The sequence below is a fragment of the Apis mellifera genome, linkage group LG4 (genome assembly GCF_003254395.2).
Source record: "Apis mellifera strain DH4 linkage group LG4, Amel_HAv3.1, whole genome shotgun sequence".
NCBI classification, from domain to species: domain Eukaryota; kingdom Metazoa; phylum Arthropoda; class Insecta; order Hymenoptera; family Apidae; genus Apis; species Apis mellifera.
Genome location: NC_037641.1, coordinates 12,599,638 through 12,658,614, shown reverse-complemented (window position 1 = coordinate 12,658,614; position 58,977 = coordinate 12,599,638). Strand labels below are relative to the sequence as shown.

General features: G+C 27.7%; 6 protein-coding genes and 1 long non-coding RNA gene across 40 annotated transcripts in view; 3 read left to right on the top strand and 4 right to left on the bottom strand.

Annotated features, from left to right (window-relative positions):
* The first annotated feature begins 1,190 nt into the window (after positions 1-1,190).
* LOC411677 (mitochondrial pyruvate carrier 1) lies at positions 1,191-2,273 on the top strand. Its single transcript, XM_395145.5, has 3 exons — positions 1,191-1,418; positions 1,548-1,648; positions 2,089-2,273. The coding sequence occupies exons 1-3, from the start codon at positions 1,363-1,365 to the stop codon at positions 2,241-2,243; spliced, it is 312 nt and encodes a 103-aa protein (XP_395145.1). The 5' UTR covers positions 1,191-1,362; the 3' UTR covers positions 2,244-2,273.
* A 784-nt stretch (positions 2,274-3,057) lies between these two features.
* LOC552428 lies at positions 3,058-7,180 on the bottom strand. The gene is made up of 12 exons (XM_624802.6): positions 6,315-7,180; positions 6,103-6,221; positions 5,884-6,028; positions 5,662-5,791; positions 5,401-5,566; positions 5,090-5,270; positions 4,636-4,991; positions 4,375-4,531; positions 4,098-4,229; positions 3,795-3,912; positions 3,461-3,615; positions 3,058-3,334 (listed from the first exon to the last, which is right to left on the bottom strand). Exons 1-12 carry the CDS (start codon positions 6,959-6,961, stop codon positions 3,229-3,231), a joined length of 2,412 nt encoding a protein of 803 aa, XP_624805.1. The 5' UTR covers positions 6,962-7,180; the 3' UTR covers positions 3,058-3,228.
* Positions 7,181-9,599: 2,419 nt separating this feature from the next.
* LOC408775 (heterogeneous nuclear ribonucleoprotein R) lies at positions 9,600-34,337 on the top strand. 20 transcript variants are annotated; one of them, XM_026440182.1, is made up of 13 exons: positions 9,600-10,052; positions 12,912-13,297; positions 13,476-13,583; positions 13,738-13,914; positions 15,377-15,512; positions 21,610-21,815; positions 21,901-22,050; positions 22,352-22,497; positions 22,615-22,730; positions 24,550-24,564; positions 25,386-25,534; positions 31,019-31,184; positions 32,739-34,337. In XM_026440182.1, exons 2-13 carry the CDS (start codon positions 12,914-12,916, stop codon positions 32,987-32,989), a joined length of 2,004 nt encoding a protein of 667 aa, XP_026295967.1. In that variant the 5' UTR covers positions 9,600-10,052; positions 12,912-12,913; the 3' UTR covers positions 32,990-34,337. The 20 variants fall into 20 exon arrangements, 19 of the variants coding, with proteins under 19 accessions (XP_026295967.1, XP_026295969.1, XP_006569416.1 ...); XM_026440184.1 differs by lacking the exons at positions 9,600-10,052; positions 15,377-15,512 and adding exons at positions 10,804-10,957; positions 17,098-17,233; XM_006569353.3 differs by lacking the exon at positions 9,600-10,052 and adding an exon at positions 10,804-10,957.
* Positions 34,338-37,180: 2,843 nt separating this feature from the next.
* On the bottom strand, positions 37,181-38,758 carry LOC113218727. The gene is made up of 2 exons (XR_003304531.1): positions 38,684-38,758; positions 37,181-38,517 (listed from the first exon to the last, which is right to left on the bottom strand). It is a non-coding gene; the product is annotated as an uncharacterized LOC113218727 (long non-coding RNA).
* Positions 38,759-38,768: 10 nt separating this feature from the next.
* On the top strand, positions 38,769-49,251 carry LOC410986 (dorsal-ventral patterning tolloid-like protein 1). Of its 14 annotated transcripts, none has more exons than XR_001702704.2 (16): positions 38,769-39,338; positions 40,453-40,731; positions 40,960-41,137; positions 41,253-41,279; positions 41,372-41,583; positions 42,248-42,455; positions 42,556-42,764; positions 43,025-43,256; positions 43,360-43,545; positions 43,637-43,882; positions 43,966-44,186; positions 44,279-44,461; positions 44,546-44,672; positions 44,788-44,972; positions 46,252-46,391; positions 48,007-48,259. XR_001702704.2 is itself a non-coding variant. In XM_006569347.3 (16 exons), the coding sequence occupies exons 3-16, from the start codon at positions 40,641-40,643 to the stop codon at positions 48,390-48,392; spliced, it is 2,691 nt and encodes an 896-aa protein (XP_006569410.2). In that variant the 5' UTR covers positions 38,769-39,338; positions 40,453-40,513; positions 40,633-40,640; the 3' UTR covers positions 48,393-49,223. The 14 variants fall into 14 exon arrangements, 12 of the variants coding, with proteins under 12 accessions (XP_006569410.2, XP_006569408.2, XP_016767179.2 ...); XR_001702705.2 differs by lacking the exon at positions 48,007-48,259 and adding an exon at positions 47,014-47,144; XM_006569347.3 differs by lacking the exon at positions 46,252-46,391 and having other exon boundaries at positions 40,453-40,513; positions 40,633-40,731; positions 48,007-49,223.
* Positions 49,252-50,129: 878 nt separating this feature from the next.
* LOC410987 lies at positions 50,130-55,203 on the bottom strand. 2 transcript variants are annotated; one of them, XM_394462.6, is made up of 11 exons: positions 54,672-55,203; positions 54,522-54,596; positions 54,311-54,452; positions 54,036-54,158; positions 53,754-53,905; positions 53,522-53,638; positions 53,354-53,414; positions 52,959-53,251; positions 52,718-52,849; positions 52,372-52,590; positions 50,130-52,289 (listed from the first exon to the last, which is right to left on the bottom strand). In XM_394462.6, exons 3-11 carry the CDS (start codon positions 54,430-54,432, stop codon positions 51,160-51,162), a joined length of 2,349 nt encoding a protein of 782 aa, XP_394462.2. In that variant the 5' UTR covers positions 54,433-54,452; positions 54,522-54,596; positions 54,672-55,203; the 3' UTR covers positions 50,130-51,159. The 2 variants fall into 2 exon arrangements, with proteins under 2 accessions (XP_394462.2, XP_026295962.1); XM_026440177.1 differs by lacking the exon at positions 54,036-54,158 and having other exon boundaries at positions 54,522-54,673.
* A 2,371-nt stretch (positions 55,204-57,574) lies between these two features.
* The window catches only part of LOC552379 (TBC1 domain family member 15), a 3,334-nt gene continuing 1,931 nt past the window's right edge, over positions 57,575-58,977 (bottom strand). The window contains exons 5-9 of the mRNA XM_016911695.2: positions 58,960-58,977; positions 58,649-58,847; positions 58,365-58,582; positions 57,957-58,271; positions 57,575-57,880 (exon numbers count right to left, since the gene is read on the bottom strand). The exon at positions 58,960-58,977 is cut by the window's right edge and continues 77 nt beyond it. Of these exons, the coding sequence (XP_016767184.1) occupies positions 57,575-57,880; positions 57,957-58,271; positions 58,365-58,582; positions 58,649-58,847; positions 58,960-58,977 (1,056 nt within the window). The remainder of the gene's footprint in view (positions 57,881-57,956; positions 58,272-58,364; positions 58,583-58,648; positions 58,848-58,959) is intronic.

Below are 58,977 nucleotides of genomic sequence, written 5' to 3'. Positions count from 1 at the left end.
TAAAATAAATTTCTACACGCTTATCTGAATATGTATCATTCATGATACATATTGCATCATAAAATAGATAAAATGAGATGATATTTTTATTATTGATATAAGACAATTGATATTTTTTTAAATAATTCCTTTAATATGTTGAATAATTATAGCAAAGAAAAAAAAATGGTTTTTATAAGTTTTAAATATTGCAATTTAAAATGAAACTTGTTATTATAATTGTTTATACATCAACATACATTATTTAATACAAATTATAATTCTTAAAAAGCGTCATTATAATAACATTATTTTTTAACGCCAATAGAAATATGTATATGAAAAGAAAAAGTATTTGTATTTTATGAACACGTGACGTGTTAAACATTTAACGAGCGACAAGTACCTCTTATTATATATATTGACAAAAATATTCTTATATTATGAAATATATATGTATATAATAATTTACTTCTGTATGCTATCTTTGTAGCTATAAAATAAAACTCATTGGTTTCATACATGTTAAATTAAGAACAGCTCAGCTAACAAATTATAGCGTAATTGAAAAATGCAAAATTTTGTATTATTGATATATATCATAAATTACATTGCAATTACAATAAAATATATAGATCTGTTAATTTGCATATTATAAGACAGCGATTCTGAATTATAGTTGTACATTTTGTAACATCTTCTTTTGCTTTGTAATTATATGAAAAAAAGTTAGAAAAGAAGAAAGTTAATTTTATAAACTAGTATAATATATTATATATAAACTTTGTATATATTTTTTGAATAATTATTCTAAATTAAAAATAGGTTTAATGCTTAATTGTTATTTATTATTATTTCTCATATCCTAAAGAAAATTTCTATTTTATAGTCTTATTCTAAAATATTATTATAATATTATGAAATTACAATTGGAATAATGAAATAATAATAACGAAATAAAAATTGAATAATAATCATACTATTTATTTATATTATCATATTATTATATAAGAAATAATTTAAATGATGGAAATTATACATTTTCGATAATTGAAGAATTTAATGCAAATTAATTATAAAATTAATTTCCTTTATTCATTATATAATCACAGTGAACTAAACAAAATTTGCATAAAGATAGAAAAATCAACTTTTATTTTCCTTGACATCGAGATTACATAGTTAGATTTAAAACTCTTATGAAATAATTTTCAGTTAATATATGAATTCATTATGTTAATCGTTTATATAACCAGATTGATGTCTCTTATTCTTTCGAAATTGTTTCATTCGAGTTTATGTATGTGATTCGAGTCCATTAAAAGTAAATTTAATTATTAGAAGAAAGTGAAAAAAAGAAGAAAAAGAACAAATTATTACAATATGAATCGTGTAAAAAAATTGCTATCGAGTAAAGAAACTCGAGATTATTTAATGAGGTAAGCAAGGTGGAATTTAAGTATAGATAGAGTATATATACGTGTAAATTCTGTTAATATTCTACTTAGTATTCGATTTAGTATATTATTTAATCGGAATGAATTTCATTATTGTTTCTTTTGTTTCAGTACACATTTTTGGGGACCTATAGCTAATTGGGGTATTCCAATCGCAGCAATCGCTGATATACAAAGAGATCCGAAATATATTAGTGGAAAAATGACGTTTGGTTAGTTTATCTACTTTCTTCTTTTCTGGTATAAATTGAATAATCATTAAAATTTTATACATGCATATAAAGATAAATAAAATTACGATATATATATAAAGATTCTGTTACATTTTAAATTATAAATCTTAGAATTTTTTTATACTTGTATCATAATACTTGTATCGCGTAATGATAAAAATTCGGCAAAAAAAATAAAATAATAATATACATTTTCATGTATATATTTTTTTATTATATTTAGATAAATTCAGAATATTAATTCATTATTTCAAAATATAGTTATACATTATAATAAAAATTATTAAATATAAAATTATCTTAATGAATATTAACAAATCTTTTATTTTAATTTTCAATATATATATGCTATGGATTGCTGAACTTTTCAAAACTATAAAGATAAATTAAAATTTATAAAATATATTGATTTTTTTCAGCTTTATGTTTATATTCAGCAATGTTCATGCGTTTTGCTCTAAGAGTTGAACCACGCAATTTACTTCTTTTTGCCTGTCATTTTGTGAATGAAGGAGCACAAATGACTCAAGGTTTTAGATTTATTAAATATCATTATGTAAATAAAGATAAGTAATGATTGATAAAATAGATACTTGTAAAAATACTAGTGTTTGTAATTATTTGTTCCATTCATTATTCATTTAATATAATTTTCATTTTTTCTTCATTATGATTCATTTTTATTAATTTTACATAACTAAAATGAAAAGAATAATAATATATGATAATAGTAACATATTTTTTATTATTTGAAAAGTAAGTATTAAATAAAAATAAAAATTTTTATAATTTATCAATAATAAATATAATAAATTACAAATTGCAATTGTAAATTATTTATTAACAAACATATAAAATATAACATCAAATTTTTATATATTTTTATAAATTTATTATATATAATTATAAAATTAATCACATATTCATGAGAATCATGATATTCATTCGTTATTTTAATTTGTATAATTATGTATTGTATTATGAAAAATAAGGTAAAATAACAAATTTACAAAAATAAGATATTGTAATTTTTACAATGTATTATTATAAAATAAAATATAAAATGATAAAAATTTTAAAATGAGTTATAATAATATACACAATTTTCTCAATTTATTCTTAAATGTACTATAAATCGTACATATTAAAATATAATAAATACATATTTCAATATAATTAAAACATGTAGCATCAAAAATATATTGTTTAAAATTAAACAATTTTTAAAAATAGTAATTTCCTATTTATTCATGTATAATATTCATATATTTATTTAATAAAACTATTTGAAGATAATTTTACAAAATCTCATTTCATTGCAAATATTATGTTCTATAAATTAATAATAACAATAATAACAAGCAAATAGTAAAATATTTAAAAAATATATTTTTATATTTATTTTTATTAATATTATATTATAAATTTACTATTTATTTGTTAAATGATCATATTAATAATGGACGGATTGTATTTATAAAATTCTATCTTAATGACTATATATGGACTATATAAATGCATATAGAGTAAAATTCATATTATTACAATATTATTATGAGTTATTTGCGTACTATAAAATAACAAAATATTGTCGATATAAGTAATAATATCCAATTGACTTGAATTGATGAAGCAGTAGCTAATCGACATTTAAACATATCATATCTGTAAAAATAAGCATTTGTGTTAAATTATTAGTTATAATATAATAAAATTATTATATATTTTAAAATTAAATAATTATTATATTATTATATTATAATTGTTATATTAATTTATAATATTAATTACCTAGTTTTTTGATCATTAATTAAATTATTAAATTCAGCTTCTACTAATTGACCATCATAATATGTAATTAAGTCTTCAAATGGATATTCAAAACCTTGTTTACATTCACACTTATATCCGCCGGTCTCGAAACCTCTTCCAAGAATAGGCACACACTATATATATATATATATATATAGTATATATATGTATAATATATACAATATATTAACATAATGATAATTATTATATTCTTATATTATATATGTTATAATTAATATATTATTATAATTATATTAATATATTAAAATTATAGCAATAATATTAATTAATTAAATAGAATTTAATGTCTTACATATGAAGTTTTTTGATCGCATTTATGTGTACCCTTAAATGCATTTGGAGCGTAAAACACATCGTCGCATTGATTAATATCAAGTTGAAGTAGATCCATGGTAACAGCTACAATACCTCTATAATATATTATACCTCATAATATATCTCAATAAGGATTTTAATATAAAATGTGATCTTTCCTTTTTGATTTTTTTTCTTTAGAATTAAAACAGGTTTTCTATTCTTATGAACAATCTCACATTCGATTTCTCATGCATATGCTATACCTTATTCAGTTGTCCATGTGGATAGGAATACTTACTTGAATTCCAGTTTCTCTTTCAAGCTGTCCAAGCCAAAAAACGGGGATGCATAGGTAATTACCCATTTCTTCACTTTACCGTTGCAATCAAAGTAAGGAGTTGTCCAATGGCCATGATTCAGGTTTGCTGCTCTATACAAATGAATGAATATTCCCACATTAAAATAAATTCTATTTCCAAGATCAATTTTTTTTATATTAAAAATATTAAAATTTTTCTAATTGAACTATATAATTTTCCTTTCTACTTTTTTCATTTTTTTAAAATAATTCTTACCTATAAGAATTAGGATAATGTTCATATTTTTTAAGATATTCACCGGTTTCATTGAATCTTATTTTTATTTTCATATAATATTTTTCTAATTCATCAAAATTTGTTGCCCATCTTTGTTTCAATAGTTGAAAATAATTTTTTTTTGTATAAATATTATCTATAAAATAAAAACAAATAATTACAGTTAAGATAATATTACAAACATGTTATAATAATTTATTATTAACATATTTATTATTATTATTTAATAATAAATATTACCTGAATCATTATGTCTAGCTAAATCTTCAACCTTAAATTTAGTATTTAATGGAGTTTTATAGGCATAAGGAGCAAAAAATGTTCTATTTGTAAATTTATTTCGATCCCAAAGTAATTCAGCAGAATATATTTTGGTATCTCCAAGTACTAAAGCTAAAGTTTCTCCAATCATTTGATCTTCGGTAAGTGGTCTATCAGCTACTCTTTTACCTGAATAAACCTCAAGAGGATCAGAAATTTGTAGAAATGCACTAATAAAATTTGCCAATCTAGTTGCCATTTTCGCTTCGTTTTCAAAAAATTCTTTAGCACCGAAACTTATATCTCCGCGTAATGTTAAATCTTCTTTCTTGTAACTGTAATATGAAATATTAATAAATTTTTTTTAATATTTTACTTTCTGAATTGCATAAAAAAATGAAAAATATCAAAAAATGAATATTTTATGACACACCTATTGCAAGTTTTTGAATTAATGCTTAAAATGAATTTAAGAATTTGATCTATATTAGTTTTTTCAGATTTTATTGCTTCTGGTCCAGTAGAATAATTTCTGTAGTGATAAAATTGCTCTAAATACTTTTCTCTAATATGAGGTTTTGCCTTTTCCCATTCAACAGGCATTTTATGTATCCCTATATCAGAAATGAAAAAATAAAATAATATAATATAATATAATATAATATAATATAATAAATAATATCAATAATGATAGTAATAATATAAATAATATAAATTATAAAAAATAAATATATAGATACTTACATCCTATTCGAGAGCAATCAAATCCATTATAATATTGCTCTTGAGTTGCTCTTTCTATAATTTCACCTAGGTATGGACGCCGTACTACATTTGGTAATCTGAAGCCTGGTTTACATCTACATTGATATCCACCTCTTCTAAAACCCCAGCCATGTAATGGCTCACACTAAATTAAATTGTGATTAATTATAATTTAAAATTTAAAAAGGATAATTTTCTTAAAAAATATTAAATATATAATAATTTTTTTATATTTAGTACCTCAGTAGTTTCAGTTTTACATCTAGCAGTATTTACAAATCTATTGGGACCACTATTTCCTTTTCCTTTTGGGCATTGATTAATATCTATTCTTTCAAAATCCATTTCAATAACTGATATGGCAGTATAACTGAAATAAAGATATTTAATTGAATGAAAAATTCAAACAAGAAAAAATTCAATATAAGTTGTAATATACAATAATAATAATATAATATATACGTTGGATATTCAATATGTCTAAATCCTGTATGTCTTGGATATATATCTGCTATTGGCACAACTGCTGCTACAAGCCATCGATTTGATCTTCCACAATCATAATAAGGTCTGGTCCATTTTACAGGACCAGGATGTTCATCTGCACCTGTAAAAAATAAAAAAAGATTTTAATAACATAAAACTTTATATTATTTAAATTGATTATTTTTATTATAATACCAGGTGGTCCATGAAATGTAAATGTTTCATTAGTATTGTTAGCATATCTAATTTCAACTTGATAAGTGATTTTAGTGTCATGTCTTTTATCAACATTATCTGGTAACCATTTTTTATACCTATATTAATAAAATTGATAATATATAATAATTTATAAATTATAAAACTTTTTCTTATTTAATCATAATTTTAATAATCTAAATTTTGTTTACCATTCATTTATACGATAATAATCTGTTGTATAATCTTCACCAAGACTACCACTGGCAAATGCCCCAAGATCTTGCACATTAAATGTATTTCTTGTGGATATTCTTTCTAAATGTATAGGATCATTAAAATCATCAGCTCTAAAAGTTCTCGGAGCAAATCTGGGCATAGTTTTATTAAAAAAACCTCTATATGATGAAGAATAAGACATATTTGGTGAGAAATATATAGCAGAAGCATTTATATGTGAATTTGCAGAAACATCAGCAACTGTTGATAAAAAATAATACATCATGCCTGGATCATAAGTATCATTGATAGCTGGACGTATGAATCGAGATTGTAAAATATAACTCCAAAAAAATGATCTACTAAGAGCCATATTATGAAGATGAAGTAAAGCAGTTCTATTTGGAAATACAGGATTGATATTAATATCTTTAATGTCAGGTAAATGAGAGACTGTATCTTCCGGTAGATAGAGGTCTCCGATATGTTGAATAGGACAATTCTCTTCATTAATCTTATCCATTTTTAAACGGATTTCATCAAAAGCATCTCTAGCTTGCCACTCATATTGTCCGACAACGCCCAAACAATAGAGGCTTATAATCACTATCGTATATATTTTAAAATTAATGAATTCCATCTTTTAATAAATTTTTATATAGATATTATATTATATTGATTCATTGTAAGAAAAAAAAATATAAAAAAAATAAGAAATAAATTCTTTTCTATTTGTCACATGCGCGTACATTCATTCACATTTCACACCGAACTACATCAATATTAAATACTATGTTCAATTCACTTCAAAATTTCTATTTCCTTACTCTATGGAAGTTACTAAGTACTAGATATATACATAATGCCTGAGTTCTGATGTCATCAATTCTATACTAAATTAGAGTTAACTTTTGTTGAAGTTAACGATATCATCTTTTAAACCGCCATTATTTGAAAACTTTAAATATAAAAAAAAAAATGTATGTATGTATTATTCAAATATCTCACTTAATATATTTAAATTTTGATAAAAATCAAAAATATAAATTATTAAACTATAAAACGTCATTTGTACATTTTGTTAAAAAAAAGATTTCTTAAAAAATAAATTTTTTAAAAAATTTCCGAAAACAAAAAATAAGAAATTAAATTAAAAATTTAATATAAAACATTTAAATATTTTTTATTATGTTAATTCAAAGCATCTTGGTCCATCGACCCTTCTAAGAGTATAACTCTCCCAAGTATGTAGTATGTATTCCGCTTGCTATAGCATTATCTGAATACAGGTTCACCCCTATTTATTTGGCATGTGAAAAAAGGAGAATTTCTCATAGCTAAACAAGTATTTTGGAGAGAAGAGTAGCTGGGGGTCCATCTCATGCTTTAATGCAACTGTTCTTGTTCCTGAGAAAATCTTTACGATGTCTGCAAGCAGTTCGAGATTTTCAATGTCAACGTGGGAAATAATTTTAAAGTATTATTAAACATTTTTTATGCAATAATTTTTCAAATTTATATTTGTAAAAATAAATATAAAAAATATTTGCGAAAAATATTTTAACAATAATTGTAAAAAAAATAGTAACAATTTTTTTCATCAAATTATTGTTCAGATAACTCTCTTATATTATAATATATTTAAAGTGATGATATTAAAAATATTAAATTTTTTTAGATATATAAATTTAATTATAAACATTTCTACGTTAAAATTCCAACCTCCCACGACAATGGCTCTAGAGTCGAGCAAAAAATGCATTGTCTGTGGAGAGTGCAGACAGCTAAGTAATGAGAGATAGAAAAAGACATGAAAGAAGGAGAGGGAACAAGAGGAAAAAGAAATATGTATATTTAAATATACAGTATAACAATAAGTGAAGTTTAATTTATCAACATTTTATTCATGAATTAACGCATAGTTTTAATTATGATTATGAATAAAATAATAATTTTTAACGCAAACAGAATTTGAACGAATAAAAATTAAGAAAACGGAAAAGTTCTGAAGGAACAGGTTTCAGCGAACATACGAGCACCATCTGTCTTTGTTGCTTCTTCTCCTTTGAGGGACGCGGGTGCGTGCTCAACCAGACAGGCGGTTTACGGTTGAATTCAGGACCGTATCTTGTTGTCTGTACTCTGTTCTATTATCTAAAACGTTATTTGTAATAATTAGGAAAATGTTCATGCGAACTATCTAATTTCTTTTTAAGTAGATAATCATTATAAATATATTTATAATGATAATTTAAATTGTAGAATTTTATTTTAATATAAATTTCTTAAAAATGTAAAAATGTAATATAAAATTTTATATTTTTTATGATTTTATTTCAAATTATAAATTATTTAAATAGCATTTTTATGTAAATATATATATATAAAATATATAATAATTTTTAATTTGGGAAAAGAATCTGTAAAATTAAGAATAGAAAAATTTATATGCTTTATGGTATTAATATCAATACATAATAGTATAATATATAAGATAACAATATAAAATATTTAAATTTCATAATAAAAAAAATTGCAGAATTTTCTAATTAAATATAGATTTTCTAAAAATATTGTATCATATGTAATAAGATGATTATAATTTTATTAAAAGAAAAAAAAGTATATACTTAAAATCTAATATATATATATATATATATATATATATATATATATATATATATATATATATTTATTTATTTATACATATGCATATATAATATATAATATAGATAATTATATTTATTATGTAGAATATATTGATTTATTAATTTAAATATATTCATACATTATACTTCTGCATATTATATAATTTTTTTTTATTATTTGTGTATATAATATTTTATAATAAAATAACAGTATAATTTTGAATGTATTATTTTTTAATATATTCAATGTTTTGTAATTAATGACACGAATATTGTAATTTCTAATCAAATATAATTTAATGTTATCCTAAAATTATTTCTTTGAATTCTATCATAATTTAGTTACAAATAATGTATACATAACATATGTAACTGTATACATAATGATATATAGAATACAAATAAATATAATAAAAATAGATAAATTACAATAAAAATATTTAAATATATTATTATAAAAAAATGTAAGTATTTATTAAAAAAATAAAAAAGAAAAAAATATGAAAAATTATTGAAAGAATGATACAGGAACGAAAAAGAATTGCGACGAGCCTGACTAAGGCGGGGCTCGCATATACCGCGAAGAGAGGTAAGCGGTTGAATCGGATTGGATTGGGGCGCAACTAGCAAGCAAGCGAGCAAGTGAGGAAACTGGTTTGGTTTTGTAGGGCTTGCACCACTGCACCGTTCTTTCAGCGAGACAGTCCAATTTATGCATTACGGCTATGTAGGCACTACATGATATCAAAACGCTGCGCCCGGGCTTACTTCACTTACCGTCACCATCACTGCAATATTATCGAAACTTTGCAAGTGCCTACAAGACTAAATTCACTGCATTATATTTTATCTAATACAATCAAGTGTTGAATGCAATTTATAATATACATTTGAATATAGTTTGATATAACGTGAAAGTGAAGAAAAGTACATGCAAGTTTATATTTGTGTTAACATTGGTGATATCTGTAATATGAATTTTTTATTGGTTAAAAGCTTGTGACTGTTTTGTGTATAATATTTGGTGCTTCGTTTTATAATTTGTTCAAAATTAATACTGTGAAGATTTCAAATTTTATACAGGTACATTATTTTTATACGGTATAATTATATTTCGGAGGTTATGGCATTTGATTCTGATTTGCTTAGTATTCTTATCAATTATTCTTTCTTTATTGTTTAATCTAACCTAAAAAATAATATTTTATAAGTATAAATTATATTAAATATAAGTTTATCAATATGAAGTAAATGTAGCATTAGAATTATATACATTTATTTTTTGAAATTTAATATTATAAAATTATGCGATCGCTATTTTCATATTTCATTTAATTTTTTTTATTATTTCATTATTCAAAAGAAATAATATAAGAAAAATATAAAATAGAAACAAAAAAATTTATTTTACGATATTTTATAAGAGCGTAGTTATAATATTTTTGATAAATTATTAGCTTATTATTTTAATAATAAACATTTTTGATTCATAATTCAAATTAATTAATTTGTATTCAAATTTTATTACTAAAAGTAAAAAAAAAAAGAAAAAAAAAAAAAGAAAAAAAAAATAGAATAATATCAAAAAAATTGTAGATATGTAATTATTATTGATACTTTTAAATTTTTTGTATATGTAGATAATATATTTTATTAAAAATAATTTACAATTGAAAATAATTCATTGAACAAGTACAACGATTAGATTAAATTTGCATATTATAGAATTAACGTACTATTGTGTATCTACATTTCAAGTATGAAATTCGTTATTTCACGAGTGCATATTGCATGGTCAACTTTTTCTTTTCAACGTTTTGCACGAACCAATCAGAATTCGCGAATATACCTCAGAAGAAAATGGCTAACTCGTGTCGCTGGGTTCGAGCGTATCTTTGCGCGTCGTTTTGTGAACCCCGTAGTCTGCAATCACGTTGACGTCTATCGCCATTTCCTCACAGGAGGATTTTGTTCGATTACTTTCTAAGGTATATGCAATTATTCTTGTTATGAATATTGTGAATAATTTTTATCAATGTGCTTTTTTAATAATGCGTTAATAAACACGATAAAAAATTCATTAGTTAGAATAGCAGGTGTGATGTTATCGCGAGTGTAAAAGTGCATTGCATCCTTCAAGAAATATGGATGCAACTCTATTGCCGGCCGGCAAGCTTTATACAAAAAATTGCAGTTACATTTCTCTTGAAGCACAATTTTGTATTTTATATATTAAATACGTTATTCTGAAACAATTCATTATAATAATTAAATTCTCATATTTTAAAGTGCTTTGTTCAATAATGGAGACTTCTTTATTATATATTTCAAATTAAGGAGTAGGTATACGATATTATCAATGATACATTGATGATATTCATAAAAATTTTCCTGTAATTTTTATTTATAAAACTATGGATAACATTTAAAAGTTTTAATATAAAAATTGTTTGCAAACGCGGGAACTTGTACGTACTATGCATTATATGTTGAATAGTTGTGTTCGAGTCTTCACGTTCGTTACATTTCTTCTATTTCATGTACTCCATTTTTTTTCATAATTATTTCTACATATTTCTATTTCCAGTTCTTTTTTTCCCATTTCAAATTATTTATTTATATATTCTTTTTATATATGTTTCATTTTATTTTGTATAATATATATAATATATCTTATTTTTAATCTTTTGATGATTAATATTTTAGTTAAAAAAATTTTTAATAATAGATATTGGAAATTCTGATTATAAAGTTTGAAAATAGTATTATATATTGAATATTTTAAAATTATATCAAATTATTAATCTTATATTAAATATTAGTAAAAAAACTATTATGATTCTTTTAATTTTCATATCTGATTAAATATTATAATTATAAATATCTATACTTATTTTTCAAATTATATATATCATATTAAACAATATTTCTTTATACAAAATAAGAAATATATTTTAATGCTTTTAATATTTTATAATTATAATTTAGAAAATATTAGATTTTAATATTTAAGTGCTAAAAATTAATATTTAAGTGCTAAATCTATTATGTAATATTGATATTGTAAATGATATAATATATATAATAATATTAATATTGCCCATATAAAAATATTAAAATCACTAATATAACATTGTATGTAGTTTTGTTTAAAAGATTTTTTGTATTTTAATCCTTTGCGGTATATTTCTATTTTAATAGAATTTCGTTATATATTTCTATTTAATTATTTTTTTTTCTCTTATTTTCTCAGTTAAAATAAAAAATTAAGTATTATTGTGAAAATTTGAAATTGGTTTTTGTATTATTTTTGATAAAATATGATATTTTTTCATTCTATTATTGAAATAAGTGTTGAGATTTAAGAATTATCTTATTGGTTATAATATTAATGTAATTATATTTTTAAAAATATTTGATTCTTCGATTCTTTTTATTCTTAGATAGTGGAACAACTCATCAATAATTATGTGAGTATTAATTATTTTGATACATGTTAACATAAATTAGATTTTTTATATTGAAGAATGCTTAAAAATATGATAGAATAAAAAATTAGAAGAATTTTATGAAGTAATTACTAATAACAAAATCGAATTCAATATTGTTGAATATTAAATATAATAATAAAATTAAATATATGTAAAAATTTACAGAAAAGAATTATATAAGATTATATAATAAATGAAAAATAATTCTTATTAATAAATATTTCTAATAGTAATAATATTATATCTGGTGAAAATATAACCGCAAAGGGTTAATTAAGATATTAATAAAATATTTAATGGGCAATAAGTTTAATGTATTAAATATATTTTATTTTAATAATAATTTAAAAAGACATAAACTTTAAATTAAATTATATAAATATAAAAACTAAAATAAATAAAATTTTTGTTTTCTCAAAGATGTTGTCTTGGAAATAAAAATTTGTTTTAGCTATGGCAGAAGGAAATGGGGAAATAAAAATGGAAGAGAAACAGTCTAAGGAGGAAATGGAATATGTAGAAAGAACAGAAGATTTTTCAAAGTTGATTCAATATGGATTAGATGAAAAAGTAGCTGCAAAATTAGATGAAATTTATAAAACAGGAAAATTAGCTCATGTGGATTTGGATGAAAGAGCATTAGATGCTTTAAAAGAATTTCCTGTTGATGGTGCATTAAATGTACTCACACAATTTCTTGAATCTAATTTAGAACACGTATCAAATAAATCTGCATATCTTTGTGGTGTAATGAAAACCTATAGACAGAAAAGTCGAGCTGGACAAGGTACTGGTACCAGTACTACTCCAAAAGCACCAGATGAAGACAAAATAAAGGTAAATATTTATTTTATTAATTTGATATAATTTTATAATTGTTATAATATAAATTATATTTATAATTATTTAATATATATTATTAATTATATTTTATTATTTAATTATTTCATTATATTTATAATTATATAAACTTAATAAATTATAAAAAAGATACAAAATTGTTTATAATGCTTAGATGATTCTTGAACGAACTGGTTATCCTTTGGATGTAACAACAGGGCAGAGAAAATATGGAGGTCCTCCTCCAAATTGGGAAGGTCCTACACCTGGAACTGGTTGTGAGGTAAAACAATGAATTATTTTTTTATATTTATTTTTTATATCATTTTTTTTTGTTTATTAAGCTCTACTTTTTTTTTTATATATTTAATTTTTTTTGTATCAGTTCTTAACATTTTAATTTTCTTATTATTTTATATATTTTTTTCTCCTAAAAGGTATTTTGTGGAAAAATTCCAAAAGATATGTATGAAGATGAATTAATTCCTTTGTTTGAAAAATGTGGAAAAATTTGGGATTTAAGATTAATGATGGATCCGATGGCAGGATGTAACAGAGGATATGCTTTTATCACTTTTACTAATAGGGAAGCAGCACAACAAGCTGTTAGAGAGGTATGTAGATATTATTTGAATTATTTTTACTATCATGTAGGTACATGTTTGTGAAGCGTACAAATTCTGTTATCCTAGTTTACAACATCTTGTTATGGATATATCAATTCCCTTCACTTTTGTTTAGAAAAACTTTAGAAATGTTACAAAATTGTTATTGCTACCAAAATAAGTAAATTTTCGAAATGTTTAAATACATTATTGCACATGTTTTATTTCTTTGCTTTCTTCCTGTTTCTATAACTTGTTTTATTGAATTATTTTTATTTATGTTTATGGTATTTGTTTCAAAATGAACGTTAATCGACTCATCAAATTGAAGATGGTATAAGAACATCTTTTTCCTTTTCTTCTTTTTTCTTCTTACATTAAACATTTCGAATACATTTTTTTCATATTCCCATGTGGCTTGTTCTATATGTTGTGACTTGCGTTTTCTTTCTTTATTTTTTTTTTTTTTTTCTTTTTTTTCTTCTCTCTTTTTTATTTATTTATTTTTAAAATTGTAGTTTTAACACAAATGTTTTAGCATTATTTTACTAATGGTAAAAAAATAATAAAATTTGACATTCAATGTCTTTAGTTAGGAACAATCCACATATTTGTTTCATACATATACATATATGTCCCTGACCACTAATTTATATTTAAATATATAATGATGCCCAACACATGCCAAATACTTAACAGCAGCAAAACAGAGAGAGAAAATAAATGCACATATGTATTACAGTATAAGCACACGCGCGCGCGCACGCGAATACATGCAGAGATATACATATTTTTCTGTACATATATTATACATATACACATACATTTGAACAGGTACGCATTTACATATACACATACGCGCACACACATCATAAGCGCGCGCGCGCATAGGTGTATGCGTACGTACGTACGTACATATGTACGTATGTATGTATATATGTATGTATGTATGTATGTATGATGTATGTATGTATGATGTATGTATGTACGTATGTATGTATGCATGTATGTATATATATATACATACATGTATATAATAATGTCCTATGGATGAGTTTCTTTTTCCAGCTCTCCTCTTTGCTCAGTGGGCAAAATTGGGAGTGGAGAACATTGACGATGCGAAAAAAAGAAGTTCGTGTGGTTTTAATTGGTTAGGGGTATATTTACTTAATTGGTTGACTTTCGTTGGACAGTGACAATTTTTGTAACAAAATTTTGAAAATTGGTAGGTTTAAAATTTGTTTACAGGAGCACATACGTGAACGCCGGTTTCCTATATTGTGAAGACTCGAGCGACAAAGCGCATGCCACTTTCTCGCTTTCATGGAACCAGGCCATGTTAATTATTTCACTAAATTTCATATTTTGAAAAATCTTTCCTAAATTCTTTTGTTTGTCGCAATTAGATAAAACATGAAGTGTATATCATTGGAACAATATGAGGCATGTGTTTGTTTTCTTCATCCCACAGCTCGATAATCACGAAATAAAACCCGGCAAGAATCTGAAAGTAAACATTAGCGTTCCTAATCTACGACTTTTCGTGGGGAACATACCAAAGTCAAAAGGCAAAGAGGAGATCTTGGAGGAATTTGGTAAATTAACAGGTAAAGTGAATACGAGGCGTGTGTACCTACCTATCTACCTATACCTACCTGTCTACCTGTATTGTAACTTACGAGTGGTAGCTTTTAAGTAGTGGTTGTAGATGGTATGGAATTTTGGAGCATCCAAGAAATAAAAATAATCGTACGCGCGACCGTGCGATTTACAGTTACCTATGTCACCTTCAGTTCTGATCAGTCTCCTTGCCTCTCGGTTTATTAGTGAACAGTAACACCTCTCTGGTCCAAGTCTTCTTTTCCTCGCATATTTAGGTTGAGTTATGAGTTATATACTTCCTACTTTTATTTAATATACTTCCTTTCTTTTCTCCCAAATGGTTTTTCTTTTACTCCTCATAGCATTCCTTTATCCTTTAGTTTTCATAATTACCGTTCTTATTATCATACTCGTTCTTATTATATATTATATCATAGTTACCGTTATCGCCATCGTCGTTCTATTGCATCTTCATTGTAGGATCACAATTATTTTATGGTACCAAACCATCACTACTACCACTACGATCAACACCATTCGTTTTTTGCTATCAAACATACACATGTGAACAATACCACAATTTACACTGAAGCGCGCAAACACACACAATCTCACACAAGTAGTCTTAATCTTCTAATATTTGAAGTTTGATCTTCTTGGCGATTTGAACGTGTACTTTTATTTTCATTTTTTAATTTTTTATTTTGCTGTTTCTTTTGTTTGATTTTTTTCTTCTTTTCTTCTACATAATAATAAAAAAGGATAAAGAGAGACAAAGTATTTAGAAGAGAAAATGTGGAAGCAATTTAATATGGCAGAATTATTAAAATTATATAGTGAAATAATAAATAAATATAATGCGCGCTGTCCTGCGTGGTTGTTATCAGTTTTTGCATCATGTTAACGCGATTCATAACTGGACCTCAAGCATGGGGGTATGGGAGATATGCGTGGACCGCTGGGGCGTTTGACTCGCTAACAAACGGACAGGCACTCCCATCCACCTACCTACTTACCTACTATACCTATCACCTTACCTAGCTATATCCACATATATCTATTTCTATTTATCAACTATTCTGTCTATCAATCTACCTATCTGCCCATCTAATACTATCTATTAATCCATGAATATACCTATTTATTTCTATTTTATCAACTTGTCTATTTATATATTTATTTCTGTTTACCAGTTTTTCCTTATCTACTTATCTTTTTATTCATTTATTTATCTCGTCTATTTAACTTAACTCTATCTGTCTACCTATTTACCTATTTTCCTACCTACTTATATACCTATCTACCTTACTATACCTACTCACCTATCTATCTATCTATCTATCTATCAATATAACTATCTATCTACCTCTATATATCTATTCATCCATTCACCGACCGTATACGATAATTAACTCCAGTTTATTTTTTCACATTCATTTATTAATTTGCTTGCCCTGTTCCTTCGTATAAGATATATATAATTTCCCTGAAGGTCGCTTCACGATATCCCACGTTCAGAACAGCCAATAAGCAGGTGAAATTGTAAAAGGCAAGCTTAATTGGCACTCTCCTTCCACATTATTCTTACAGCTGAATGATTATGAGATTCGGAAAGGGAAAAAGATTGGTGTTACCGTATCTTATAACAATCATCGCTTGTTTGTGGGAAATATTCCAAAGAATCGAGACCGAGATGACTTGTTCGAAGAATTTACAAAGCACGCACGTAAGTTGATAATTGTCCTTAAATCAGCAAGCAGTAACCAAAGGAAATTCTATGGGAAAAAAATGGTGGGACAAAACTTTTATTTCTTAACAATCGGCTGTTTCTATTCGATTTTTAGTTAGAGATGCTTGATGGGTAAATTTTTAATGCCCTCTGGCATCATTATCAAGTAGGCAGATTTTTCCTTAAATTGATACATATGTCGTAGAATATAATTTGTTACCTAAAACATTTCGCACACATTTTCACCACAAACATCATCAAAGTTTTTCATTTTGAAAAATAAGTCTTTATTCTTTATTATTTTATTATTTTTTTGTTTCCTATTAACTTTTGGATAAATCATTGGCTGTAATTGATTAACGAATTTTTGTATTACATTGTGTCCCACAGTCATAAAGTTTAATTTTATCTGTTATCTGTCATAATTATATATAAGTATGGAATTTAACTGTTTTCAATAAGACATTCTTAATGTTTATTATTTTTCCTTTGAAAATTTATTTTTTTTTTTTTCTCTCTCAAAATATCATTTAATCCAAAATTTGTCCATTATTTATGTTGTACACTTAATCCATAAATTTAAAACTTTTTATTTGTGCTGATTGATTGATTTTGGGACGCAAAAACATTTATAGAAATTTAAGTAAATAAAAAAAATGATTGAAAACATTGAATATATAATAATAATAATGCGCGGTATCATTTGGAATCGTAAAAATTCTACGTGTATGTGTTAATCTTTTTAAATAATAATTGGATACTTTTGCTATTAGGAAAACAATAAAACATAGCATTTTATCCAATGGAAAAATGTTTTATATGTTCTAAATTTTCTCTAATGTATCTGTTACGGACATGAAATCGGTCAGAGTGATTGAATGAATGTGTATAGTTCTCTTATATTTCTTATTATATGTGTGTTTGCATAGTACTCTTGCATGTAATATTTAAGTCTGGACTCAGAGAGGAGATAACGGATAAAAATTAAAAAAAATAAAGTTATATTAATTGTTGAATTCAGGAGGCATAAGGTTAAATAATCAGAATTTATGGGAAAAAGGTCACAAGGCATCTGAATTCTTCTAACAACCCCTTTCTCCCTCTCTTTCTCTCTCTCTCTCTTTCTTTCTCTCTTTCTCTCTCTCTCTCTTTCTCTTTCTTTCTCTCTTTCTCTCTCTCTCACATTTTCTAATTCTGTCTCACTTTTTCATTTTTTTTTTTTTTTTTTTTTTTACTTCACTGATTTACTTTAACGTATACAAATAACGCACGTGTGTCTTATTGCTTTAAGATCAAGTGCGTTTTAATCAGATGCCGTGTTGTCTGTTCAATTATACATATTCACATACATATGTACACACACGCGTGTCCATACGCACATAAACGTGTATATATACGTACATACGAATACATATGCATATGTACATGCATCTATACGTATCTGTAAACACACTATGCACACACACACCATGTACACCATATATACACGCACATACATACATACATACACGCACATCACACAAACACACACATACACGAGAGAGAGTTGTGTGCGTGTCCGCGCGTGTGTGTACGCATGCTTGCGCATGCAAGTTAACTTTTAAACTGAGAGGAAGGAGAATAAAATTATTTTTGAAAAAGAATATATATATATAATAATAATAATAATTATAATTTAATGAACAACATTTATAGGAGCGAAGCAATTTTTTGATTGTTTTTGCAGATGCTTTTTTTTTTTTTTTTCCTTTATAGTATGGAATACGATAGTAATCATACTTAAATGAGTATTAATTCACTAATCATGTGATGATGTAAATTCATTATAAAATTTCACAAAATATCAATCTTTTACATATTCATAAATCATTACAAATGCATGTAAAACTCTAATAGCATGACAATTTATTTTTTTTTTTTTTATTTAATGATGATATATTTTTCAGTTTTGTATATGTACTATTCTGTTGTATAATTAAATAACAAACAAAAGTAATAAGCACTAAAACTATTGAAATTTACAAAAATTTAAAAATTATCAGCGGATTATTGTATTCGCATTTGAAGAATATATATTATTTATAATCATTTTTATTATCATTTATAAAACTTGTGGATAAAACTGCGAGCATATATTTTTTTTTCTTTCATTCTTTTTTTTTTTTTTACACATTTCTTTGTTTGTATGTATTCTTGCTTTTTTAGTTGTATGTTTATTTGGCAATATTTGATAATTATCCGTATTTATATTTTAAATATTTTTTTTTTTTTTTAATTTATTTGTTATAGAAAAATCCTCTCTTAATTTCACGTTTTATTTCTTTCATTTTTTTTTTTTTTTTTTTTTTATATATATATATTAGTTATTTGTATATACACATGCATACATATACGTATATGTACAATCGCATGCATGTATGTACACGTATATAATAAATACAGGTATACATGATATGTAGATTAACATGTACGTGTTACGATAAATTATTTTATTACTACAAGTGATATATGCGTATTAATGTTTAATTATATTTTACAATTACATGTTAATCGAATGAAAAATTTGTTCAAATTATAATACGAAGTAATTTATGTTTTGAGTGTACGGAGATTGATATGGACAAATGTCTATCTATAAAAGGTGATGTTTGCGAACTTACAGTTACAGAAAATAACTCATTTTCCATTACGCGTATATACGTTGGCACGCATTATATATACATATATGTATATATGCATATATATATATATATATATATATATATATATATATGATATTATTTATTACGTTCTCAAAATCTTTTTTTATATAGATTACTTCATGGACAATTGTTTCTCTTCAATGGTTAATTTATTTTTCACTCATGAGAATAAGGATTTTGAGAATAATGCGTGTTCATAAAACGGAGAAAACATTAGTTCGTTAAGTCAATTTAAGAATTTGAAAGATTTTCCGCCAAGAATGATTTATAGTTATAATAAATCACTTATTGCGAAACACATATTTCATCATACATTTATCATCACAATTAATATTATTATTATTCGAATATTACAATTTACATTTACAATTTAATTTGAAATAAATTTAAATCGATTAATTATAGCATAGCTTTTTAAGGTAGCTTTGATAGCTCGGTAATTCATCAGGATTGCTAATTTTAATTATTATTATTTTGATTTTTCTTATTTTATTTTTAGAAAATTTAAAAATAATTTAATATATATATAGGTTGGAATAAAAATAGCGATTTTTTTTTTTTTTTTTTTAAGAAAAAGAAATAGTGATATCTTTAATTTAAAAGCAATTATATATTTTCTCTTTTGATCATGTCAATTTTCTTAAACTTCGTATAATCCTGATATGGTTTAATTTTTAGTAATGCACAGTTTGCTATTTCTAATATTTTTCTACTTTATATAAAGTTTAATTTATAATTTGGGTGATAAATTTACCTATTTTTTTCGCATCATTCTCTCTTTCTGTCTCTCTTTCTCTCTATCTCTCTCTCTTTCTCATTCTCTCACTCACTCATTCTCACTCTCACTCTCACTCTCGCTCGCTCGCTCGCTCGTTCGTTCGCTCTTGCTCTCACTCTTGCTCTCGTTCTCGCTCTCTTTCTCGCTCTCTTTCTCTCTCTAATTCTCTCTCTAATTTACTCTGTTTCTTTTCCTTTTTGTTGCAAAATATTTTTTACATCAACATCATATAATTAAGAATGTTTAATGGACACATTAACAATACATTAAAACGAAATGAAATTTAATAATTTAAATATTCTTTAATTATAAAATTTTCGATATACATAAGATAAGTATCTTAGGCCGAATGATGCAACTGGGAGGGGAAATTGATTTTACAAATTTTTTTTTATATATTAGAGAAAGGGGGGAGAGGAAATTTTAAACAAGGTATTAAATAAAAACATTTTATTTTATTTTTTCTACTTATTTTTGCTTATAAAATAATTTTGCATCCAATTGTATCATTTTTAATTGAGAGTGAATCAATTTAATTTTCAAATTAAAGCCTTAAGCGAGGCTCCAAATAAAAAGATTAAAAATTTTTTTTTATAATTCATTCATTGCATGTAAAATAATCTTTCATTCAGTTGTGTCATCTGTCCTCAGATACTAATGATATACATCTGTTACAGCCCAAAGAAATTCATTCGTTTATCCATTATTTTTTTCTTTTTTTTTTTTTTCTTTTTTTTTTCATTTTATTTCTTCTCTTTTTCTTTGTTTCTTTTTTTGTTTTTCTATGTTTCCTTTCTTAATTCGTAGACCTATTTACATATATTTGTTTAATTATCTATTAGATGTTTCATTGAATTTTATTGATCCATTTTGTGTAATTTTTCATCATATAGCTGGTCTGACTGAGGTGATTATCTACAGTTCTCCGGATGACAAGAAGAAAAATAGAGGTTTTTGCTTCTTAGAATACGAATCTCACAAAGCTGCTTCCTTAGCCAAACGAAGATTAAGTACCGGTCGCATCAAAGTATGGGGCTGTGATATCATAGTTGATTGGGCTGATCCTCAGGAGGAGCCCGACGAACAAACTATGTCTAAAGTAAGTAGCTAATACAGCAGAACAATTACGTAATAAGATGGATTATTTATTGAATCATTATTTATTTATTATTTACTTATTATAGGTGCGTGTATTGTATGTGAAAAATTTGACTCAAGATTGTTCTGAAGAGAAATTGAAAGAAAGTTTTGAACAATATGGTAATATTGAAAGAGTGAAGAAGATCAAGGATTATGCTTTTGTCCATTTTGAAGAAAGAGACAATGCTGTCAAGGTAAAATAATCATTGATAATGTGTATGCGTCATTAATTATTTGTGTTTAAATGATGTGCTATGTACTTGGTTTAATCTTCCAGTTTGAAAGTAAGTTTCGATAAAAATCTCATCAACTATATAATATTAACTTGACAATTTACTTGGCAAATGGTACTCTACTATATTTTTAACGGATAAGCTATCAATATTATCAAAATTCATATATTCTCCCATTTATATATAAATGATGTAATGAAAGATAATTTGATCAATAAATTTTTAAGTGTAATTTATATTAATAAATCCTTTCGTGTTTTAGGCGATGAATGAATTAAACGGAAAAGAGATTGGTGGTTCTCACATTGAAGTATCTCTCGCGAAACCTCCATCTGATAAAAAGAAAAAGGAAGAGATGCTTCGTGCTAGAGAGCGAAGAATGATGCAAATGTTTCAGGGCAGAAGCGGGTGTGTTATATCTGTTATATTTGGATATATATATATGGATATATTTTTTTAATTTCAATTTATTTATTTGTCCAAGTATTATTTTGAATTACGTGTAATAATATTTTTTATTTTTAGGGGTTCTCCATCGCATCCAAGTATGATGGGAGGACCAATGCCAGTTCGAGGACCAGGTCAAGGTCCTCGAGGTACCGGCGCAGGTATGCGAGGACAGATGGGAAGAGGCGATTATGGTAAGTACTGTTCCGTTTTTATTTTTGTCGTATTTGTTGATATTTCTCTAAATTTATTCCGTATTAAGTATATATACACGCGTATATACATATATATACATGTATTTGTATGTAACATTTTAATTGCATTTCGCCACCCCTTTAATAATATTTCATACAGAGAAAGATAACGTGTATTACATATATGTAACACGTTTTATTATAATAATTAAAATAACATTTTTTTGTTTCCGCTTATGATTAATTCGATTTATCTTTAGGCTTAGACCATATCTTTTTATAAAAATATTTAATTCTGCAAATTTTTCATAAAATTATTAACATGATTTTATCAATATGAAAAATTATTATCATTTATTCTTTATATATTTTATGGAACAATTAATTACAATTTTAAATAAATTATCTAATGTTGTTATATTAATAAATTGCTTAGATAACAAATACATCCGATGTTAAGAAAACGTATATAAAATTATACGATGTAAAATTTATTAGCGAGATTTTTATCCATAGATTTAAAATATTAATATTTTATTTTTCAGATTTATATAAACACAAATCATTGTTAAATCGTTTATATCGATATCTTATGGTAATGTTATGTAACATAAACATCCCGCATGCTTTTGGGGATTTTTCACTATCTCACTACATAGTTTAATTTACATGCATAATATATATGTAAAAATTTACAGAAATATAAACATATTTATACATATTTATACATATTTAACGATATATGATATAAATATAATAAATATCAAAAGTTTTTTATTTTATATATGATATAATAATATTAATTATGAATCTTTTTTTTTTTAAAGATAGGGAGAATGACATTTATTCTTTAAATTAACATTTTTTTTTTTTTTATATATATAAGTTTCAAAGGATTTACAAAAATTCAAGCTTACACATGTTTCATTATTTATCATATATTAGAAAATGTAGTGAGAAAGTGTTTAGAAGCTGGAATATCTCTTTATTTTATTTATCAAATCGAATAGCTGCATTCATATAATATTTTTTTTTATTAAGTTAAATTTGGTCTGAGCCTATTATGATTACATTTTTTCAATTGTTATGCAGTTGTTCGTTTTCTTTCCCCATTCTTTTTTCTTTCTCTCTCTTTTTTTTTTTCTTTATTTCTTCTTCTTTTTTTTCCGCAATTATGTTGTTTTATCAATGCATAATTTCGTGAACAGTATATAATAATCAGGTTTACATAAATTATTTTGGACGAAGGTTACAAACAATAAAATTTCCATACATATGTACGTTTATGCATATGTATGTCAGGTGTGGCTTAGCATTATAATATGAGCATAGTATTGCCTTACCACTACCACTTCCTGTGAGGCTTGATATCACGCGCGCGTGCACGCTGCACACATATATTTTATAAATATATATATATATTTATATATACATATTTATATATTTATAAATATATTACGTATATAAAATATACATATGTGTGCTCTTGTACGCGCAGACTGAATGAAACAGGACAGACAAACAGACGCACATTGACATGCACACACACAAAAAAGTAAATGCATGTGTATTGTTTGTTTTTGTACTTACCTATATAATGATACCCGAGTGATTTTTATTTTGTGGCAATCGTGTACAATGGTGCACATAGCCAAGAAATTTTAATCCCTCCTTTCTTTTCTCTACTTTTTTTATATATATATATATATATTTTTTTTTTTTTTATTTATTTACGTTGTTTGTTTTACTTCGTTTTTTACGTAAGTGTGCGTATTTTGTTGATTTCGTATGCATCATAAATTAAAAAATTTGGTTTCAGCTCTCATGGAAATAGGTAAGATGCGACATTGAATTATGAGTGGAAAGTAGTAGAGTACCATTTTGGTAGAGTTTTGTATTTTTCCCTTTTGGAATTATGTATTTCAACGTTGAAAAGACGCTAATATCGGATCATCGAAAATTGCAAGAAAACAATTGCCATTTTCTTTTTTTTTTTTTTTTTTTTTTTTTTTAATCATAATTAATATCATAACATTTATAACGACAATATTGATGTTGATGTTATTATGATCCTGATAATAAGAAAGGAAGAAAGAGAAATTAATTAATTTCTCTTAATCGTTATTAACAATTCCGCAAGGAAGAAGAAGCGATTGAGTGTGTGTGTGAGAAAGAGCGAGAGAGAAGGAGGTTGGGCTAGGATATATATATATATATATACATACATACATTGCAATATTAGGCGATCAATCAATTTTCTATGATCCGAATGGGCGTGAAGTTTATATCAGGATACGTGATGGTGGTAGGGTAATTATTGAGTTTCTTTTTTTGGCAATATCGTTGTTACATAGTGAAAGTAATATATGTTTCCGTGATGATTTTTTAATTATAAAATAATACGTTTTACAATTACGATTGCGAATAAACGATCGTAAAATAAATTTGTAATATGTTATACAAGTATATATATATTTTTTTTTCTTTTTCTTTTTTTGTTTCCTATTATTGAAAGTTTTTTAAAAAAAAAAAAAAACCATCTTTTCCCGGCATGCCCTTTCTTATACGAAACACAAGTTTATTAGTTTTGAATAAGTTGTCAATTGGATATATCGTGGCTAAATTTGGGTCTATTTGTAATGTGTGTTTTTATAGATTATGATTACGACTATTACGGTTATGGGGATTATCGAGGTGGCTACAGTGATCCATATTACGATGACTATTATCGATACGAAGATTACTATTTCGATTACGCGCCGCCTCCGCCACCTGCCAGAGGGAGAGGCAGGCAGCCTCAACCGGTGGGTCGCCTTTTTTAATGGTTCTAAAAAGTCGTTTCCGTTACTGAATCATTATTACTTTCTTTAGTATTTATATGTATGTATGTGTGTGTGTCTGTATGTACATACATATATGTATATGTATGTATACATATATACATATATACACACATCAGCAGTAATTTGACTGTGGCACAGTGTTCGCGGATGTACCCCAAGTTACATTATATAATCCACTTTTCTCTCTCCAACAAACCTGCTCATTTTATATCGTTTTAATTCAGAGTGTGTATTTTAACTTCTTATCTTTATATATCGATATACATACAAGGTCAGAAAGACATAATAATGAATCTATATATATATATATATATACATGTAATTTAAAAAAAATGCTCAACGGTGCTCAAATCCATATTTACGTACCTATTTTTTGTACCAACGACACGTGTGCTACCTGTCATGAATGCGTCTGAATTGTATGTCTGTATTCTTTGTGCGTTTGGATAATTTATATATGTTTACACGCTATAGACTTTCCCCATCTATTTTTCTTTATATGTACATTTTTTTTTTTTTTTTTTTTATTTATATACTTACTTTTTCCATTCATATATATATATACTTAGCTCGTCTTGGTAAATTGTGAATACATAAATCCTTAGTTGTAATTGAAATTTAACATTTATTACAAGATAAGTAATAGATCTACCACTGCATTTATTATTTATTTATTTAGTAAAGCTTTGTAAGAATAATCAAAATGGAATGCGCTTGTGGACACATTTGAGATATTTTCTCTTTTTTTTTTCCCCCCTCCCACGAGGGTAGGAAAGAAATAAATTAGAGGAATTTGGAGACAAAAATTGATGATTAAATATCTCTGTGAGATAATGTACAAGATACTCAGGAGACGACATATAATTAGAGTAAAAAGGCCGGAAAGAGAGAAAGATGTGAGAAACATACTCGAGCGCGTAATGAGAGGGAAGGGGGTCCTATTGTGGAGTGTCCTACATATTTGTCATATCTACTACTAATTCCATCGCTTAGACTAACGTCTTATCCTACAAGTCGAACACACTGCCACTTTCAAATTGCTTGCTAATCATATCTGAGCCATGGTAGACCCATTCTAAATTTTAAAATAACGATATAGCCGGGAAAAGCTATTAGAATGTAGAGAATTACGAGAGGAACGGAAAAGAAGAAAGAAAAATATTAGAAGATACGGTATATATATGTATATATATATATATGTACGTATATATATATATATATATATGTATATATATGAGAAAGGAGAAGAATATATAAAAATGTGTGTAATAAAGAAACGAAAAGATTTCTCCTTTATGTTTATATTTTTTATATAAAAAAAAAAAATAATAAGAAGGTAAATACTTATGATATATTATAGGTCTTCTTTGTATATTTTTTCACTTTGTGTTCTTTATCAATATTCAAAGAAATTCTAAGTATAAGTAAAAGTATATATGAGAATTTCTCTATTTATAATTTACTTTGATATATATATATGTATATATATATATGTATATGTATATGTATGTACATACGAATATTATACAAGGTGGAAAAAATATAATTAGAATTCAAAAACTTTAATATCATCATCTCGACGAAATATAATTTTTCAATTTAATATATGTATCATCATTTTGTATCGACTAATGCAAATTCCTTGATCTGTAATTTCAAATAATTACTCTTGGTTTATATATTCCAATTATGTATATAAGATTATCTTATTATACTTTTTCCACTATGTATACTATAAGTGTATATATATATATATATATATATATATATATATGTGTGTATGTATGTATATATATATATTTATTTGTATATATGTATTATGTATGTACATGTATGCGTATATGTATATAAATGAACACTTGCGTGTTCCCATAAATAGATTATGCATATGTAAATAGTAATGGTTATATCCATGACACGTTTAATATCTATTTGTAGTTTCTCCTATCAGAGGAGAAGGGTGTTTGAGTCTCGTGGCTCGGATATGGTAAATTTAAATATATGTGTATATATATTTGTATACCAAGTTGCAGGGTTATCCCCAATAACCTTGTAAACATCATTACAACTGTACTATCATTACATTAATTTGACAGACTGATTAATTATTTCATTTTGCCTGATAGATAAATATATATATATATGTAAATAGATAGGTAATCAAAAATAAATTGTTCAAATAGATAGGTAGATAGATAGATAGATATATAGATAGATATATAGATAGATAGATAGATAGATAAAGTAGATAAATAAGAATCAATAGTTAGATAGATAGGGAATAAATAGGCATATACAATAAATACAGACAATGTGTATAAATTAACGGATGGATAAATGGATGTGTGAATGAATGAATGGATGGATGGATAGATAAATATATACATTTAGATAGAATGATAGATACACAATTAGATTGATCAATTAGATTGACATTAATATTTAATTAGTTGTTTGATTGGTCGTTGAATCGATTGATTGATTGATTGATTGAATGGCAAATTGTATAACTGTTGACGGACCGATTATATTTCATTTTTGACACTTTTTCCACTTGACAAAACGTGTACGATATGCATTTATTTCGACACGATATGTCCTTTTATGCCTTGGTAGTGTCGATTTGTTGGTGTAGAATCAGTTTTATAAAATTTCTTCGAATTATCCTTTTTATTATATTGACGTTTATTTCTTCGATAATTTTAATCGATCGATGTTAAATTGCTTGTGTATTGTCATTAAGAAGTAGATTAATAATCGTTGACTTGTTACGTTTAAAATACTAGTTTTTTTACTTACTGTTCAAATCGTTTCTTTTTTTTTTTCTCTCTTTTACACATCATGCATTTCATTTATGATGCTAATGTTTTTTTCTTCAAAAGATTTTAATTTAACTTTATTAAACTTGTTCGAGAGAAGCTGGATGTAAATGTATATTGTGCGGATTGAATTTTTTCTTCTTTTTTGAACGTTCTTCGTTAGTGATAATAAAACAAAGATGATCATTTAATTGATCCAATTTAAAAGAGCGTACGCTTAATTGTTTACAGGATATGTTTTAATATTTTTTTTGCATTTTTTTTTTTATTCAATTGAGAACAGATATAAATTATTTACGTATTTAAAAATATATTGATGACAATTTTATTTCATAAATCATATTCCATATTGTGTATTTATCTTAAAATTAATTAATTAATTTTTTTTTTGTAACATGATATTTAAAACTTTGCTTAAAATGGATTTCAAAAAATAATTCAAATCAAAAGAAAAATATATAATGAGATCTACAATTCTAGAATAATTAATAAATAAATTTTCGTAGTTATTACAAATAATTTTCTTTTTTGGAATAATATAAATTCGTTTTCTTTTAAATATTAAATTAAAGTCTGATTAATCGATAATTATATTGCATACACGAGTTAGAAAAAAAAAAGCAGAACAGTCGATAAAAAAAGATGGTAGATAGAACGTAACTAATAAATCAATAGAATAAAATCTGACATTTGTGGATAAAAGAGAGCGAGAAGAAAATTACAAACGATTGTTACGTTGTTTGTTGTATTTGTACGTGCGTGCGCATCTGTGTATATGCGTTATTGTGTTAGAATTCGTTAGAATTTTTTTTTTTTTTCTCTCTTTACTCATAATTAAATCGCAACTCGACTTTTCAATTAGGCAATTTGTCAAGCGAAAAAAAAAAAAAAAAATATTTACAATATTTGATTTGTTCGAAAAAATCGGAATAGGAAAAGGAAAAAAAAGAAGAGCAATGACGATGATCTCTACTAAGTCCCTGCCAGTAATTTATATCGACAATTAAAATTTTGTCGTTGATGTTTGTTGTTTTGCTTTTGATGTTGTACATATATATAAAAAAAAAAAAAAAAAAAAGAAATACCGCTTAACCGCTTAAAACCTAAAAATTATACCCTGCTGTGTGTAATGCTTCCTTTATTTTTTATTTTTTTTTTCTCTCTTTTTTTTTTTTCTCCTTTTTTTTTTTTCTTTTTTTTTTCTACCGCGCCGCTTTACATCTCTACTTAAATCTTGAATTTGTTGAATTTTGTTCTAGCTGACAGTGCAGTATGTTGTGTCGCTTAAAGTTCCTTCGCCATCCCAATACAATAAGCTTTCCGCTTTACTGCATTGGATAATTCTGCTAATACTACTGCTGTCTGTAAAAAAATGTGGTTAGTAATAATTTGGTTTTAGGTGATTCCCACGTTCGTTGCATCGTTCTGTATGCCATGTGTACATTTGACTGATCTGTATATATACATACATACATACATATATTACATATATACTACACGAACACATACGCGCACACATACACGTATATATACATACACGCAGATATATATATATATATACATATTAAGTACCTTTCTCATGTCCTACCTCTCTTCTCTCTTTCTCTCTTACTCTTTCTCTCACTCTCTCTCTCTCTCTCTCTGTTTCCAGAGCCCCATCATATCTGTCTTCTCTCTTCTTAATCCTGTCCTATCTCATCTCCGCTTCTCGTGTAATACGCATACCTTTCTCATGTCTCAACTCCTCCTACTGTTTTGATCATCAAACGCATCCCCTTCCACATGTGAAAACACACAATTGACACATCAAGCGCGCGCATGCATCCCGTGCGCGCGTCAATTTTGTATGTATAATCTGCATGTATATACGTATGCGTATACGTATAAGAGATACATATATAGATGCTTGCGTATCCATGCACACGTACGTACATACATACATACTTCTTAATAATAATAATAATAATGCGTGCATCATAAAAAAATACAGGTCATGTTTTGTTTTACAGAGTTGTATACACATATATATATTAATATTATTATCACGTGTTATGTTAATCTGTACGTGTACGTATACGTGTACGTGTTTTTTTTTGTATATAATACCTTGTATAATAAAAATTATATATTTAGTGGGTATATAAAAATTGTACATACAGAGAGGATCAATCGATCAATTCTAAAAAAAAAAAAAATAATGATCAATGTTAACTTCATAACAAAAGTTGAATCGTCTGAAAAGAATCATTTGTTACGTTTCGAAAAAAAAAACGAGGTGTCAAATTTTTATTTTAACGAAGTATAAATACAGTGTTAGGGTATCGACGATATACTATATACATATATATCTGAGATTGTGTATTATTGACTTATATATTAATTGTATATTAGAGAAAGAGAAAGGGGTTTATTTAAAAAAAAAAAAAAAAAAAAAAAAAGCTCAAACCGAATGAACGAACTCGCGGTAAACAAATGAAACGAGCAAAAAAAATATGAGTAATCGAAAAATCTAAGAAAAAAAAAAAACAAAAAAAAATGAAATAGAATCGTGTACGACAAATTTATACTGTAGGAATTTAATAAATATCATATAGGGTAACGATTGGGTGTTGTGTTATTTGGTCAGGCTGGACGTGGCCGTGGAGTAGTGCCGCGTGGCCGAGTCGGTGGCCCCCAAGTCCGTGGGCCAGTCAGGGGGGGACGCAACCCCGCAACTTCAGGGGCTCGTGGGGTCCAGCGGCTGTCCGCTCGTGGGGGGGTCCGCGCCAAGGGAAGTTTACCAGGTGAGGATGGTCTGTATCTCCACAATAAATCAATCATCTTTTAACATTATTTTCATACGCTACTCTTTCTCTTCTCTTTTTTACATTTTTTTCACACTTTTGCATTTCTGCTTATTATCCCTCCCCCCTCCATACACACTTTTATTATTATATGACCCCACTTTTCACGTACAACAAGTCCTTTCCGCTCTGCTTTCTTTCTCTCTCTCTTTTTTTTTATCTCTACCTTTCTTTATCTCTTGCTAAAAAGAAAAAAGATTTCTTTCGAACGATCATTTTTTATTCACACACGGTGAGAATCTACAAATTACGTTTTTTTACGTTTATCGAATAAATTTTGATCAGCACCTTCGAGTAATTTGGCAATTTTTTATTTTTTAGTTTGCTTTCTCAGTACGATTTATTTTCCTTTTGTTTCGTTTTGTTTTTTTCCCCTCTCTTTCTCTCTCCTCTCTTTCTCTTATTTTCTGTCTCTTTTTTTCCTGGTATGATTGCGTTTTCCGCGGAATGTTGTCGTATAATTTGTACGCCATCGGTATATTTGATTTTGTTTCGAGTTATATTCCAAAGAACATCGAGTTATTTAATCGAGAATTAATATCTATGTCCATTGTTGAAATCATAAACTACGTCTTTTTTTTTTTTTTATTTTGCTTCATTTTTTTTCCCCTTCTTTCTTCCTAAATTTTCGGCCGGTTTCTTTTTATATTACGTTTAAACGGGATACAAACTCAGCCATGCTCAATCGATTGAATATTGTGAAAAGTGCAGTTGTTACATATAAAATACATATCGAATATCGAATATTATATATTTTGATTTCTTTTTGATGAACGATCATTTTGTTTCTACAAATTAATCGTAACTTTATCCATTCTCAAATAGACTGTTATCGACAATGAACAATTGGACGATTTCTTCGCACATTGTTTACTTTCAATGATTCACCTTTCGTCTCTCTCTCTCTCGTAAATCGAATCGTGAGATTAGCAAGAATCGACCTACAACCGGTATCTCTATTCGATCGTTCGTTCGAAACGTTTTTAATCAGCATAGATGGCGTTTCGTTAGCTTCTCTCTAGTCGGTTCTGATCGAGACGAACAACAGCACTATGCAGAATATCGTTCGGTTGGTGTCATCGAATCGTCCCCGAATCCCCTCTTGTCGCTTGTTTTTCAACGTCTCCTCCATCATACACGAGTGTTTGCAAACTGTGTACTACACACACATATACACGCAACATACGAACATACGTTTAATATATATATATATATATACACATCGAGAAATGATGGTAACCTTGTTACGAAGGACCGGCCGATCAAGCAGATATTTACCTTACCCGTGTCGTTCAACCGCCGTCGTTCAACTATAGACTGATAGCGAAATAATTGTGCGCGTGAGCTTGCCTTGTGTATGCGCCCGTGTGTATGTGCCGTGTGTGTATGCGCGCGTGTGCGAGATGGTCCGTTGCAGAAAAAAAGTGTTGGACGAGAGACGTGACCGAACATGGTGGAAAATTTAACGTGACAAACATATTTTTTTTCTCTTTCTATGTACAGCAGGTAAACGAAAATTTGACGGGGGTCACCAGAACCAGGGGGAATCTAAGCGTCGCTTCCAGAGCAACTGGGGAAACCAACCCCTCGCCCAACAACCACTGGGCAATGCGTACGGATTGGCGAGTGTGAATGGTGGCAGTGGTGGTGGTGGCGGCGGTGACATAGGATTCGGAGGTAGGACCGCCACTCTTGGCGGTGTTTCCAGCGATGATCACGAATGGTACCAAGACTCCTACCAGTCATGGAGCTAACTTCTGCAAGTCTGTGAGTGAATACGCACGCACGCACTCATTTAAGTACGCACGCAATCACGCATGACGAACGAACGAACGAACGAACGAACGAACGATCGATCGATCGAGAGTTAAACAATAAAAACAATGAACAACCAATTTCGAGTTGACCTTTATGCACAAGGAGGGAGAAGTGAAGTGAAAAAAAAAAAAAAAGCGAACTGGAAAGAAAGGAAAAAAAAACGAAAACAAAAACGGGAAGGAAGAGGATAATTGCAAAAGGAACCCGAAAAAAAAAAAATTGAAAAGGAAAACGAAGAGCGAAATGGAAAAAAGTTTTTTTATATATAAAATACAGATACAAACGGAGAAACGAAGAATCGAACGAGGTTACGTTAATCTATATAATAATGCTATTTACTTTCAATCATCAATTTGGCAATTTGCAAATGTTTTTAACGCCTACTTTCAATCATCAAATGAACGAACAAATATGAGAAAGCGCGTGAAGCGTCGTACTAGGCCTCACCACCATCGCCCGCTGTTGTCGTCGTGACTATATATATATATATATATATATATATATACATATATATACACAATATATATATATACATATATATATATACACATCATATATATATAGAAAAAAAATATATATATATTTATATATATATATATATATATATATACAGTGATGTGCCACTGGGACTAATTACTACATCGGAGTGACCACCCAACAACCCACCCCGTACTATTATATTATATTATAATATACATATATATATATATACATACATGTATATACATATGCATATGTACATATACACATATATATCTGTATGTATTATGTATATATGTATGTATGGATATGTATACGTATACGTATATGTATATATTATATAGTGTGTGTGTGTATATATATATATATATGTATATGTATATGTATACACTAATAATCTAAGTACTACTACATTGTCACATTGTTTACTGCCAAGTGATACAAAGATCAGCGATGTTGACATTGGGATTGTGATGGCTTGTATTAATTAAGAAAAATCACGGAAGCCTGCGATTTTATTATGATGCGATTCTCGACTTTTTGTGTGTATGTGCTAGAACGCGTGTACGGTAAAATGGATAGAGAAGATCGTGAAAAAAGCATATGCGTATGTGAAAGATAAAGAAAAAAAAAAAGAAACAATAGAAGTAATAGCTAAAAAAAAAAAGTGAAGAAGGTAATGATGAATATGGTGGTGGGAGATACGAGAAGAATTTAGAGAGGGAAGAACCCGTTATATAATAGGACGAAGTTGAAGAGAAGAGAAGAGAAAAATGAGAAGAGAGAAATGGGAAGAGAGCATAAGGAGAAAGAAGGTTGGTACGAAAGGGAAAGTGAGATTGATAGCAGATTTATCGAGCGTGAGCTAAATATTACAAGTAAATAGTGATCAATTTGATATAGCTTTTTCTTTCTTTTTGCTAGATAAGGAAAGAAAAAACTTAGTAACCACGTTTTGCGAATGCATGCTTGCATAGAGTGTGTGTGCGCGTGTGCGTGTGCAATGTGCGTGTTCTCTGCACCTATGTGTGTGTGTGTGTACGCGCGCGCGCGCGTAAAGGGTGTATGTGTTGTGTATGTGATTTGTGCAAGTGTGCATATATAGGTACACGCGTGTGTATGTGTGAGATGCGTGGAGCGCGCCAAGCGCCGCTAGACCTTCTATTGTTGGTCTATAATGTGTACAGTCAGTGAAACTATTATTATTATTATTAAGGGTCAGGCAGGTTTTACACTGAATAGAAAAAAAGAAGAAATGATGCGGTTAGAAATCAACGGTTCTACGTGAAAATATTTCACATTTGTTCGATTACGATCAAGCGACAAGGATCAGATTAAAAAAAAAAAAGGAAAAAATATATATATATATATATATATTTATATATATATAAATCAAAATAATGAGAAAGAAAAAAAAAAAAACTATTGAAAAAGCAAAAGAAAATTGATTAGGAAAAAATTCGTTTCTATAAGAAAATTCCTAATGACAATGTCCAAATAGTAGAAAAATTAGAATTTAAAATTTATAGCATATTTATCCTTTTTAAGTTTTCGTTTTCTCTTTAATTCTCTTTCTTTTGTTTCTATTGTTTTTCTTCTGTTTCCTTTATTTTTCTTTTTGTTTTATCTTTATTATTATTATTATTATTATTATTAATTATTATTATTATTATTATTATTATTATTAATTATTATTATTATTATTATTATTATTATTAATATTATTATTATTATTATTATTATTAATATTATTATTATTATTAATTATTATTATTATTATTATTAATTATTAAATATTATTAAAAAAAAATCGAACAAAGGACCGTTGGATATGTACGGGCGAGCAAAAAACGTTTAGGAAGAAAGATATATCTTATATGTTTCGTTTGTATTTTTATCTTAAATTTTACTTTCAAAATTTTTATGTTGCGTTTATATATCGCGTGGTTCTTACCACATCGCAGAGAAGTTTGTTTCTAGAACGACTGACTACAGAATTTGATAATGATAGTCACGGATTGATTTAGGATGTGTAAAGTGTACGCAGCGTTTACAAATGCATGAACACATACAGCACACATTTTGAGTGTTGACTCGTTGTTATTGTTAGCCTGTTAGTTAATTAGTAAGAGTTGCAAATGCGGGCTATAGTTGGTCCCTGTCCCTGGAGCCCAGACACCCCCCTGTTCTGGAGAAATAATTGAAATGGAAAAAAGGAAAAAAAAAAGCAAAAAAAAAAGCAAAAAAAAACATAAAAGCGAAGCCTAAATAGCGTTTTACACATTACCCCCCCCGAATTGTGACGGAAAGATAGTTGAAAAAAATGTTGCGAGAGATCATTTCATTTGTAACGAAGTGACTGCATATCACTGTATTGTCTTATTATGAGTATAGCATCAGCGAAAGAAAGAAAGAAAGAAAGAAAGAAAGAAAGAAAGAAAAAACTAGCATGTACTTTGGCCCTATTGGATACAATGCACACAGAAGTAGGTATGAGAGAAATGCATTTCCGTGTCCGATTAATAAAAGGAATGAGAAGGAATCAAAAAAAACTTAAAGGCAAGGAACAAAGAAAAAAAAAAAAGAAAGAAAGAAATGCCCACCATTCCTGTATTCATTGAAAGCTCGAATCGATCAATTCTCATTAAACGACAATCTCTATCGTGATCGATTTATTTAGAATGAACTCGTATCGACCAACGATTTTGTTGCACATTTTTATTCGTAATTACTCAAGTCCGATTTTATTTCGTCATTGATACAAATTTGGTAGCGATGACGCGCAGCAGTAATCCAACGATCGAAGTTCCCTCACTTCTACTTCCTGTCCCCGGTCATGCGATCGTGTAAATGAAAGAAATAGATGCATGGATAAAAAAAGGGGAGGGGGAGGGTATGATAAAGCATTTGTTTGAAGGTGAATGATAAAGATGGACGGATGAGAAGAAAGAAAGAAAGACTGTTTGCGTCTGCGTGTGCGTGTGGGGAAGGAGGAGCGAGCGAATGAGCGAGAGAGTGAGGGAGAGAAAGATAGAGAGAGCGAGAGAGCGAGAGAATGAGAGAAAGAGTAGAGGGAAACGGAAGAAGCCAGCAATCGAGAAAAAAAAAAAATTACTGTCCTTATACATACGAATCAATATTATTACCTTTCATTCCTTTAATCCTTTTTCCTCGTAATTCATTATTCTCACTTACATATTTTATACCTACCTATTCTACTTACCTACACATCCTATTTATAAAAACATAATATCAAGGATATAATAATATTAATATTAACGATATAATAAGAATGATATTGCTAATTATTACTGAGTGGGTTTTTGTAACACAATAACGTTTCAATATAAAAGAATTCTGGTTTTCCTTCGAAATTATAATAGAGGAAGATAATATACTAATATAAGGCAGGCAGGTATAGGAAGCAAGTATGCGAGAAAGAAAGAAAGAAAGAAAGAAAGAAAGAACGAAGAAACGAACGAACGAACGAAAAAAAGAGGAAATGTTCAGCTTGCGGGGGCAAGGAAGCATAACCTGGCAAAAGCGGAAGCAGTTCACGGTGACGAGACTTTAGACTGATCTAGGTACTAGCGTTACGATATTGGCCCTACCCCAGCGTTCAAGGCGCCCCAATATTATATCATTTATCCTTTGCTATTTTATACAAGTGACCGGTGTGGCAGCTGGGGTGCCTGGGGGTTATCGGTCGCATTTAGGATAATGCACCACTGTGGCTGACGATGCTGTAGCCGCGCGCACCCTTTTACCCGGTCATTGCCCTAATTTGCGGCACACATCCTTGGGAACTTGACTTTTCTTGGTTGGCCCGTGTCAAGCGGATGTTGTGTGATTTTTGGGTCGCTCAATTTATGTTAATAACGGCCCAAAAAGACGTGTTTTTTAATTATATATAAATATATTATATATTATATTCCTGCGGATATGCATTTTGTGACGTGATGTTATTTAGCACTAATGAGGAAAACAACAAAAGTGAACAATTGTACGGAAAGAAAATGAAAGAAAAATGTTAAAAAAAAAAAAAATGAAAAAATGTACGTAACACTATTCACATGAACATATATATGAACGGTTTATGTTTCTCGCGCCACACATGCCACATGTCAGCTCCATGGCTAAAAGTGAACGATAAATTTCAAATGACCAAATTCCTTTATCGTTGATAATTGCGTTTTCAGATTTCTTTTTATTATTCATCATCTTCCAATTGCTTTGCTTTTTTTTTAATTCCTGCAATTTTAAAAGTTGTCTCTAATTTTAGTGTGACGTAGTTAAATGTAATAATTATTGATGAATTTAAAATAATGTTGAAATGGTTCCTTTTTCGGGCTAGGAGCTTGATTTAAAGTGTCAAAGATTTTTGTGTATGACCAGATGTATTCTACATGTCTCAATAAACAGTTGTATGTGAATTACCTTTCTTAAACGATGCTACATTTATTTATATACATATATTTATATATTAGAATACATACTTTCTCTCCTCCTCTTCTTTTATCCACATTATCCATTCCGGTTTTTCCTTCCATGCGTATATATATGATGATATTCGAAGCTGAAACTATTCTGTATCTTTTTTCTTCTTATATTTGTCAATCTAACGATTTATAAATTTTAATTAAGCGACTTTGGAAATATCATCTAACTGTATATTGTACATTAACTGTATCTCGGCGAGATGAGACTTGTAAAACACGAGCAAAATATAAAAATATTACAAATTGATATTAGGATTTAAACGTAGTCATTAATATGAAAATTACAAGGTAAATGATGCATAAGCATCTATCATGTGTATGTATCAAACTGAACCATCCCGAAAGAGGTTAATTTGGAAATTATCATTTTATATGTACTTTATTAGTCGCAGTAATGATTTAAGCAATAACAATTTCATTATTATAGTTATATATAATCCTTTTCTTAAATTTGATCATACTCGATGTGCAATAAATTATTTTTTCTGAAAACATAACCATATTCGTAATTAACTGTTCACACAATTATTAATGAATTTATTAATGAATTTGTGAATTGGAATATATTTTTTTCCCGAAAACGTATTCGATAAATGTATGTTACAGGTATTTCACGTAAATAAATAAAAATTTGCTGTATTCTTACTGTACCTAGATCTGTTAAGTTGATTTTCCTCCCCACTCTTGTGAATTGACTTTAGCGACCTCTCGTCCATCGTTGGGGCGTGTATAGATAATAGGTAGCCAGTACCTCCGTAGAAGTTGACTGTTTAAGAATTGTTTAACGTTACGCTTATTGCACCGTTCCGTCAGTTTTTCTTCAGTTCTTTTTTTATTTTGTCAATTACTTGCCGATCTTGTGCATAAATATTTATCCGTATATTCATACGCGATATATTATATACCGGCATGTATCAAGTACCTGTCTTGCTATTCTTAATTATAATCTAATTTCGATAAAACGATATTGTATTCATATTATATGTTATTTACATATTATTAGATGTGATAATTTAAAGAATCGTGACAGTATGAATCTTATAAAAGAAATTCAATGTACAACAAGCGCGTTTTCAATATATAAGTGCATTATTTTTTTACCCTCAGTTGTCTTTTCACGCTTCAATGTGTCATTTCAAAAATATTGTCGTATATAATACGAAATGAGATGTGCATACGTATATATTATACCTTCAAATGAAAAAGAAAGAGAGAAACATTTATAACGAACAACATTGAAGAATTTAATCCTATAAATTTAATGTTGGAATATCAAGAATTTCAAATTTGAACATAGTTTTTTAAGGTACGTATCTATTATATACTTATATATATATATTTTAAATATAGTATACATATAGCTACAAAATATTTTTCATGAAAAGAAACAAAAAATTTCTACATTTAAATGTTTGATTTAATGTATTGTAAATAATTTAATTGTACATTTATATTTTATTAGAATCAGAGAAAAAAATTTAAGATTGTTTTCAGTATTTAACAAGTTGCACATGATATATCGTGGAGTTTATTTTTTATTTAAGATTAAAAAGTTAAAAATTGCCTTATATAAATTTATCGTATCATCATTATAAAATATTCTCCTTCTTTTTTTTATTTCTTATTTATTTTTTTATTATAAATTTATAAGGTGATAGATCGTTTACATTCATATGGAAAAGAGGTTAATACATGGCGTGCAAATTTATCACTTATCACTAGAGGCGCTGCTGTTATTGACCCATATCGAAATACATACCATATATATACAAAACGAAGATGAGAGGGTTGAAAGCGACTCTGGACGGCGGTTAGTCAAAACGCTTTAAACATTAAAAATTTCTCTTTTATTTTTATTTTTTCAAAGTTACGTTAAACAGTACAATAACAATTAAGTATATTGTATAACAAGAAGATACAACAAACGAATCCAATCGAATATATATTGTAATCAAAATTATGAAAGTAGTTGCGCAGAATCTCAGAAAAAGCACAATGTTTTATACTCCGAGGGTGTGGCAAATTAAACGTAACACGTGTTCAAGATCTTAAGTTGATACACATTCGTATGTTTATGTTATATTATGTTACATAGAATTCATTTCTTTACGTATTTTATTGTATACAAATTGCGATTAAATAACATAGATTAAGATAGATTTCGCATTTGCAATGCATAACAAAACTGATCAACCATTATTTTATTTTTCTTCTTTTCTGAATTCATCTAAAACGTAAACATCTGTAAAAATATTTATTTATTAATCCACAATTAATGTAGTTCGTATAATCGTATAATTTTTCATGTGCAACGCTTGTAAAAATAGGATACGCTTATTACATGTAATATGTATGTGATCTTATTTAATTCAATTATTAATTTTAACTTTACATAACAGATTGAATTCGTATAATTCCAGATGATTTTCAGAATCGATGTTTCGCATTTTTTCTATGCGTGGAATAGAAACTGACGATATGGTAAAATCACAGTGGCCGCTGTTAATGGTTTCTCTACAATTTTACTATAATAACGGGAAAAGTATATCGTGGTTTCGATCGAAATACTGATTGAACAAAATGCAAATGTGTATTCTTAGGATATAGTATGGCTTCAGTACTCTGGCATGTCTCTGGGAATAATTTGATTTCTACTACTTTTATCTTGCTCTTGCTACTTTGTCCTCACAGTAGTACAGGTTAGTTGTAACATATAGATTATGATCAATGATAATAATCATTTTTTTTACAAGAAAGAGAGAAAGAGTAGAACGAAGAGAAGATAGAAGGATATATATATAATAAAATGATGACAATATGTGGCGTATGATTTATCCATGAAATATTTAATAGTTTATTGAAATATTGATTTGTATCAATTGATCGGTAAGAAATAAGAATACAGAGACGATTCGATTACTTTACAGAGTGTGATCAAAAGTTTATAAGCACACCTGATGGACCACCGAATGGAACATTTCACGCGCCAACGTTGATTAATTACGACGGAGATTCTCGACAATGCGTATACACGTTTTTTGCTGGGCCACGACAACGAGTCGAACTGATATTTAATTCGTTTGGCCTTCGGGGAACACCTCCAGAGTGAGTAATTTTTCTTTTCCTAAACTCAAAGCAAGTGTACAATTACATTACGTTACCACATTTTTCTTCAAATTTCCTGTGTGCGTTTATCAATTTTCTTGTAAAAATTTTCCAGTGGATCCGCTGTTGGAGAATTACCCGCGTAAGTATTTATGTCTGTTAGGTGTCGACATAATTTGCTTGCGGCCATACCATTTTTGTTCACAGATGAACTAGGAAAAACTTGGTTTTCAGTTGCGCCCACGAATATATGGATGTGTATGCGGAAATACGATCGGAGAATACCAGCAAATTGGTAGAAACGCCTTTCGGTGGTCGTTTCTGTGGCCCGATCCCACCTCGTAGGCGTGTTTCTCTTTACCAGGGAATTGCTCTAAGTTTTTACACTGATAAAAATATCACGTTACCTACCCTGTTCAGCGGTACTTATGCCTTTATCAATTCATGTATGTTCATTATTTAATTTGTATTTCAATTTTCAATTAACAAGCCCCATATACTGCTGGAAAGAAGTTTTGCAGAAGAACCGTGGGTTTGATTGGTTATTATGGGAGGGAACTATTTTTTTTAACGTGTTTTATTTTGTCACATATACTAATTCAATTGTGACAAAGAGAAGCAATAAAACGATGATCTAAACCTCAATGCATTGGCGTAAAATTTAGAATATTCTAACATATCGATATAAAAATTTTATTATTTCTCGTAATATATATATATAGACTAATTATGATTTATAACAATAATTTAATTTATAAATTCGTATTCGTAAATAATTAAAAATAATAATTATATAAGCTAATTAAGCATAATTAATAATTTCGAAAATATTTCAGATTTAAATAATTATCCTGATGGAATTTTATAAATGAAAATAATTTGTACGATTTTCAATATTTACATTACAACTTTTCTACGTAGCGTTTTCTATTTCTCTAGCGCGTAGTGTCAACAAAGCGTTGGGAGTGGGGAAAGGTGACCTCTCTGCACGTAACATGAGACTTCTTTTCAGCAGTAAACAGAACAATTGAAAACAGCAGCGTGCATTATTACACGTATACACAAATAAAAATGATATTTATTTTTGTTTCTATTAATTATCGTTCTCAGCTGAATACGAGGTGGGAACACCAGCTCCCAGCACACCATGCTCTTTCACGGTAGATTCGGAACATAAACGCAATGGTAATATATTATCTCCTACGTATCCTGGCACATATCCAAAGGGTATTGTATGCAGTTATCAATTTATCGGGAATAAATCGCAACGAGTGAGACTCGAGTTCCGGGACTTTGATTTGTTCTTCGGAGGTCAACAGTATGTAAATATTTGTGCAATTGATCGTTAATTAATAATATCAATTGAATGAGAGGAGTACGTGATTTGATTGTTAACTTGATTTTCGTATGTCGAATAGCTGTCCTTTGGATTACGTAAAAGTGTACGACGGTTTAAACGATACGTCGGCCGTTATAGGAACTTACTGCGGTCAACAGCGAAATTTGGTATTGTATTCGTCGGAATCTAGTTTGTACGTGTTGTTTGTTACCCTTCAACGTACGGCCAATACGCAAAATCGTGGATTCAAGGGCATCTTTGAATTCTCAGAAAGTTTTGTTAAATTAGGTAAGTCGAAACTTTCCAATATCGATCGATTAACTTTTCTGTCAATTATTCTTTTTAATAAACAACTCGATGAAAAATTAATTCGCATTCAAAATAAAATAAAAACTCTAAAATAATATACGAGACATTTATATTGATTTAAATCATATAAAGGATAAGGAGAGGGATAAATATAATAGGAAATTTAAAAAGACTTTCTTTTATTCATTTTCTTTTTTTTTTTTTTTTTTATAATTTCGAGTGTGTCTCTGTCCATTCAGACTTCATAACCGCTAACAAGGGTGAGCATATACGAGGATCGGAATGTGATCAGAAGATTTTAAGTAAAAAGGAATCGTCTGGACAAGTTGTTAGCCCAAACTTTCCATATCCGTACATACCGAAGGTCGTGTGTCGGTATTTCATTTATGGAATGCAAGATTCGCAGCATCTCGAACGTGTTCGATTAGAGTTTTCATCATTTAATATATCAAAGAATAAGACGATAGGAGAGTAAGTATAATTAATTATGATTAATATTTAAATATTAAATTTTCTTAATTCTTTTCCTCTTCTTCTTTTCCTTTATATTTATCCTGTTTTGCTTCTTCTATAGTTCGTCTTGTACCGATGGATATTTAAAGTTATACTTAAAAGGGCAAGAAGCGACGGATTCTTACGACAAATTTGATTACGAATTGTGCGGCGTGAACAGCAATCCGAACCACGTAGTTAGCGATGGGCCGAGACTTGTGATGGTGTTTAGCAGCGGAGAATCTCAAGGGCAAGGTTTTAAAGCGCGGTAAATTTAAAAATTTTAAAATTTGCAATATCTTCACCGAACCATCTATAATCTATAACGAGCCATATATATAAAGCATTTATATTTATAGGTACACCTTCGAAACGGAATATAAAATACCGGGAACCGCTGCACCCGACGGCAGCTGTACGTTTACATACCGCAGTTCCTCTCGCAAAAGAGGAGATTTTAATTCTCCTCGGCATCCTAGTAATTATCCAAGCGATACAAATTGCACATATTTATTCTTAGCGACGCCAAACGAGCAAGTTACCTTAATATTTGATTATTTTAAAGTTCGAACGAAAAATATGAACGTGACGGATGGACATTATGGGTACGTTGCCTCGATTCTTCCCTGTTATTGTCATATTCTATAATTCATTTTTTTTTTTCTTTTTTATATATACATATCATCAGAATGGAAATTTGTCAAGATGATTGGTTGGAAATATATAACATGTATCGGGACAATACGGAAAAATTGATAGGTAGATACTGCGGTAACACGGCGCCAGGACCCGTCGAGTCGAATCTCGGTGCTCTCGGTCTAAGAGTAATTCTCCATTCGGACTCGGAACTGGTTTATAGCGGTTTTAAAGCCCGTTACACGTTCGAAGTGGCAAAACCTATATTTGGAGGTAGCCACGATTTTTCGATGTGAAACAAAACGAATCTTTTTTTTTTTTTTTTTTTTTTTTCTTTCCCTTCTCATATAATTTTTACGTTACAGATTGCGGATCGAATATAAGTAGCGTGAATTATGGTATTATCGCCAGTCCGAATTTTCCAAACAAGTACGATGGACCCGCGAGAAATATGGCAAGTAAAACTTGCAATTGGTTTATAAAAGTTCGACCGAATCAGCGAATATTGTTAAATTTTGAATCGTTTTCGGTAGAGGGTGACCAATCAGGTATATCTTTTTTTTTTCTCTCTCTTCCTTTTCATTCACAATTACTTTGAAGATACGATATTAAAAAGAAACGTTTCCTTTTAGTTCGTGGTTGTCCAGCTGCTGTACTGCGCATGTGGTATTCCATATCGTCCACGCCTATCGAGTTATGCGGAGTGAAAACGTCGGATAAATGGACTTATCTTTCCGAGGATAACAACATGCGACTTAGGTTCGTTGTTCCTTGTCTCGCTTTCTCTCATAATTCATAAATCGAACGAATTGCGATCGTTCAAAAAAGTACTCGAGCATTGATTTTTTTCTTTTTTTTTTTTCCTTCCTTTTAGCTTTATATTGGCCGACAAAGCGGTTGGACAACTGGGATTTAAAGCAATATGGACGGAAGTAAGCACAAATACCGACTGCCAGAATCAATTTTTCTGCAGCAAAAATAAATACTGCATTGCAGAGTCGCTTCGATGTAATGAGGTTTATAATTGTGGCCCAGCTGATAATTCGGATGAAGAAAATTGTAAGTTTCGTAAACGTTAGAGAAATATCAAGCCAATATTTTTAGAAATATGTGATTGGATTCTATCTCCTTTTATTTTGCTTCTACCTATACTCATAGTTGTACAAATCTGTTGAGTTATACGTTCTCGCCACGCGTGGACGTCATACGTACGCTATACGTATAAAATGTATATACACAACATATATGCGCACATATATCTTCGAATTTCAATATGTATCTTCTCTTCGAATCTCGTTCAATAGATACTTGATTATTCTACTACTCTACAAATTCTTCAAGCGTGTTCTCTTTTTACTGAATATACTAGTACTACTATCCTTAATTAATCCTTCTCACGTATATGTTATGCATGCATATACGCGAGTGTGTATGTATGCACGCGTCTACTATAAATGTATACACATATACAATCACGTGATATTAATTAAAATCTAATCTGTTATGGTGTACCTTACGAATTGATTGCGTGAATTGAAACAATATATATATATTGTATATATAATATATATATATATATATATATATATATATATATATATATATATATATATATATATATTGTAAAATCTGGCATCATTAATCGAAATACAAAACAACTTCCACATGTTGAATCATGTTGCAATATGCGTATCGAGTTTGTATAAATTTTCTAAATCGGTAACAGGGTTTGCTTATATATATATATGTATATTTGGTATATCAATTTTTGTTAAATATCTAAGAAATAATAAATTGTATACTGTTAACACAAGAATGAAGAATCAATATATGCATGGCAACATATTTTAACATGTGCAGGCGGCTTAAAGAAATACATTTTTAAAATATAATAAAGATTAGTAAATTCTGCACGAGGCATGTATTTTTCAGTTTTTTTTTCTTTGCTCCAAGATATCGTGTAAATCATTTTCAAAGTTTCAAATTGTTTTCGAATAATAATAATAAGAAGAAGAAGAAGAAAGTTCTCGTGTATTCGATATTTATCTTGCACACGCGTATATACAATACACGCCTTTCAAGATGATTGTAATACGATACGTATAGCAATGGGGATAGGGCAATGAAAATTCAGAAAGAGAGAGGAAAAAAAAAAGAGAAAGAAACAAAATCGAAAAGAAACATTGAATAAAAAAAAAAAAACTGACGAGTATGTACTATAAATTTTATGTATATTATAAAAATTTGTGTAATATTTTAGGTAAGTAGTAGGTAGCCGTGTGTATAGGTGAAAGAATGGAGAGATTGCGTGGGTGAATGACTGTGTGTGGTGTCGCAGGTGCAGCATCAGCCCCATTGTCACCAGCACTGGCTGGAGTCTCTGCCATGCTTCTTCTCTCTCTGTGCTTTGTGTTCGTGGCCATCTGAGCCCTTCATGAAGCTTCCGACGATCCGGCATGTTATGATCTCCCCTATCACGTGAGTTCACTCACAATATTGCACATTGCTCTTAATTTTTATACAAAAACATGAATTATAACCTATTTTATGATCCAGGCTAGACAATCTATATCGTGTGTGTACGATTATAAACGAAAGAAAAAATATGATCCACAATCATTTATATATACATATATATGTATATATATGTATATATATATGTATATACATATGTATATAATTTAAAAATGTAAAATCACTCGCATCTACCTTCCATTGTTTTTTTTTTTATTATAAATTATACACATTTTATAAAAATTCTTGAATTTGATTATTAATTATGCATACAATTTTTTACAAGTGTCACGATAAACATTCCGTAAGTAATTATTTATTTTTATTTTCTCAATTACACAGATTTCAGGAAGGAATCACAATTTTTTTGTTTTATCTTTTAAAATTGTTCCTTGTTTTTTTTTTTACACAAAGTTTACCGAAAAAAAATGCATGATTACAGTGAATGCAAATTTATTCATATACTACAATAGCATGTGAACTCGCGAACTCTCTCTTCTTCTCCCTTTCTCTTGCGAGAGCTCGCACACGTGTACTTTCTTCCTTACAAAGTATTCACAAACACACTGTTTCCTTTCCTTGTTAGATCTGCTACGCATTGTCGAATGTCGCAGTGACGGACGAAAGAGATCGAAATCCAGGAGATTAAACATGGAGATTGAAATTATCGATTACCAATAAATTCGATAATCGAAAATTGTTGTTATCTTAAAGAATGTTTTATATAGAATAGAATATGGAAAGAGATTATATTGTATTAAATATGAAATTTTCTTGACACGTTTGTTACCATTTATCCTGCGCTACATACACGTTCCTTTTCAAGAGACAACATTCGACTGTTCACTAACAAGATATTTCGTGAAATAGAAGAAAAGTGTAAAAAGTGATATTCTTCTTCTTTTGTTCAATGATACAGTTCTGTTTTATTTTAATAATAATTTTGGCCTTCTTATTTATGTATATATTATATCATATCATGAACAGTAAATTCGAAATATAGATACTTTTGTATAGTAAAATAAAATGTTATTCACTCATTACACATTTTATATTAATGATCAAATTTCTTTTCAAAATGATGGTAACAAACATATTAAGAAAAAAAACCAATAAATTTTTTACTATGAAAAAGTAAGAATGTAAAAGAAATGTTTTCGTCCTTTTTAAAGATAATACGATTGATTACATTAATTTTCCATCTTTCCAAGTCGTTACTAAATAACTCGTCGACAGTGTATAACAGATCTTAAATTCAATAGTCTCGAGAACGACTTAGTTGCCGACGACTCTCAACTTACTTACGATTACACATACTTGTCTTTCTGACTGCACTTTCTGTCGCGTTTATTTTCTTTTCGCAATTATTTTACTTGTCGTCTCCGTTTAAAAGTGTAATAAAAATTGATTTAATTCGATGAAAAAAAATAATATAAAATAAAATTTTAAAACAAAGGACTCGATGTCGATCAAACTTGTTTATCTTAAGGGACTTACAAATTAGAAAAAAAGAGATGCTGAAAAAAGAAAAAAGAATGCTGATTGAAAAAAATTTGACAAGAAAATTGTTATATTCCAGGTAATACAGTTGTACAGAAAAATAATTACGCTGTTCCTGCGGGTTATACCATCGGTGCTGTATTAATAGCATTGATCATTTGTCTTTTTTGTCATCGGAAGCTGAAAAGAAGAGTTCAGACTGTGCACCTCAACGATTTACGCCAACGCATAGACGATAGGCATTTGTGTTATCACGATGAAAATCTTCTTCAACATCACCACCATTATCACCATCATCATCATCAACAGCAGCAGCAACAACAACAACAACAGCAACAGCAGCAGCAACAACAACAACAACGTTATCAAAATTTGAATAACGATTCAAAATATCATTTAGAATCATCGACTAGTCCAATGAGCGAGAGCGATGTCGAAGAAGCTAGCAGTGTCAATAGTGTGTGACATTGTGCCATCTTATTTAATGTCACGTGTTGCGTTATTCATGTTCAGCGAGAAATGTCTCACTTTGTTCTCTCGATCGATATTATCGCAATTATCATTGGTCGATCACTTCATTCCACAAAAGAATTCGATGAAGCGCTTTTATGGTTAATTGTTACATGAAAAAATTTTTTAATAATATAATGCTCGATTGCATTCAAATAAGACGAAATTATTTATTTATTGCCGAATACCATATATTGGCGATAAAAACTATTTATGGCATTTTTCGTGTATACTATTTATTTTTTCGCAGACTGTTAAACAATCTTAAACAGTTAAATATTTATCGTTATTTTTATTGTTTTATAGCTTATTTATTGTTTTTAAATTTTTAATCTAAAAAATATGTGCAAATATATGAACATTATTATAAATATCTTAAATATCTTAAAAAAGATTATATACGTATGAATGTTTTTATCATAGTTACAGAGATATTTATATTTATGATTGTAAAGAAATCCCAAGGATTGATTAAAAAAAAATGTGACAAATAAAAATTAGGTTATAATCTGTGCATTGGCAATAACTTGAATGAAAAATATGTATGGTTATTTTGTCGCGGATAAAATTAAAAAAAGAAGAACATTTTTATGTCCAGTTAATTTAGATTTAATATCACGAATCTATGAATTATAGGAGTCGACATTTGTTTTTTCTTATTTTATTTTGTATAATTTTTACCAAATTCAATGTGATGGAAATAATCGGAGATTATGTAAAAATACACAGAATTACATTTTTACATCTAGTTGAAATTTCTGATTAAATAGAAGATTGTATTACTATTTGTATTCTTTTCTTGTATAATGCATTCGTGCATTAATCTTTACATAATTGTTTACATAGGACATTACATATTTACACGCTACGTGAACGTGATCTTTTGAGTAAGCAATTAGTAAGCGAATTATTTCTTTACTTTGATTTATCAATTGTTATCTTCATTTTTCAGATTTAAAGATTGAATGATATTACACGTATCTTGAATAACCGATTTGAGTTTACAAAATGATATAACTATATTTTATTCCTTGATGCAATGATTATATATGGTTTCATAAAATTACTATATATATATATGTACATATGTAAGAAACATGTCCTTATTTTTATTTTCCCTTTTCATAATTTATTATCCGTTTAACGTAATTCCTATTTATGTTTTAATTTCCAATATTTTTTAAATATTTTCGATCTATCATGAAATTTGTTTAAATATAGATCCAATATATCATGACATGAATATATTCTATCGTATACAATGTATGAAACGCAATTATTAAGAAAACACACAATGCATATAAAATGACATATATGAAATCGATAAATGCTGCCATTTATTATGATAATTACATTATACAATTTTATACTGATCAAAAATGAACATGATAACACGCATATTCAATGAAAAAAAAATTATCGAGTAACTTGTATCAACAGCTAAGTTTTATTTTACTCGCTATTTATTTTTTTTTATATTCAAATATATAATTCTTAAAAAAAAACAAGTAGGAATTTTTGTTTATAACTCAAATAATAAATAAATAATATGATAATAATAGTAAAAAAAAAATGAAAAAAAAAAAAGAAAGATATAGTTAAGTATATGTTTATAATAAATGAAGAAAATTGATAGGCGTGAAATATTGCATTTCCGATAAATAGAAATTACGAATAAAAAAATACACGATGTAATCTGTGTATGATATATTATATTTATGATTTGGATTATGTGATTGAATTCAATCTTTCGACAGAATTTCAAGAAAATATTTCTTGTTTTTTCTTTTTTTCTTTTTTTTTTAAATATCTTTTATTTTACCGAAAGACATTCGACTTCGTGAAAAATACATATAAAAGAATACAAATCGTTGCATTTAATATGAATGCATTTAATTACGACATTGTTTATCTCTTGTAAATTAGCGCCGTAAGCAAGATTGTGCTATGCTCAAAAGCGTACATGTGTATAACACATATGTAATTTATACTATCATCGTCGTTATTGATTTATGCGAGATATATTTTAAACAAAATGAATGTGTTCAAAAAAAGAGAAAACATACCTTATGTCTACAATGCACAAAATTATATACAGAATACATATTCCAATAATTTACAAATTATTAAAATTGTCATTTGAGAAAAAGAAAAAGGAGATAGCGAAGAAGAAAATAATCTTATAAATAAATAAGTTTGTTTCTGTAAGTTGAGAAACAATGAAGTAACGAACTCTCATTTTCTTTTTCCGTTTCATTTTCAATTCGAACTAAGGCGAAAATGAAGTGCATTATTCACTTAATTATTATAAATTTTAATTTAATATTCATTTTTTTTTTTATTAAAATTATATATAATTAAAAGTAAATAATGCGTATCATTATTGCACATCTAGTAACTATTATGAACGAAGTTCGATGTGAACTCGTGTTTTTCCTCCATGTGATGTAGTTGTATGTAATTATAGGTTAAGGTTAGAGGCACGCGAGTGACACCGTTGCGGATTTGTAACGATAGTTTGGCATCTTTTGTAGTTGGAATCGCAATAATGTTATTTCGCTTGTGTACATCGGGCTTGAACAATTAATTTTACAAATATTGAATACGAAAAGAAGAAAAATTGCCAGTCAAAAAAAAAAAAAAATGCGTATGATACATGTTGGAAAATATAACGAAACATATAAGAGAACACAAAAAAGAAATAAAACGAAGAAATAAGAGACTAGACTTGCACGTATTGCTCGTCATCGGTATCCCCATTAATCGAATCAGTCGAATGATTCTGATGAATCTGTTCGTAATCAGTGTTACACAATATATGCTTTTTTACTTTCTCATATCCACTAGAATTCTGTTCGACTTTATATGTGTTCACTTGCTCATATGGCGGTTCTTCTGTACGGGTAACACTCATATATTTCACGCTTTCGTAATTAGGATCTTCATGATTAACAGACTCGTAATTGGGATCTGTATCGCTATCACCGGGTCGACAAACTGATGCATAATTTGGTTCTCCTGTATCATGCGGCATACTTTCATAATTAGGTTCCGAATCTGTATCTGGATCTACTTCACATCTGTTTCTTAATCTTACTTTCTCATATCCGGGATCTTCGCTGCTAGCGTTACTAATTTGTCGATGTTTGAACGGTTTGGAATAAGAAGAAGAAGCGGAAGAAGAAGGAGAAGTAGAAGTGGTTGGCAAATCGGTATTATTATTCCGTAGAGAAATTGATACGGAACTATCATTTTGCTGATAATCTGGTATAGCCTCAACAGAGACCCTTTGTTGCGGACATAACATTTCGTAATTCGGATCACAGGGTTCGCGAATTGTTGAGTGTCTAATTTGCAAATCATTCATAGGTTCATAATTATGACCAAGTTGGAAATTTGATGAATCCGCATCATCACCATTTTTAAACGAGGAAGATGATTTTAAAATATCTCCATCTAGATGAAGGTTGCCATTATCGACAGAATCGGATTCCTTTTTCTGTATTTCCATGGAATCATGACTAGACGATGAAATCCTATTATTTTCAACAAAGCTTGGCTTCCGAACAAATATTTCAGAGTGTAGAATTCCTTGAGAACTCGAATGTGCGTCATTTTGTTGTTCTTCAACATCTTTCTTTTTCTTCATCACTTTAGCATACATATCCTCTAGAGATTTCCCACTAGACAAAGTCGATTTCAATCGATCCTCATTTTTTGTCCTTTTATCAATCGATGCGTATACTTCTATCGTTCCTTCTGGTGGAGGTGGTAATGGAGAATTAGCTTGACGTTTCTCAGGCTTCGGTGATCCAGGATTTACAATAGAACTATTGGCACTTGAGGATGAAGCTACAGGCGAGGTAGTTTCAAATAAAAAAATAAAAGTAGATATGAATGTATAATGAATTGGCAATAATTACTAACTATTTACCTTGTCTCGAATGAGCGTGTGCAACATGCCGTAAACTGTCGACGCTTGGAGGTTGCGGAGCAGGGAATGTTTCATCAGAACGAGACGGAACTCGAGAGAATAACGTTTGCTCATTTTGTATTCGTTGAACCTCTGTCATCGTCGGTTGTATTTGAGCATATGTTTCACTACCGCTAGTATATACCTTATCTTGTTCATCGATCGCAGCATACATCTCATCTGTCAAATGAAATGATATTCATCAATGATAAAAAAAAAAGCAAAAATACAAGAAATAATACAAGAGTACGTTTCCTAGAAATTAATTGTTATCATATCCGTATTACAAATGAATGTATGCATATACCGGAGTCATCCGACACTGTTGCGTAATGGGGATCCATAGACGATCGAATGGATTGACTCTGTCGACAAATTGTCTTTGTTTGTGCAATTATATTAGCTAGAGGTTCTCTTACGCTGATGCTCGTGTATCCTTCTGTATAAAATGAAAAAGAAAAGAAAATATATTAATTTTCATTTCAATTAATGTAAATTAATGAAATATTATCAAGAACTGATTTGATATGAGAGAACAAAATATTTACTAGAATCTTGAGAATCTCCACTAAAATGTTGTTGTAGATTATTTGACTGAGATTGCGGTGGTTGAGGAAGCAACATCAATAAAGGTGGTGTCATATAAGGTAAATCTTGATTAGCTTGTACTCCACCGGATATAGCATTAGCTGCTTGAATATCACACGGGCCAGTTTCGGTAGATATAAGCGAATTATGTGACGAAGAGCGGCGAGTTCTTGGGGGAGCAACTGGGTTTCCATTAATTTGACATGTTGATGTTGATGGTTTCTCAACATCAATAACTTGTTTGATGTTATTTCTGTAATATTTAATATTAATTTTTTATTTTTGTTAGAAAAATATATAATAAAAAAAATATATATATAAAGATTATTATTATATGTATGAGTATAATTATTACCGATTTAATTGATTAGCCTCGGTTTTTTGAACATTTTGAAGTTGAGCATACGGATGTTCAACTGGAATAAATATAAACAATTATTATAGATATGATTTAATTAAATATTAAATATTAGGAAAAAAAAAGAAATAAATATAACAATTAAAATCATTTATGCACTCGTACCATTTTCCGAATTAGGAGACGATGGAAATCTTAAATACTCATTATCAGAGTTTTTTTGATTTAATGGATTTTGATGTAAAATTTCTGGCACATTCAATTCAGATACTTGTTCTTTTCCTATTGAATTACATATAATATTATTATTTAAAAAAAGATAAGACATACGTTTAATAAAATAATTTTAAAAATTTAAAATATTTAAAAATAAATATTAATTTATTATTAAAGATACCTGTGTCCTGAACGGTGGCATAGAGTTCCGAATGATCACCGATTGTTTCAGTGATTTCATAGATATCTTGAGATACAGATGCATCTGTATTTTCGTGTCTTTTTTCTTTGTCTTTTGGAATATCTGGAAGACTTCTATTGGCACCAGTTGACCTATGTACACAACACAAAAATTTTTCAATTTCAAGACAGACAATCATTCATCAAATATGAAAATTTTCAAAGATTATATTATATATAGATTATGTGTAATACAATATGTGTATTTATATATAGCAGAAACCTTTTTCCACTGTCAACAATATCTTGCGTTGCTATATGAAGAGTATTTGTCATCGAAATCCCGTTAAAGCCGTCTTGAGAATCATTTAGAGTTACCATTCCAGCAAGGCCAAGAAATTCATTCCTATTTAAAGGAATTATAACCGAACATGTTCTCATAATTATATAATATGCCATATTGTTAATTCCAATATGAACTATAATTCTATCATTATAATATGTATATATATAATGTTTTTTTAAAAAATAATGATTATAAATATAATTATCAATTACTTATTTTCGTTGCGACGACAGCTACAAATACAAGCAACAATGAGACCAAGAAAGCACAATAACGCTCCAACAGACACAACCCAGTAACACCAGGCACCTTCCTCAAGAAAAGGTTGTATCATGTTATGGCATATATTAGTTCCTAAAAAGATAGAATATTTTAAAATTTTCTAGAAAGTGAAACATCAATTTTATAAAGTATAACAATTACCTTCCAAGCAAGTCACATTGTGAGAGAATCAATTAACTTTCTCTTTATATTTTGTAGCTTTATATTTTCAGTAAACTGGAGAAATATTATATTATTTTTTTCAATTCTTTTTTTGGTTTCTTGTTTTTTATGTTTTCACTTCTATCTTACCTCTTTCTTTCATTTCTTTTTCTTTAAAATCTTGTTTTTGTATTACATTTTTATATTGTTGCATTGCATATATATTTTTAAATATTTGATGTGTTTGCATAATATTTAAACATTAAGAATAGAATGATTGATGGACCAAAAATAACTAAAATCATTTTGCCATTTATCCTCAAATGTAATAATATCGTTTACATATATTTAATAATTTCTTAAAGTATCATAACTGGAAAAAAAGTTTACAAAAATCGTTCGAATAAAGAAATGAAAGTCGTGGCAATATACATACATACGAAACAATAATCGAATACTTCGTTCGTATCATTTGATTCCGTATGTCATATAGAATCGAAAGTTCTATAAAAACCAAGAAGACAAAACTTTTTTTTTATGGGTAAATTTATATGTACGTAATTGCGTACTCGATTATATCGATATGTCATGTAGATATTTTTTTGACATATCACGATCGAGAAATAAGGTTACGTTATCTATGCATGCGGTGTGCGTTCGCGTAGGTGGCATAACTGGTTATATACATACCACAGACAAGATATAGAATAGATATGTCATTTTATAAAATTTTACGAAATAAATTACCGATCGCGCAAAAAAACAGAATATTTGATATGTTTTCTAAAATTTAGAGTAATGAGTTTAGAAACAACAGTTCACAAAAATATTCGAATACTTTAAAAATTTATGATAAAATAATTTAATTAGTAATATTTTTATAAAAATTAAGGAATTTTAATATTTTTCTAACAGATTTTTTCTAAGCAATTTAAGATATTAAAAATTATTTTTCATTCACAATATACTCTATATTTTATTTTTATTTTAAACGAATTTATTATTTTTCTTGTATATCATTATTTTTTTATCAATTTGATGACCCAATTATTTATAAGGTATTGTGAGAATATTCACAACTGCAAAGATTTTAATTTATATAATTTTAATTTAATTTAGTTTAAATTTACAATGTACTTGATTATTGTAAATTAAAAATACATTTTTCTTGGGTTTATGCCCGAATATAATTATATATTTAAAATTCAATTGTCACAATTATTAACGAGATTTAAATTGAATTAAGAAAATAGATATAAATTGTTATAAAAAATTATTAAAACTGAAATAAAAATTCAATATTCTTTTTTTCGATCTTTCTTTATCTTTTTTAACTATAAACTTATTTTATATTATAATTATTTTCGATTGATTATAATATCAATTTAAATTATTAATAATTATTCTACAATCATTGTTCAAAAAATAAAAATATTTAAAAATATTTTACATGGTTAAAAATTGAAAATTAATACTAAAATCGATAACTAATAATTTTAATTTAAAAATATATTAATTATTACATTTATTATTCTTATATTTTATTTTGCATTAAAATAGCAATAAAAATATTTTAATACAATTATAAATCGAAAATTAATATATAAAACAATAAAAAAAATTTATAAAACAATAAATCTAACTTAAGTTTAAAAAATATATATTATTCATTACATTTAACATTATAATAAATTATAGATACATTAAATAATAAAAATTTAAAAATTGATAAATTATTGATCATATGTTGAAAAAATTGATTTCTAATAATTGATAACATATCTTCGTCAAATTTCAATTGATATCGACTATATATATGATATCAATATTTATAATATGAAATAAGTCTCAGAAGAAAAAAATAATGAGCACGATGATCATAATTTATAAATTTTTATTATTATCTCCAAAATATTATAAATAAAATTCATGTAGAAAGAATAAAAAATAAAAATGTGAAAAAAATCGAAATAGGATAAGAATGAATTGAAGAATTTACTATCAGTGCCATCTTTTTAATTTCAAAAGTATCTTTCTTAATAAAATAGAATAAAAATTGAACATTAGTGCCATTTTTCGAATTGAAAAAAATATTCTTCTGGCACTCAAAAGATGACGCTAATGGTCATTTCTTATTTATTGTACTATTTTATTACTTATTAGTTTCATTTACAGCACTATAAAGATATTTTATAATTTTTAATTTATTTCTATCCTTATCTTTTTCCTTTTATTTGCTTTTTTTATCTAATTTATTCTATAAATTCATATATTTAAAAAATAGTCAATTTTCGAACTGTATCATTGTTGAACTTATTGATTGAATAATATTAGATATGTATTTATACAAATATACATATGTATTTACATTGATTATTAAGTTACTTTTAAATATTAAAAAATGTAAGAAAATTATAAATATCAATTTATTTATAGTTTAGGATTTTTATTAGAAATATACAGTACTATTGTGAAACTTTTTACAGATTTAAGAAAGACATTTGAACTTAAGTGAAAATAACACAAACATTTATAGTTATATTCGAAATACACTGTAAATTGTTTCCATTCACTATTTCCAATTCATGTGCATCGAAAGCATTATTTAGATGAAGAACATATAATACGAAACTACCTCTTATTTACTAAATATTCACACGACCGACAATCTCTTCACTTATAGTGAATTTTATAAATATCTCAAAATTCAACACTACTAACAACAATTTTCTCTATAACTTTATAAATTCGAGATAATGTTTAACATATACATAACAAAATTTCATGATCAAAATTTAAATTATAGTATCACATTTTAATGAAAATGATTCGTTTGTTAAACAAACAAAATGCTAAGTTTTTTGCATAAAATAAACTTTGATGAAAATCAAATAGTCATTGTCATATAATTTCAAATGATGCATATACATTCGTTTTGAAGAATATGACTATAAATATTGTTACTTAAGAATAATAAATCTTACAAAATTGACTGTAAACAACACGTTGTTATACAACGTTCATTATATTATGATGAATGAACGATCTTGTTCTCACATATACGATAAATTTAATCCACGTTCGAACGTCACTTCATCATTTCCAAATTTAATATTGCCACTTTCTGTACTACTTCTTCTTGAATTATTAGTAGCTTCATCAGTTTCAATGTTATGACCAGAAGCTTCACCATTCTCTATATCACTAATTGGTGATGTTTTATTCATAGGTTCAAGCCCAATTATTACGCGAACATTATCAGGTAACTGGTCCGCAACCGAAATTAGTTGATAATAAATACCTTCAGCTTTAGATAATGTCCAAGGTAATTCAATATGATGTGAAAGATCATTTATATGCTATAACATATAATATATATTATTTAAAGAAAAAAATTTATTAAAAATTTTCTTGATTTAAAAATTTTTATATTACCTTTAATATTTCTGTTAATCCATAACGATTTTCCATAAGCACATTTCGTTCTGTGTCCAAAATAGCTGCACAAAAAAGTAAATGGAAATTTTTACATGGTAAATCAGTCCACAATATCTCCCATAATTTCATTATGTCAACTGCATTAAATTCTCTTTTAAATAGTACTAAAAGCCAACGGAAGCAAAAAAACATGTTTCCTGAATCATGTTTATTCAAATAATGTGCTAATTGTGGATCTGTAGCACTCAAAAGAGTATATAATTGGCACAATTGGGCTTTCATTCCAGCTTGGTCTATTTCAAAATTGGAACTCTATTTTGTATAATAATAATATGTGATTAATTCAATATTTTTATAAGTTATTATAAACTTATATAACTTACAAATTTTATAATATAAACGTACCACTTTGTCCATGAAACCAACAAAACACCAAAACGCATCAACTTCACTTTCCATTAAACATAAAATAGGACTCAAAAGATCGCTCATACCTTGAACGTATCCCAAATCAAAATTGTACATTACATATGTCATAAGAATATCATATAATTGTGCTAAATGTGGATTGTTATCACCCGAGTAATATGGATGCGTTCTATCTGTTCTATTCACATCCTTTTCTAAAATTTATATATTTTTGTATTACAGATTTTTTTATAGAAATTCTTAAAATATTTTCATATTACCTATCAAACTTTTTCGATCTCGATAATCGGAAAAATTATTTTCTTGTACTGATGTCATAGATCTCCATTGTAATTTCATCATAAAATATTCATCAGTCTTCTTTTTTTTAAGTTCTAATCTCTCAATATGTGTAGAATTCCATGGATAATAATTTAATAAAAACTTCCATACTTCAAAGCGTAATGATGGTACAATACCCTAAAAAATTTTTTAATTTATTTGATTTGTTCATTATATTTGTAAATAATTAGTGATATTCTAAATTAAAAAATAGATATATTTATTTAGATATTTAGATTAATATACTAACCCCATGAAAAATAACTTC

Bases quoted from the DNA above. Each gene is read 5' to 3' on its own strand.
- LOC410987 (XM_394462.6), bottom strand. From the start codon at position 54,432: ATGATACAACCTTTTCTTGAGGAAGGTGCCTGGTGTTACTGGGTTGTG. The intron at 53,906-54,035 runs GTTTCTGCTATA...TTGTGTACATAG, and splicing joins ATTGTTGACAGTGGAAAAAG to GTCAACTGGTGCCAATAGAA. The intron at 52,850-52,958 runs GTAAATATTTTG...CATTTTATACAG, and splicing joins TGGAGATTCTCAAGATTCTA to AAGGATACACGAGCATCAGC.
- LOC408775 (XM_026440182.1), top strand. From the start codon at position 12,914: ATGGCAGAAGGAAATGGGGAAATAAAAATGGAAGAGAAACAGTCTAAG. The intron at 13,298-13,475 runs GTAAATATTTAT...TATAATGCTTAG, and splicing joins CAGATGAAGACAAAATAAAG to ATGATTCTTGAACGAACTGG. The intron at 13,915-15,376 runs GTATGTAGATAT...TTCATCCCACAG, and splicing joins CACAACAAGCTGTTAGAGAG to CTCGATAATCACGAAATAAA.
- LOC410986 (XM_026440179.1), top strand. From the start codon at position 40,641: ATGGCTTCAGTACTCTGGCATGTCTCTGGGAATAATTTGATTTCTACT. The intron at 40,732-40,959 runs GTTAGTTGTAAC...ATTACTTTACAG, and splicing joins TTGTCCTCACAGTAGTACAG to AGTGTGATCAAAAGTTTATA. The intron at 44,462-44,545 runs GTATATCTTTTT...GTTTCCTTTTAG, and splicing joins GGTAGAGGGTGACCAATCAG to TTCGTGGTTGTCCAGCTGCT.
- LOC411677 (XM_395145.5), top strand. From the start codon at position 1,363: ATGAATCGTGTAAAAAAATTGCTATCGAGTAAAGAAACTCGAGATTAT. The intron at 1,419-1,547 runs GTAAGCAAGGTG...CTTTTGTTTCAG, and splicing joins ACTCGAGATTATTTAATGAG to TACACATTTTTGGGGACCTA. The intron at 1,649-2,088 runs GTTAGTTTATCT...GATTTTTTTCAG, and splicing joins TAGTGGAAAAATGACGTTTG to CTTTATGTTTATATTCAGCA.
- LOC552428 (XM_624802.6), bottom strand. From the start codon at position 6,961: ATGGAATTCATTAATTTTAAAATATATACGATAGTGATTATAAGCCTC. The intron at 5,792-5,883 runs GTATATATTATA...TCTTTATTTCAG, and splicing joins AGACATATTGAATATCCAAC to TTATACTGCCATATCAGTTA. The intron at 4,532-4,635 runs GTAATATTTATT...TTTATTTTATAG, and splicing joins AGCTAGACATAATGATTCAG to ATAATATTTATACAAAAAAA.